This window comes from Gossypium raimondii, chromosome 8, assembly GCF_025698545.1.
Source record: "Gossypium raimondii isolate GPD5lz chromosome 8, ASM2569854v1, whole genome shotgun sequence".
Lineage (NCBI taxonomy): Eukaryota > Viridiplantae > Streptophyta > Magnoliopsida > Malvales > Malvaceae > Gossypium > Gossypium raimondii.
The window spans coordinates 53,966,218-54,030,606 of record NC_068572.1 but is presented as its reverse complement, the minus strand read 5'-3'; the positions used below and the strand labels follow the sequence as shown (position 1 = coordinate 54,030,606).

General features: G+C 32.3%; 6 protein-coding genes across 6 annotated transcripts; 1 reads left to right on the top strand and 5 right to left on the bottom strand.

The window, feature by feature from the left end:
* Positions 1 to 3,917: 3,917 nt before the first annotated feature.
* LOC105792159 (uncharacterized) lies at positions 3,918 to 11,140 on the bottom strand. The gene is made up of 12 exons (XM_012620581.2): positions 10,741 to 11,140; positions 10,168 to 10,286; positions 9,976 to 10,082; positions 9,798 to 9,885; positions 7,515 to 8,631; positions 7,180 to 7,234; positions 6,984 to 7,065; positions 6,735 to 6,815; positions 5,909 to 6,013; positions 5,776 to 5,825; positions 5,368 to 5,485; positions 3,918 to 4,726 (listed from the first exon to the last, which is right to left on the bottom strand). The coding sequence occupies exons 1-12, from the start codon at positions 10,985 to 10,987 to the stop codon at positions 4,643 to 4,645; spliced, it is 2,253 nt and encodes a 750-aa protein (XP_012476035.1). The 5' UTR covers positions 10,988 to 11,140; the 3' UTR covers positions 3,918 to 4,642.
* Positions 11,141 to 21,631: 10,491 nt separating this feature from the next.
* LOC105792158 (protein STAY-GREEN homolog, chloroplastic) lies at positions 21,632 to 23,236 on the top strand. The gene is made up of 4 exons (XM_052634240.1): positions 21,632 to 22,024; positions 22,118 to 22,291; positions 22,388 to 22,559; positions 22,656 to 23,236. Exons 1-4 carry the CDS (start codon positions 21,902 to 21,904, stop codon positions 22,931 to 22,933), a joined length of 747 nt encoding a protein of 248 aa, XP_052490200.1. The 5' UTR covers positions 21,632 to 21,901; the 3' UTR covers positions 22,934 to 23,236.
* Positions 23,237 to 30,536: 7,300 nt separating this feature from the next.
* Positions 30,537 to 33,672, bottom strand: LOC105792157 (protein FIZZY-RELATED 2). The gene is made up of 9 exons (XM_012620579.2): positions 33,005 to 33,672; positions 32,665 to 32,892; positions 32,335 to 32,514; positions 31,949 to 32,011; positions 31,648 to 31,842; positions 31,380 to 31,481; positions 31,227 to 31,289; positions 31,033 to 31,101; positions 30,537 to 30,884 (listed from the first exon to the last, which is right to left on the bottom strand). Exons 1-9 carry the CDS (start codon positions 33,362 to 33,364, stop codon positions 30,831 to 30,833), a joined length of 1,314 nt encoding a protein of 437 aa, XP_012476033.1. The 5' UTR covers positions 33,365 to 33,672; the 3' UTR covers positions 30,537 to 30,830.
* Positions 33,673 to 41,053: 7,381 nt separating this feature from the next.
* On the bottom strand, positions 41,054 to 44,411 carry LOC105792155 (uncharacterized). Its single transcript, XM_012620577.2, has 2 exons — positions 43,477 to 44,411; positions 41,054 to 42,428 (listed from the first exon to the last, which is right to left on the bottom strand). Exon 1 carries the CDS (start codon positions 44,409 to 44,411, stop codon positions 43,515 to 43,517), a length of 897 nt encoding a protein of 298 aa, XP_012476031.1. The 3' UTR covers positions 41,054 to 42,428; positions 43,477 to 43,514.
* Positions 44,412 to 45,153: 742 nt separating this feature from the next.
* On the bottom strand, positions 45,154 to 46,613 carry LOC105792156 (expansin-A7). The gene is made up of 3 exons (XM_012620578.2): positions 46,165 to 46,613; positions 45,774 to 46,089; positions 45,154 to 45,678 (listed from the first exon to the last, which is right to left on the bottom strand). The coding sequence occupies exons 1-3, from the start codon at positions 46,337 to 46,339 to the stop codon at positions 45,366 to 45,368; spliced, it is 804 nt and encodes a 267-aa protein (XP_012476032.1). The 5' UTR covers positions 46,340 to 46,613; the 3' UTR covers positions 45,154 to 45,365.
* A 2,199-nt stretch (positions 46,614 to 48,812) lies between these two features.
* Positions 48,813 to 51,490, bottom strand: LOC105792154 (PGR5-like protein 1B, chloroplastic). Its single transcript, XM_012620576.2, has 10 exons — positions 51,173 to 51,490; positions 50,811 to 50,926; positions 50,457 to 50,553; positions 50,255 to 50,355; positions 50,019 to 50,075; positions 49,767 to 49,843; positions 49,588 to 49,639; positions 49,376 to 49,486; positions 49,197 to 49,294; positions 48,813 to 49,109 (listed from the first exon to the last, which is right to left on the bottom strand). Exons 1-10 carry the CDS (start codon positions 51,402 to 51,404, stop codon positions 49,040 to 49,042), a joined length of 1,011 nt encoding a protein of 336 aa, XP_012476030.1. The 5' UTR covers positions 51,405 to 51,490; the 3' UTR covers positions 48,813 to 49,039.
* Positions 51,491 to 64,389: the final 12,899 nt, after the last annotated feature.

Below are 64,389 nucleotides of genomic sequence, written 5' to 3'. Positions count from 1 at the left end.
TTATTTCGAAAAATATCACTAAAGTTTGGAGTTGGAATAAACATTGGGTTTATTCATTAAGAAATTTGGGCTAAAGCTTGAGACATGATATATTGTGATACATGGAATATACTACTCAAATTCTAAGAGAAAATATCGCCATGATTCATGCATTATGTTTCCACTTTAAGTATTCATGAGCAATACGAACCAAGTGGGAAAATGTAGGACATGCATTTGTTTCGTATGAATGCTCCCCACTTTTGCTGCCTAACTTCCACATCTTGTATGTGTGATAGTGGGAAATGTTTTGGTGGTTTTTGATAGGGACTACCACCATAAATACCCTAAGCATAAGGTCCCTAAGCACCAAAAATAATAATAATTCCATCTAGTGAGGTTTTCGAGTGCTTAGAAGACTTTAGCGATTTTTTTGTTTTCATATAGCTAAATTCGATGTCCTCGGCAGTTGTTTGACGCACTCGACAGTGGTGTTACAACGTCTGGATTTTGACATTTGGTTCAAGCAATAGCCGGAGGTATTTATGTTCGATCTTTTCTGCTGTACTTTAACGTTTAAACCATAATTTATGCTTACAATGATAAGCGATAATTTTATCTATTTTTTATACATGAATTTTTAATAATTTTTAAAAGAATATACATAATATATTTAATATATAAAAATGTTATAAAATGGAAGAATAAAATAAATTACCCAAAATTATTAAAGGATAAAATGTCATAAAAGAAGATTACCCTAAAATCTTACATTATTTAAGAAAGAGTTGATATTAAGATTGTCTTTATGATCTTAGCGCTATTGGAAATAATATCATCTGCTCAAGTTAATCTTTATGAATCAAACATAAAAATATAATGTTAAAAAGCAAGATTATCGCTGAAAATATAAGACAATTTCAACAAAAACACATTTTAGTGGCTTTTTCATACAAATAACCTAAAAATTAATTAATTAACAAGGACTAAAACCTATTTAAAAAATTGACTTGATTTTTATAATGGCAATCATTGTTGCTTGACTAATCGACGATACCACTCACTTTTTCCCTCAATCATTACCTAATCATCATATTTTTAAAAAAAAATTTGATGTCGCCACTGTGTCAGACAGTGTTAGTATATATTTTTTAAAATACTCGTAAAAATACGAATATTCACGGTAGAAAGAATATATTTTTAATGAGTGTTATAGGTGTGGAGAAAAAATACGGGTATTTTTCAAAATACCAGTAAAAGATATAAAAATATTTTTTTTCTTTCTCTATCATGAATACTCATATTTTCACAGGTATTTTAAAAAATACATACGGGTGTCGCCTAACACAGTAATGACACCAAAAAAATCTTTTTTTTTTTTAAATATGATGATTGAATTATGATTGAGGAGAAAAGTGAGCAATATTATCGGTTGATCAAACGGCACCGATTGTCACTATAAAAAACAAGTTATTCTTTTAAATAATTTTTTGTCCAAATCATTTTGTTAATTAATTAATTTGTTTAGGTTAATTGTATTAGAAAAAAAAAAGCACATTTTAATTTATGAAGTTTTTGGTTTGGAAGAGCAAATGACGTAAATTCCAAAGAAAGAAGTGAGAAAAGGTGAAGCATCGGCGTTGGGAGGGGTGGTGGAAGTAGAAGCAGGGTCACCGTCACAGCTGTAGCTTTGTCCTATTCCCGAACCTAAGATTGCGACAACCTCAGCCTCAAGGGACCACCCTATTTTTATTTTTTCTCCTCGTTTTTTTTTTTTTTAAAGTTATTTATACCTAACTAAACAAACAGTGGTCCCCTCCGCTCTATAAAGAAAATATCCCAACTTGTATACATTAAATAAATTAGTATGAATTTGTTGTAAAAAGAATTAGCATGTATTAATCTATTTAATTCCATATACATGAAAAAGAAGAAGAGAAAATTACAGGTATTTTTCTAATATTTTAGATTAATGTGTGGGTGTTGTCAAAATCATCTGCCCCACAATATATCCTTTCATATGCTTTTCTTTTTCCTTTAAAGTCAATAATCAATTAATCATGATTTCCGGATAGGACAAAAAAGCGTATGGTTTTATATAATTATTATTGTTATCCAACTACCCTATTAAATTATAATATAATAATGTGCTCTATTATTTATATTTGCATTTTAAAATTAACTTAGTTTATGTAGATGTATTTTTTGAAAAAATACTATGTAATTGTTATATATGTGTGGAAATTATACAAATTTATTTGTAAAGTTTTATATTAGTAAACTAAATTAAAATTGAGAGAAAAATATACATTTTAAAGTATAAAATTCAATAGCATATGAAAGAATTATCTAACTATGCATGTGAATAAAAATTTATTAACTAATAATGTTTTAGTTGAAGTGGTAGTAGCCTCACCTCATAAGGGTGAAAACACAAGTTTGAATATGGAGAAGCACACTTGCTGGAAGGATCTTATCTTTAATGCTCTTGACTCTAAAGGGGTTTGTCTCAAATCTAATGTATCTCTCTAAGAAATAGAAATCATTTTTGTTGAGGGGAGATCAACTCCTCTAGGAGAAGTCTTCGAAGTATTGTCCACAAGGATGTTGACCCGTTCCCTCAACAATAGAAGGTATTGTCCCCTAAAGGAGGGTTTTGTCTCCCCGCGAACGATTCACGAAGGGGGCATATCACCCTTGGTGAGATTCGAACCCCTAACATTTGAAATATCGGTCACTTGTTGGGGTATATGGTACCACTTGAACTACATAACCCAAGTGGTACGATACATCCTAATAGGGTCAGGAGTTCAAATCACATCAAGGGCTAGATGTTTATGTCGCCTCTTGGTGGATGGTCATACACCTACGTACAATCAAGCTGTCCTCAAGAATAAAAACACGCCCGGTTCTTTTGAGAGAAATCTTCAAATGGTTGGCCTCGGAAAAAACATTTGATAATTAATAAAATACTAAAACAAACATTTGGTTGAAAACTTTAAAAATGATTTTTGCTAAATGAAAATGAAAATATAGGAAAAATAAAAAATACTATTTTCACTAAAAATGTTTTGTAAAAATAAAAAACTTTTAAAACAAGTGTTTGAACTTCAAACTTAATTAAAGAATTTACTTTGATTCATATCATGATTTATCATAAACGAACTAGATCAATCGATTGAACTAAAAATAATAGTCCAAATAGTATCCCAAAATCAGGCAAGACTAAACATATAAAAACTTGTTCCATTAAAATTGTTTAAACTGAATTTAAATATTTAATTTTATTGTTATAATTTATAAAATAAATTTATGTTTGCTTTTTCTATTTTCAAATTTATAGATTTATTTTATAATTATGGAACCGACATTTCAACAAAATTTGATCCAACTACCAATTGTTTTTCAAATTTGTTTCTCAAGTTAGGAGCACAAGTACGAAAGGCATTTTCATCATAAATGGTAAATTCTTATTTGTATTCACCAAATTTGTTTCAATTTTAAAATAATAAAACCTATCTTAAAAATAAATAAATAAAAGTTAAAAAAAAACCAAAAGCAATTTACCCGTATTTAGTTTAGAATATGGTGCACTTTGGTTTAATCCAATCATTGTGCAATATCAAATTTTAAATATATTAAAATATCTAATTATTTGTTTGATCTAAAAATCTCAAGCATTAAATACATAAAATAATGTTTCTCTAAATTATACATATACAATGAGAGCTACATTATGTAGTGATAAATAGAACTAGAAACTCCGCAAACAACAATGATAGTAATAAATATAAAATATTATTTCTTTAAATCCAAATTATTTTCAATGCAAAACAACATGAATTCAAACGTTTTTATCCTCTAATTCAAATATTAAAATGAAGTTGCACCATTTTTGCTTTTATTTTACTTGTAAATTTTAAGAAACGCCACGATAATTTCTCAAAATATAAATAGTAATATATAAAATTAGAAAAATATAAATTGAACATTCTCTTATGATATGTATATATTGTTGTCGCTCATGGCGTCCAGTGATAAGTCAATTTTAAGAAGATAAGGCCCAAAACCAATGGTCGGCCCTGACACTACAACAAGCCAATTGATGTTTGACCAGTTGGAAGATGAAAATCGAGTTTTGACCAGAGGCACAGAGAGAGAAAGAGATCAAACCACCCTACACCTGCATTTATATATCATCATCCCATCCATCCCACTCTTTTCTTTCAAAACTTAAATCCCTAATGCTGTCTGTCAATTTGTTTTACGCTACCTCACCATCACTCCCCCACCCTGTCCCAAATCCCTCATCTCAATTTATTGTTCCCCAGGGCTTCTCCTGTTTCCACACACACCTATTCCAATCACATAAATACCAATAACCATGCTCAACCTGCCTTCCTTGTAATTGGGACCACCCAACTTCCATTTGATTTATCAATCATCTATATATGTTGCAGCCGTGGACTGATGATATAATTTTGCCCCCTGTACTTCCCCACTTTTTACAGTAAATTACTTCCCTCATCTAAAATCACAGTATGTATGCGGTTAATCAAGGGTTTTATTAGTAGTGTTGAAATACCAATTGAACCACAAGACACATATCATTATTTACAGTTCCAAGACTCTTCCTGAATGATGCTTTAAAAACCAACCAACCTCACATCACAATACACTTTTCTTTTGATTTTGCATCTTGCCTTGGCATTGAAGATGACGGGTTCCTTCCGCTGTTTCTTGGCACCTGCAAGACGCCACTTCTTTTATTCAGAATTTAATGTTCCATAAACAAAGTTGATCTATGAATTGAAGTCGCTCTATCTAATGTAGAAGTGCATAATAATAGTAAAGGATTAATTAATAATAGTTGTTAAACACATCCTATAAGTCATAACAAGCCTATTAAAGTCATACCATCTACTCTCCATCTTTCAGGCAACTGTTTAGATTATATACAAGTCAGACTAGCATTTAGGGTACTAACGGAAAGCCCAATTTAGTCCCAATTATATTCAACTCTTTCAGATATACTTACTATAGGCATATCTCTTCCATCAAAACAGTTTACTTTCTGAACAAATAATATTATTATACAACAATAATTTTCATGTCAGTTACGCTTTGCCTTGCATAAAAGTTGGAAAAAAGTGAAGATGGAAATTTCTTGTACCCCAAAAAAACTATTAAAATTCATAAACACTTTCCTATCCTTAACGCTAAGCAAAGCCTTAGAGGCCCAGGTCAGTCCAGCTGAGTTTGAGAAAAGAAAGCTCATCACACCACAAATCAATGCAAACATTCCAGATGCAAAGGCCAGGAATTGGAGATCAGACACTAATATGATACTTATTTCATGATATCTAGAAGGAAGAGGGAATAAGATACCTGGGGACCTGTTACTAATCTTGAACCACCAACAACCGGAGGTTGCTGCACATTCTGACGCTGTGGCTGTTGTTCAAACTCCTGTTGTTGTAAAGCTATTGCGAGCTGTAAATCTGAGCTGTGGTGATATCATCGTAGAATCAATAACCACTAAACATGTTTATAGAAAATTTTAATTCATGCAAGAAATATTAAAAAAGATATTTTAACACAACTGGCTTTCCAGATGATAAACACGGGATACAACATTTCAGAAATATTATCAAACGTCTAATATCCACAAAAGAATGACTTCCAATATGTAAAAAAGATTAATCACTGAGGCTAATTAGAAAGTACTGGCATCAAGAGAAATAATTGAAGAAGAAAATAATGTAAATACACATAACTAAAAGTTAGTATAATTACGTTATATCCAATCCACCTTGTGCTGCATTATCAATGCGGGCAATATAGTCCTGCAGAAGGTAATTCTTATGTAAGTTCCATTAAAGTCATTAAATCGACATTCATAATACTCTTGCCAAAGGGAAATACATACAGCCGTACTAGCCATAGCATTTTGTTGATCCCAAGCACCATTGGTATGACTATCCACCTTGAATTCTTTGAAGTTGCCAGTCATAAATAGTGTGTCTCCATTGACCTGAAAGCACGGGTAAAGTTTTGGATACCAAACTCAAAAGAACCAAGAACAGAAATGAAATAGATTAACAACAGTAAGAAGGTACGAATTTAAAATTTTAATATATTTAGCAAAAAAAATTCAAAAGTTTTTTTTATCATATTAGGAAGTTGAAAAGGGCAAAAAATATAAAAGAACAGAGAAAATGCATCATCAAATGAAGACCATTTAAAGGTATTAGTACTGTGGAGTATGTATAAAGAAGGAAAAATCTATATCTGAAAAGCGGTTTTCTATTTCTTGTCACTTAGGCATAGTAGTTTATATATGAACTTTGTTTACCGCACAGCATGGAGAAAGATCTAGTTTTTTCTCAAAGCACAATATGTAAATTCAGGGGTAATATTCTTCCCTCTGTTCATATTATAGTCGTTACAGTCAACAAATAGGAAAATCCACAGACCATAGCTATAGCTAGAACTTCCTTTCCAAAGACTAAAACCACTGGCGGGCAAAGATTTTTGTTCTCGCTTATTTATTATGTTTTCCATTACTTTATAATGCTAAAGCAAAAAAGACCAGTTAAACATCATGACAAACTTCAAGAAAAACAATATACTTTGAGCCTTCAAATAAGCAACCATATAAACATTCCAACTTTACCAAGTTTGAGTACAACATAAATGACACCCAAAACTCAAAGAAATGATTCTTGGTTAAGGTCTCAAGGTAATAATTTTACCTCATTTAGTTTCTCCCACACCAAATCAGGCTGATTTAGATAGCCTTGGTCAGTAGCTAAAAGATAAAGTTCACCGTCATACTGCATGAGTTTCATCAAACCAAGAAATAATTAAAATAGAGCAATAAAGAAACTGATAGAAAAATTGGCCTATTAATTTAGTAAATTTGTTCAAGAGTTACAAGCATAATTAGCAATTCATAGACAGCTATAAGCAATAAGTCACAGAAAAAGTCTCCAGCTCCTAACCTTAAACATGGTGCTGAAATGATTATTACGAAAGAAAACACAAAGCTCTCGTTCTTTAAGACCATCTTGTAAGCAAAAAAGCCTGCAAAATATATTAATAGTCACTGAATGGCAAGCTTCCTCATGCCATAAAACAATAATGATGTACTCAAAAGTAAATAAGATCTTTAAACCGATAAAAAGCTACTCAACATACCCATAAAAGGTCAACTGACTGGCATTGTTCTTCAAGAAGTTTCCAATCAACTCCCCTGTATAGCATTAAGAAAATAAATACTAGGTCATGTCACATAAAACACATGAAAATATCTAAACAGAAAAGTCCATTTGGATAAAAAAGGACTTTTAACAATTTAAAAAAACTGAAATGAACAAGCGAATACATTAGTTTTCCCTTATAACAATTTTTGAGGAAGCAACAAGCAACCAGCAAAAGGTAAATAGCAAACACAACAAAGAAAGAAGCTAAATTGATAAAAGAAAGATAACCACATTTTAGATTTACATTTTTTATAAGGTGCACCTACTAACCTTGCTGCAGAGTGATTTCATCTTTAGACCTCATATCGGAGTCCTCCACAGCTGTTTTGCCAGCTTGTTTTGCAAGAACTACCTCACCTTCATATATAGGCTCCCGGTCTTGATATGTTGTTGTTATTGAATCTAATATGCAGTCCTCACCTTCATATATCGGTTCACTTCCATCAAGACTAGAAGTGAACACTTCAGGCACATCTAAATGATGTATTCTGCCACTAGATGAATCTGAACCAGCATTCTGTAAAGACACGGATGATTCTTCAGTCGTGTCACAACCATTCACATTATCTGGAATGTCAAGAGCATCAGTTGCAGATGTGGATTGTATCTCAATATTTCCACCCCCTTGTGAAATTTCAGTATTTTTTCCATCTGCAGAAGCAGTATTTTTTGCAAGAGAAGTGGTAACTGCATTTTCAATCTGGAGCAATTCATCAGCACTACTCCCCTTAACAACCATTGTTTCAACATTTTTCTCCTCGACCACATCATTAGAAAGGGTAATATCCCCAGATTTAACATAAAATGACTGATCCTGATTAATTCCATCAGTCTTTAGCAACTCTTCTTTTGAGACGGTCTGAAAACACGTCTTACCAACACTATTATTGCTCAAGGAAATGCAATTATCTGAAAAGGATGGTTCATGCTGGTGCAAGTTCTGATGTTCAGCACTTCCGGATGGTTCATGCTGGTGCAAGTTCTGATGTTCAGCACTTCCGTCCCCCTCTTGTTTATCTACAGAATCTACAGAAACAGGGTTGTTTGAACACGATCTTATATCTAAACTGCCAGGATCACCATTTGAGGTTGGCAATTCAGCCTCTGATAATTTCAAGGCTATCATTAGCTCTGCTTCCTCCTCAAGATCCCCTTTTCTTAAGCTTTGCTGGTCAGAAACAGAACGAGGAGAATCATCAAAAGATCTTGTTTTTGACAGGCAGGGAGAGGGAACTCCTAAAGTGGCAGTTGTTGCAGCAGCAAAATCCACACAATCTTCAGAGTTGTTTTTGCGTGAAATCTCCATATTTCGAGTTTCCAATGCGACAAGCTCCCCCATAATAGCATTATAGGATTTTGACCCAATGGCACTAGCAGTTTCATAGTCCTGGCACATGTGTACCATGACAATAAACCATCAAACACTAGACCAAATAATTTGTACTACATAATGTGCGATTAATCAAAAATCAAGATGTGCAGGTCCAAACCTTGTAAGCTAGGTCTAAGCAGGATGGACGTCTCAGAAAATAACAGAACAGTGATATAAATGGCTATAAGAAATGAGATGTATAATACGAAAAGAAAAAAAATATATAATAATCTAGAAAAGCAAGCAATACAATCTGATTATAAATGAACATACAAGCATGCATAATCAGAAAACCCATAAAGCAATGCATGTAACATATCCATAACGGGACTTAATCTATCTCAAACATTAGAGATTTGATACACAAAAAAATTTAATGTCTAATGTAACTTGAACCATAACACAAATGTCTAGCCAAACAAGCTACAGACCCAACTTGAAATGGTTTGTGGTCATAAAACCTACATGAACCCTTGTTAACAATGAAGTACAAATCAGTCCATCAATCCCACAAGAGCCCAACTTCCTAGCTCATTCATCTGGAGGTAAGCTGCTGGGACAATTGAAAACATGATTTTGTGTACAAGGGTTACTCATATTTGTCTTGATCGTTAAAAATATGGATGTTATGCACCGTTGACCATACAACAGAGCCATAGTCAAGATCATACAAGAAACTATACATTCTTTGGCACATTTTTTCAACTATTGGTGCCCCAGCTTGGAAAATTAGATAGAATAACAGAATTCAATATGCTTTATGGTGCACTAGCAAATGCTCCTTTGTCCAGCTGCAGTTTTCTACACAATCATATTTACAGCTGCTATATCTAAAGCCATTAAAGCGCCGTTATTACAAATAGTAAAATAATAGTTCATACTATAATGAAGTGAAATACCCAAAAGGCATATAATCGGTCAGAAAGGGAAGATTTTAGTCTGTTGGCAGTATTCATGGGGACCAAGAATACTGAGAATCTTATTTAACCTATGTACTAGGCACATAACAAGCTTCCTTGAGTAACATGAGGAGCATGGCAGGATTATTGATATGAAATGATGTGGATGCAGACGACAGTTATATAATCAACAAAGGCAGTAACAACATATAAATGCAATTCTTTCTTTTGGAATACACGATTCTTATTAGCTTGAGAATACTTGCTATGCACTAAGCATACCTGGGGATCAACTATCCAACCATGATAAAGGGGAATATCAAGCAGATCAAATATGGCACACTCTGGAGTGAACTCAAAGTCATCTATTCTGCAAGTTGTACACATAATTCAATAAGAACTGAAGAAAGAGGCCATTTATAGAAAAAAATGAGAGAGAGAGAGAGATGAAAAGACTAACCTCCTGAATTTAATATTCACATCAATCCCTGTAGCAAGGCGCGGAAGTAAATCAATAGCATCTGCAATATTCTGCTGTTGGTTTTCTACATACCCTGCATCTTTATTCTAAATGCCAAAAGGATTTATAAGTATCATCCTACTGTAGCAGCAACAAGCAAACGAGCTGAGCATAATAAAGGAAAGAAATTACATTGACATTACTGTTAGAATCAATCAGGCGGTCAGCTACCAGTGAAAGCAATTTCTCCTGTGAAACTTCAGCTATATCAGCACTCAGGCTCAAATTGTTCCTTAAAAGGAGAATATTACCTGTCACAGCCCCCAACAAGTGTTCATTTTCAAAACTTAATTACCTCCAACTGTAATTTGCATAAAATTAACAATATAGTGCAATTAGACTTTTGATCATGTTTCAAATCCAATTTCCAGACAGAAAATGTCATTTCCAAAATCTTCCTTTTTCTACTTCAATTCACGGTCTAAGGTCTTCCACAAACAGCAGGAGGAACAGTAAATTATTAAAAGATAATCAGAACATTCCAAATGATCAAAAAGATCGATTATAAATCGCTCCGGCAACAATCAATACGCAAATCGAAATTCTCCAACTTCCTTTTCACTAAAACTACAAACCTAAGAAGTCAACCAAAGATTAAACTAAAAAAAAAAAATCTAAAGAAATTCCAATCCGAATCACCTAAGCAATACAATTAGAAAACAATCAAAATCTAAAACCCTAGAAATGGAAAGAAAAAGGACTTACAGATGGCAAGGAGGGGGCAAGGTCCATTGTCGTTTTGGAGAATAATAGGCGTAGTACGACCTAAGAACTGGATTGGCTTAGTCTTGTGCAAGCACTCTTTAATTCCGTCTTGCTTTTGTTGTTCCTGATACTGTCCTTCGTTCACTGCTACTTCCTTCGATTCACATGCCGAAGAAGCCAAAGTCAAAGGTGAAGAAGAAGAGGAAGCATCAGCAGCAACAGGAGGAGGTGTAGCAGCTGCGGCCATTTTTCCTTTTTCTTTTTTACTTTTGGTTTGAAACAATTTGATCACGGAGAAATATTACTACTGGATGAAACAAGAACGAAAAATATAAAGTGTTTATTTACACCAGTTTCTCTTTCTAAGAGTATTTTATAGGCTTAATGCCCTATGTAGTGACAATCACAAAAAGCAAGGCGATTCAACGGAAAGAAAGTGAACCATTATAAGGTTCTTTTAATTTTGACGGCAAAACCAATGTTTTCATTTTCATTTTTTCTTTTTAATTTGGATATTAATTTTACTACTTAATTAAAATCTCATCAATAATGTACATTGCACACCCAAAAACTACATATATATAAGTTTAAACTTTAAAATAATATTATTAGTTAAGGTAACAATAAACTCCGAACATGCATATTATAAAAAAATCTCATATACTTTTTTATCTATTAAATATCAAATTATTGTTCACTTTCTTACAAGTAATCTAACAAAATTGTATAAGATGATTTAGGAGGTTACGAAATATATTCATGATATACTAAAAGTAAACAAAAATATTTAATAGCATTTTAAACTCATAAATATTTTTATCAGTGTCTAGAATGAAAATACAAAGAAAATGAGAATTCCATTTATTTTTATACAAAAGTAACCAAGGGAGATATTTGTTCAAACTCAAATTTTTACCTATACTTAAAAAAAATTTAGGTTGAAAAATGATTTTGGAGAAAAATTCCATGAGTAAGTTTCGAATTTCATGTCAATCATGTAACATGTTATCGGTGTTGACTTTGAGAATTTGATTTATTTATTTATATATGGAATAATGCGTTTCAAGTTCATGTAATGTATATACCTTAGCAACCAAGAAAAGGAAAAATGGTCAAAGTAGTAACGGTTAACATTAGCCACATAATTAGGTTTAGTTTTTTTTTTTCTTTTTACGATTTTGAGGCCACATCCTATCTCAGGGTGCTTACGAGATAAAAAAGTATTTTTGAGTAAAATTTAAAATTTTCTGTTTTTATTTTTAGTTAAAAAAGTGATTTTGTAAAGTTTTTTTTTATTTTAAAAGTATTTTAAAAAGCTCAAAAGTATTTTGTTTAGTAATATTTTTATTCCAAAATATTTTTAAAAGTCTTAATTTGGTTGTTATAGATAAAGTCTTAATTTAGTTGGTATTGATATTATTATCAATGCAGAAAATATAAGTTCAAACACATTCAAGCTTAATTTATTCTTTTATTTAAATGTTGAGGTAAGATTATAGTTAGTACTAAGCTTTGTATAAAAAAATAACTAGATTTTTTAAAAAAAAAAAAAACTAAATTATGTAATTATGTGATAAATAATAATTTAGTTGAAAGGGGAATTTACCATTTCCAGCTTTCTTATTTCGGTAGCTGATGTTGGTTGGTTTTTGACTTTGAAGACCCATTATCCGGAATAAAGCTTGGGTTTTCGTCTTTGATTCGGCCTTTCCACCCTGCTAACCAAACCAATAAATCACATAATAACCAAATGGGATATGAGTTTTGGTGATGGACCTCTCAAAGGCAGAGCCAGCAACCAGTCATTGTTTTCAGGACTTGGCTTCTCACCAAATGTTGACATATCTTTATAGGCACCTATATTTATACCCTTTATTACTTACACTACGCCGGCCACCTTTTACATCTTCAAGGCGTAATTCATTGCCACAATTATAACTTTACTTTTATGTATTAAATTGATATTTTTTCTACTAAAATATTTTTCCAGAAAACTTAGTTCTAAACTAAATTATTAAAACAATTTGCACACACCAATAAAACAAACACCCTTAATCTCATACAATTCATATTATATGTCTTACTTAAAACTTTTTTGAAAATTTATTTTTAAAAAAATTACCAAATCATTTTAGTAAAATAAACAATCTAAATAGAATGATTTTTCTTTTAAGCTTTGCGTTAGACGGTTTGCGGCACTACTCCATCAAGCCTCAGACCTCAGCCAAACTAAGGCCCTTTTCACGGCTATTTGAAGCCCAGCTTCTGGTCTGACTACCTAACAAATAACAGTCGAGATTTGGGCCATGCACACAATAAATATATGGATATTCTCTTTTCTTTTCTGTTTTTTTTTAATGTTTTTATTTCGTGATAGAGGTTTTTTATTCTTTTTATAAAAACGAATATGAACAACGTGGAGAAAATGGTACACACTTTTTATTTGATCTCTTCGATATAAAACAAGGCAGTACCGCATAAGTGGATGTTTGGTTTTTTATTGAAATTGGTGGATACTGGTATCGGTTTATTCTTTTTAATATATGTATATGAAAAAATTATTAAATATTAAATAAATATGAAATATAAAATATTCACAAACCAACTATGCATAATGTTGAGATCAAAATTGTACGAAACAAGTCAATATGATTGATATAAACCTGAATTTTAATCTGTGTAAGAAAAGAAATTGATTGTACAAATTTATTATTAGAACGATGCGCATTAACCGAATTCACTGCGAAATTGCCTACACTAGTACAAAGAAGAAGGATAGTGTTTTTGATAAAATTTTCATAACAGTCCCTATATTATATTTTAGACTGCATATTTATCTTTTTATTAAAAAATGGGTAACTTACCTATACATCAAGGGTTTGTTTGGTTGGGTGTAATGGCTAATCCATTACACCCCGAATCGGTATTAATGAATACTGCGTTTGGTTCATTGTTTTCTCTAATCTCGTTCTAATCCGTTGCGGACGGATTCGCATTTTGTCGCTTCACCACCGATTTGTAATCCTTGCAACAAAGAAAGATTAGCTAATCGGTGTCTTATTTACCTCCCTTGCGAAATCGCCTCCAGTGACCCTCTCCTCCCAACATAAAGCAGAACGTGCAATAACCAAACCTCTACCCGCTCCCGATTTCAGCTTTGCATCCTTCTCCGACTCGACGGTGTCAGATCTCCGGACGGCTTGAATCAGTAATCTCCGCCAAACTTATAACCTATTTCTTTCCTCTCTACATGCGATTGTTTCAGTCCTTGGTAAATCGGCGTTTCGTTTCTTGCCGGTTATGGTTTTTTTTTTCATTGTTTGTTTGTTTGTCCTGAATTACAGGTTCTTTGCTCCAACATTTTTCATATTCTGTCTGCTTTATGTTTCTTTATTTTGCTTACTGTCTTGGATGATTTTTCTTGACAGTCTTGTTAATATCATTTTATTTTGCTGCTGACTGTCTGCTTTATGTTTCTTTCCATAGGTTTAGTTGTTTGATGAAAGTACTGGGGTTAACTGATGCATAATCAAATTTAGTCGTTACTTAAATCACAAATTTTATTTATTTGTTTGGTTTTCTTTCTTGAAATTCAATTCTTTTACTTGGTAACAAATAGTGCAGCTTAGAAAGGAATATGATTTGTTGATGTTCTGTTTCTGTAGTGGTTTTTTGTTTCTCTATTTTCTGTTTCTGTACCATGTTTTGTTCCTCTTGCCATTTTTGCTTTTGTAGCTTAATTTATTATCAATGATCAGCATGTTCTCTTGTGTAGCCATTTTATTTAGCATGTTTTGTTTCAACGCATATCAGTAGTGGGACATTTGTAGAAAAATTAACAGATCTGTTCCAACTGATCTTCCTAGAGGTCTCATATTCTTGTTTGTGTTCCAACTTGTCAAGGAAAGGCTAGATTTTGTCTTTCCATTTAAATAATCTTCTTGACCTTAATTTGTTTGTCATTTGGCATTATGCATTGTTAAAGGCTTGTTGTCAGTATTTCATAATTTTCCTTATAATTTTCCCATCCATTAATTTTTGGTTTTCTATAATTCTTTAATATTGTCTCAAGTTCCCATCTGCAGTTTAATATATTGATTATGTAATCCACATATCATTATCTATCAAACTAAAGCAATAGAGACAAGATTGTGAAATATTAAAACCAGTGCAACCAAACTCATGATATTGTTATGATGAAAGTACTTGTTGTGCATTTTTCTTAGTCATTTAAATGAATAAACTCATTTAACAATCTTGTGCTTTTCCATGACGAAATAAGAATATTATTTATCTTTTGTAATTAAATTATCTTTGAAAGGTCAGTATGAGAATATGTATGTAAGCAAACTCTAATTGCACTGGTATTCCATTTTCATTTTTGTGAAAACATGTTTATTTTTCTTGTCAAATGCCTAGATGATGGTTCTTGTCTTTAGATTTCAAGGTTGTTAAATCAGAAAACAACATGCATCTGTTATTTATTCAGACCGAACATAAATCGGTTATGGTTTTTTTTTTCATTGTTTGTTTGTTTGTCCTGAATTACAGGTTCTTTGTTGCTGCAGTTCATCATCGGTCTCCTCTCCGATTTCCTCATTACAAGTTAGTTTCCCCCCATTGCTTGTGGCTATACAATTGTTTGCAGTGGCTATATAATTGAAGTGCAGTGGCTCCATCTACTTGATTAGTCAGAAATGAAAACAAAGGACTATGAATGCTCATGTCCTATGTGGATTTGTATGCTTTTTGAGATTTTTGTTGAATAGAAACACTCTGATATTCTTTCATGGCTCTTGCAATGTTGAAGTGCATATAATGAGCTCTAGAATGTCATGCATAGTCCCTCGGTGTCATTAATTTGGTACTTTGTTAATTTTGAATGCTTTGAAATGTTTGAAACGGCTTTGTTCATTTGGTACTGTTAATGCTTTGATACAAATGAAATGGTGCAACTGTCGAGTTATATGTCTACCTTAAAAGATGTTTTATAAATTGTTTTATTCATTAAAAAACCAGGTTATAATTTAAAAGGTGGTCATATGTTATATTCCTTTGTCCCCAAAACCATTAATGAGTACTATATAATTTAAAAGGGCATCAAACTTTAGTACCAATTCTTGTATTAAAAGGAAATTCATGGATGAATGTTGTTATAAAAGGAGCAATATATAATTTGGTACTTGTGTTTTTCTTTTTTCATCTATTATTTGTATTTGATAAATATTTTGATACTTAAAGATAATGGTGTACCAATTCTTCGTTATAATTTAAAAGGACATCAAACTTTAGTACCAATTCTTGTATTAAAAAGGAAATTCATGGACAGAATGTTGTTATAAAAGGAGCAATATATAATTTGGTACTTGTGTTTTTCTTTTTTAATCTATTATTTGTATTTGATAAATATTTTGATACTTAAAGATAATGGTGTACCAATTCTTCGTTATAATTTAAAAGGACATCAAACTTTAGTACCAATTATTGTATTAATATCAATTATGATAAAATATAACGATTTTGATACTTTCAAAGATCTCGTTCAAATTTAATCATTATTAAAATAAATTGTGCTAACTTTAAGTGAAATAAAATTTTATTTATGTTATTTAAGGTATATTAAAATATAATTAAAATCATTTTGATTATATAATATTTTTAATTGAAATATAATTAAAATCATTTTGATTATATAATATTAATATAAAACTATACATTTAAATTGAAAATATAAATAAAACATGGCATAACAATTAAAATTTAATATTAATAGAAAACTATACATTATTGATATTAATAATTCAAAATTTTTTCCATAATATTTTTACACGTGTGTTATAAATTATTTATTACTTATGGAGTGTTTACCTCTTTATTATTATTTGATTACAAAATATTATCATTTTCTATATGTCAAACACAATATATTATTAATTTCATTTTATTTATCTTTAAAATATTAAATTTGTTAATAGCTATCAATCATTTATGCAAATTTTACTAATAATTTTACTAATTAAAATAAACACGTGCCATCTTGATTCTTTTAGATTCAAGTTATCCCCATATAATCCTATCAACTCCCCAAAATTAATAACCTAGTTGCTCGCATTTTTAATTTGTTTGTCTCTCAATTATTTTTATAAAATTTAATTTGCATCTTCAATTTTTGATAGTGTGTTCTAAATTAATATTGTTTAAATTTTTTATAAAGTGTAATTGCAACTTCAACTCTTTGATAGTGTGTTCTAATTTTAATATGTTGCAAGAATGGCTCAAATCGCCTTTAATTGCACAAAGTGTGAGGCTAAAAAGAATTGGTATTGCATTGACATTATGGTTGGAACTCTGTAGAATTGCGATTTGGTTCTTATTTAGAATGGGTGCCAGCCTTAGCCTACATACTTATAGACCAAGGATTAGGTCATATACCTTAGATTTTTATGCAAAACGGGATTATGTGAAAAGGCTTGTATATGCTAGTGACGAGACCTGTGTTTCACAAGTTAGGATGAATAGAACCGCCTTTTTTAAATTATGTGAGATGTTAGAATCGATAGGGGGATTGAAGTCGTCAAGAAACATGCTGGTTGATGAGCAAGTAGCAATGTTTTTACATATCATCTCCATCACCGAAAAATTGAGTTATCAAGCATCACTTTAGAAGGTCCGGAAGCTGTTAGCGAGCATTTCATAGTGTTTTAAATCTTGTCACACGCTTACAAGATGTCTTATTTAAAAAGCCGGAGCCAATTACAGCTGATTCTTCTGACACAAGGTGGAAATGGTTTAAGGTATTAGATTGAGTTTTATATATAGCTTGTACAACATTTAGTTGACTTAGATTTAAGTTAGTATTCTAACTCAAGGTTTTATATCATGTGATATAGAATTGCTTAGGTGCTCTTGATGGAACCCACATCAAGATTAGGGTGCCAACAATTGATAAAGCTAGATATCGAACCCGAAAAGGGGACATAGCAACAAACATGCTAGGTGTTTGTACACCTGAGATGCAATTTGTTTATGTTCTTCCTGGTTGGGAAGGTTCAGTTGCCGATGGACGGGTGCTTCGAGATGCCATTAGTAGAAGACATGGACTAAAAGTTCCTCATGGTACAGTGTATAGTTAGAGGAATTTGAATTATTCATTTAGCCTACATACTTTGTTTGCTGAATTAATCATGTCGGGTAAAATTTATTTTATAGGTTGTTATTATCTAGTTGATGCTGGATACACAAATTCGAGGATTTCTTGCACCATTTAGAGGACAATGATATCATCCGAACGATGGCGTCGGGGTTATCGACCAAGTTCCCGCAAGAGTTTTTAATATGAAACATGCCTCAGCACGTAATGTCATTGAAAGATGCTTTGGCTTATTAAAACTTAGATGGGGAATACTTAGGAGTCCATCGTTTTATCTTGTACGGGTGCACAATAGAATTATTATAGCATGTTGTTTGCTACATAATTTTATTCGAACTCATATGAGTATTGATCCCATTGAAGCGGAGGTGGGAGAAGGATTACCTACTAATGTGGTGGATTACGATGAACCGAATATCACAAATATTCATCCATCGGATGCTTGGGCTACTTGGAGGATGGAACTAGCCACCCAGATGTTCGATGAATGGCAAGCATCTAGAAATTAGTTAGGTTTAGGGACAAATTGAGTTTGAATTGATTTGTTGATGTTATTTTATGTATCTAGTTTATGAAACTTTGGTGGTCTTTGATACAAATTTTGTATTGTACTAAACTTGGTTGAATTATAATTTAATTATATTTTCATTCAAAGATGTGTTATAAATTTAAATTTAGTATTGAACTACCGATATAATATTATAAACTGTTAACCTTTTGATTCATGATATTCAAAATAGTAAAATAATGTTAATTTGCTTTTTTTTCTTAAGAACAATATGTCGTGTTCCACCAACGGTGCTTCTTCTCAAGCTTCTCGAGGAGCAAAAGAAAATGGGATCCGAAGAGGATGCACCTTGGTTTCTTGCATGGTGGATTTGCACAATGTAGGAACATTTAATCGATACGGGTTCAAAGCGGTTATTTGAACGAGCTAGAGCGCATGCTAGAAAAGGCTTTACCAACAAAGAATGTTGAAGGCGAAACCAAATATTGAATCTCGGATTAGGTGCCTAAAAAGGGAATGGTCAGTCGTCTACGACATGCTTAATGGCCAAAACAACAGTGGTTTTGGTTGGGACGAGCATAGGCAGCTCGTTGTTGCTGAAGATGCAGTTTGGGAATCCTATGTAAAGGTAAAATGTATTTCAAGTATTCATTTGTTTTTTTACAAAACTTATAACTAATATGATTTCCTCTTTTTTTTTAGAGTCACAAAGAAGCCTCTCAGTTCAGACATCGTACTTTCCCTTACTACAACCAGCTTACTGCGATATACGCAAGAGATCGGGCGACTGGGAAAGACGCTCAAACAGCTGCTGATGTTCTTGAAGAAATACATGCTGAGGATGAACGTACTACAGATATGAATGACGAGAGAAACACATTCTATAACTGCGAAGCTGAGGTCTCTTTAGACGACATGGATGTTTCTGGTACAGATCCGCGAGGAGATAGAGACCAAGGGGGTTCCTCATCTTCAAACAAGAGAAAGAAGAAATCTGATACTCGTGATAATGTGTATTCTTCATTTGAGGAGGCTGCCACCTTGTTGGGGGAAAAAATCCAGGCCGTTGGCGATAAAATCAGTATGAGTATTGCCTCCGAGGTGGTAGTTCAGCAGAAGTCAGAAGAAAAGATGGAAGAGAAAGCTTCAAATTTATATTCAGCCTTATGGTCAATTGAAGGTTTAATCGACGATCAGCGGTATGATGCTTTGAGTAAAATTCCCGATCATCCAACTCAAATGATCGTTTTCTTGATTTACTTTTCATTTGTTCGATTGGAATGGGTCAAGATTTCTTTCTCACCATTAAATATCAATGTTCAAACTTTTTGATGTTGTAAAACTATATAACATATGGATTATGATGTACAATTTCATTTTCATCTAACTTTTTCGTAGTATAAGTTAATTATGTTTATGCGAATATAATTCTCAAATTATCTTGATCTTAGTAAATTCATAAGAACATTTTATGAAATTATATTTAATAATAATTATTTTAAATTGTATTTAATCATATATTTTAATTAAAATATATTTAATATTAATTATAGTATCATATATTATGATTTGAATAAATTATATAAGAATATGAATTATTAAGAATTTTATTAAATTATATATTTTAATTAAAATATATTTAATAATATTTATGTTAATTTATATTTTACAAGATCATATATTATGATTTGAGTAAATTAATATAAGAATATTAATTATTAAGAAATTTATTAAATTATATATTTTAATTAAAATATATTTAATAAAATTATGTTTAAATATGATTAAATTATTTATTACCGATAATAATAATCTTATTAAAATTTAAATAACAATAACAATAATCATTTACCAAAACAAATTTATGCTAATTATAAGAATTTTATTAAATTATATATTTTAATTAAAATATATTTAATAATAATTATGTTTAAATATGATTAAAATATTTATTATCGATAATAATAATCTTATTAAAATTTAAATAACAATAACAATAATCATTTACCAAAACAATTTTATGCTAAGGGTATTCTAGTCATTTTAGTTTTTTCCATTATGCTATTACACCTCTATTCCATTCAACCAAACACAAGATTACTATTACGCCTCTATTCCATTACATTCAACCAAACAGTGGATTAGCTATTACACCTCTAATCCAATACACCTCTAATCCAATACAGCGAACCAAACGCACCCCAAGAGTATTGAATGACACAATTTTAATGAGGAATTATCTATCTCCATTTAGGCTTTGCTTGGGAGAGTGAAAAGATAAAAAATTGGAAGAGTAGAAAACTAAAAAGATGAAAAACATATATTTTTTTCCGTCAGTGTGTTTGGTAGGAAAGATGAAAAAGTAAAAAGAACATGTAATTTTCTTTTTATTCATTACTTGGTAGAGTTGAAAAAGAAAAAAACATTTAAAATGTATAATTTTAACTAATGAGATGCATCTCTATCATTTCTCTCCTCTTATCTTTTTAATTTGGAAGAATTAATTTTAATACATTAGATAGAAAATGATTATCCTCGTATTTTCTTTCTTTTCTAATCAAATACCTTTAAAATTTATTTTCTTCCACTTAGCCACTCCTTTCTCTTTATCTCTTCACTTACCCACCTAATCAAGTTGTGCTTATTATTTTGGTGTGAAAACTAAAATGCAATTTAATTTAGAATATAAGAATTGCTCCGTTCTCTTAAATATATGCCATCGTTATATTTTTAGGCTAAAATTAAAATATTCCATATACACACGTTAATTATTTAATTACTTATTTTTTATTATATATTATAATGACATTTGAAAAACTTATAGTTTATATATATTAAAGTAAATAATTTATATTAATTTTATACGACAAATAAAAACTACAACAATAATAATAATAATAATAATAATAATAATAATAATAATAATAATGAGACCCCCAAAATCACATTTTCCAGCTAACCTTACACGACAATTGAAATATGGTAGCTCTCAAATGCCAAATATTAAACTAATGAAATAAGTGTCACTAATAACATCTTTTAACGAGGGTGTGACACCCGCACTCAACACGTTACACAAACCAATTCATGTGTCATTGTCAAACAACTCTTTGGTCGTTTTTTTTAATTTGTCGCCAACTGACTACAATTTGATTATATTATTCATGTGTTTGTTTTTTTTTTAATTGAAAAATAAGCATCATATTTAATCTCAAAACCCTTCCCCAAACGCAATTCCAATCAATGGGATCTTCAAGTTGGCTTACCATACAAGCAAAATCAAAAGCTGAAAGCAAACAAAAGTTGCCAAAGTTTCCAAGTCTCACTCTCCTTTTTTCTTTGTTCCTCTCTTTCTTTTTGGCTAATAATACTCTATCTAGTACCTATTTATCTTGGTTTACTGTTTTGGGGTTTAGCCGTTTAGTAGTATTTCATTGTTGAATAGTTTTTCTTGGTTGGGGGGTGCTGCTTCTCTCCATCAAAGTTGGAGATTCAAGATTAACATGGGAACTTTGAGTTTTGCTCCGATTCTGCCTACAAAGCCAAGACCTTCAGTCTTTGAACAAAACAAGTCTCCTTTTGTTTCAAGAAGAAGATCCAAGAAGAAGAATCTACCTATTGTTCCTGTAATCTTTCCTTCTTTTTTTTTGGGGGGGGGGGGGAGGGGGGGACTTGGGAGATTATATATTGGTTTGACGTGTTGGAATGGATTGAAACAGGTAGCAAGGTTGTTTGGGCCAGCTATATTCGAGGCATCAAAGCTAAAAGTTCTGTTTTTAGGAGTGGATGAGAAGAAGCACCCAGGGAAGCTTCCCAGAACTTATACACTTACACATAGTGATATAACATCGAAACTTACCTTAGCGATCTCACAAACCATTAACAACTCTCAGGTAAATCTTTTTATAGCATCATAACCCATTTCTTTAAGTTCTTTTTTTTATTATTTAGAATAAAAAAAAAACAGGGGATTTGGGGTTTGATTACAGTTGCAGGGTTGGGCGAACAAATTATACAGGGACGAAGTAGTGGCTGAATGGAAGAAAGTGAAGGGAAAAATGTCACTACACGTCCATTGTCACATAAGCGGAGGCCATTTCCTCTTGGACTTGTGTGCTGGACTTAGATACTTCATCTTCTGCAAAGAACTACCCGTGGTACCTTTTTTGATCATTCATTTTTTGTTGATATTCTTTATTATCATTTCTCTGTATTTAATCTTCTGGAAATTAAAAAAAAAAAAAAAAACAAAGGTACTGAAGGCGTTTGTCCATGGAGACGGGAATCTGCTAAAGAACTACCCAGAATTACAGGAAGCATTGGTATGGGTTTATTTTCACTCAAACATTCCGGAATTCAACAAAGTAGAGTGTTGGGGTCCACTAGTGGAAGGTGGGTCCCAACAAGGAGGGAAAAAGCAAGAAATATTGGCAAGTAACTGGGAATTGCCTCATCCATGTCCAGACAACTGTGACTGTTGTTTTCCACCGATGAGTTTGATCCCATGGTCACAAGAGCTTCCCCACCAAAATTAAAAACATCATGGGTCCCAGTCAACTGCAGCGGTTACGTCTACTAATCTGGAAAGTTGATATTTAATTTCAAAATTATAAGATCATTGCTTACCATTCATTTATAGTAAACATGTGTGTTGTCAAGATGTAAATATACAAAAGTCAATTTTCTTAAAATACTTCACTTCAAGTAATAGATCTTTTTCAAGGGGATGTGTTTAAATACCATCCATATGCTTGCTTTTAGCGGACCAGCTACACTTCACGTCAAAATGTGCCCATAATTTTTTTAATGAATATTTGGCTTTTATATTTTATTTTTTTTATGAACGATTTTGTGTAATGTACCCCTAAGTTTTTCATTCATAAAATTATTATTAATTAAATTTTATTATATCGTAAAATTTTAGTAACGATGTTATTAAATGAATTTTAATTTTAAATCAGATGAATAGAGAGATTAATGTTTAGTTTAGCAATGCTAAGTATGTTAAATAAAATGCTTTAAGAGCGTGAAAAAAGTACTTTTCAAAAGTAAAATTTTTAGCTTTTTCCATTTGGAAAAGAAGGATTACATGCAATATGGATGTCACATTATCTTATCATTTTTTAATAATTTAATATCATATTAATATTTTCAACTTAAATTTTAATATTTTCATATTAGAAAAGTCAAATCTAATTAAAATTCTAAAATTTAAAATTAAATTGTTAATGTGGCTTTAAACTATTGAAAAGAAATAATATATTTGTTTCATACAATTTTTTTTCACACTTACTTTTTATCCCAAAATATTTCTTAAAAGTAGTGTTAAAATAAGCGTAAGTTCTAGGAAATAAAAGTTGAGGGACTGAAGCTTAGGGACTTCAGTCATATTTAAACCTATTTAAAATATTAATAAAGTTAAAATGATACGTTAAAATACATCAATATCAGTATACATATAGGGAAAAATACCAAAAAAAGCCCTATTTTTTAAAAATTTACCGAAATGGGTCCGGTATTTTATTATTTATCGGAATGGGTCATTTCCCCGAAATTGCGTCCACATCAGCGCAATGTCAGGGGACGTGTCAGAACATCACGTCCACGTCAGCGCGCTTTGCTTATGTAGACACAAATCGCGCCTACGAGGACGCGATTTGCTGACGTGGACGAACAGTTTATGTTTTTTAGCTTGGAAAACTTTGAAAGGCCATAACTTTTGGCTCGGTTGTCCGATTGAGACGATTTTTTTTATTGCGAATAACTTTTCGAGATCTACACGCTGACAAACAGCCGAAGGCGGTTTGCCGCAGTTTTCATCGAAAAAGATCCTTTTTTGCCCCTAAACTTTGATTTTTTTGGTTTAAAATTGAATTTTGAAACATTCAAATCATTATTTTCCTTATTTATTTGAAGTAAACACCAGATTTTTTTTACAGAATTGTTGTATTATTTTTTCTTATTTGACACGTGTATGGAATAGGTCCGATAAATCGTTAGAACGTAAGTAATATAATTAAGATAATAACAGTATTTCTATAATATGTCAATTAATTAGTTTAGTTTAGTTGGTTAAGATGCTTGCTCTTTTCCCTTAGTACCTTAGTTCAAATCTTGTTGGTAACAATTTTGAATATTTTTTGTACTTGTTGCTATTGATGTAATATTGAAGAGTTAATTGATTAAAAAAATAAATACAAGTACAAAAATATTCAAAAATTTTTTTCAAAATACCAAAAAAGCCCTATATTTTTAAAATTTATCGAAATGGGCCCGATATTTTATTTTTTTGACCGTTGGGTACTGTTCACGCGCGGGCCGAAATCGCGTCCACGTCAACGCGAGATGCTAACGTGGAAGGAAATTGCGTCTTTGAGAGCACGATTTCCTTCCACGTCAGCATCTCGCGCTGACGTGGATGCGATTTCCTGACGCGTACCCTGACATCGCGCTGACGTGGATGCGATTTCTCGGAAAATGACCATTCCGGTAAATAATTAAAAAATGGGCCCATTTTGGTAATTTTTGAAAAAAAAGGGCTTTTATTGGTAAATTGCCCTATATATATATCTATAAACTGTATATAAAAGTAATGTAAAAAAAACTCTCCTTTTGATGCGTGTTATTATCTCTCATTGGTTTTCCTTTTAGGACATGGCTTTTCTTTATTTTTAAGGGATGTTTTTCCTTTACTTATATTATTAATAAAATGGTGAAATTTTAATTTTGGTCCTTTTATTTTTAGATGATTTGTTTATTGTGTTTATGTCATATATTAATTTATTTAATGTTGTGCATAATTTGTTACCATAATTCAATTTAGAGAAAATTGTGTTTTTGTGTTTATGATCCATAATAATTTGATTTTGAATTATTTATATATTTTATCATAGTAATTGTATCTGAGATAATTATAATGGAAATTGAGGTTGAAGTTGGAAAACTAAAATGTTAATCAAAATTGATTAATATAACACCAACCTTGTCATGTTTAATATAAAGGGGAACAAATGAAACCTTATACAAATTCAAATAAAGTTTACTAGAAAAAAAAAGGGTACAATCACTTAACAATTTACATTAATCAAAATTGATGGTTAGATGGAGCTGCTTGTAGGGTGAAACATTATGGTGCCCTTGTTGAGTTCTGGGTTGTTGGTGACGATCTATTTGGAGCTTAATGTTTTCCTCCATCGAACCTGCATTCTCATCATCTATTGACGAACCTTGGGGTGTATCAAAGTAACCCGAAAAATCATATGTCCTAAAGGTTTGACATGTAGGTGTGAAGTACTAGAGTGCAGAGCTAAACATATCATCTATCACTGATGACCCCAATTGTTGATAATGAGAACTGGAACCAAACATTTACGTATGATATGAGTAGCCTTGGAACTCTAACACAAAACTGTTACTACGCAACTCCAGATGATAAGAACTAGTCTGGATATTCATGTACATGAAAATTCATACACATGTTGCGATTATGTTCGTGTATGAACCGAGTACTCATTATCCTTTACATTATCTTCGACAGCTATAGGTTTGGGCCCAAGAGTAAGAGGCGAGTGTCTTCAATGAGGATGGGAGCGACTCAGTACACTTTGTTGATGTCCTCATCGGTGCATGTGTCCAGGGACTATCATCAACCACCAATCAAATACGACAACCCGTTTTCTATATACCATCAATGGTAGTGGATCGAGGGCGTGAAATCCCCCACACAAGAGTCCATTTGAGGCCTCCTATCCAACCAAGCATTCCACATTATGATCCATTATTGATGCTCCAATTTTACATTTTTTGCATCTTTTCCTCTCTTATTAATGTCGTGGACATTGTCAAAGTTGACTAAAACGTCTAAAATATCTTGCTTACACCCGAATTGTCGCAGAACCCGGTCCCCGTTGTACCATTCAACAGTTGAAAATTTTAGGGTAGGTGTTTTAATGCACCACACATATGAATGGTGGCAAGCCGACTAAGGAATTACACCCGCAACATATGACATTCATAAGAACTGCACAATTAATATCATGATTATAATGACATGAATAAAATAACATAACTAAAATAATAAATGACATGACTATAATTTTATTTTGAAATAAGTTTACCTCATCTCCAGTGTATGCCTCAATCATTTGTCTATACAATAGGGTTTCTGACTTTCCAATCCCCCGAACAAGTACACCATCTAAAAGAAAACAAAATTGCTAGATAATATTTTCATAAAAAAAATTTTAATCAATGTTTTAAAATTTTTTTTACCTATTTACAAGTGGGAAATCATATTGTTAGTGACTCAATGATGCCAAAAATGTCATTTTACCTATATCTTGTGTATCGTGCTTTGTCGCCCGACAAAGCTCACAATACAACATTGCTAATACTGTTGAACTCCAACTATACGAATGGGCAACTTGAAAAGTCTGCCAACATAGACAAGTACCAAGTGGACTTTATTATTACATGAGTCTGATGTGAGTACCCTTATCAGCTCCGTTATATACACCCAAACAGTGCACATCTTCCCCCACTTAGAGACAATACTTAGTAAAGTTTTGAAATTTTTCTTAAGTTAAGAAAATTTTAAATTGGTAAATTTAGCAACACTATCACTCGATAATCGTCCAAGCAACTGATAGCAAAGTGACACAGGTTTGATCACTTTACTTGAACCTGTGGCTGTAGCTTCGTCAACTGGGAGCCCAAGTTGCAATGCAACATATTCTAAGGTGATGGTGCACTCCCCATATAGCAAATAAAATGTGTGGGTCTTTGAGCACCACCTCTCAACCAAGGTCGATATCAAGTCAGCCCTAAGCTTAAACATCTTAATCAATGCCACTGTTTCAAATCTCGCGGCATCCAAATGTGGGAAAATACGTTCGTCTAGTAGGTAGCTCAGACCATGGACACACACTCTCAAGATGTTGTACTCACCTTATCCATAACAGATTACCATATTAGTTAAATATGTCAATTAAAAAAAACAATGACGTGCAAATTTATAAAATACTCGTGAATAGCAAATAACAATTTTTTTACCGACACATTAATCATCATGGTAGTGTAATTGGTTGCTTTAATCAATAAAATCATTTCGATATATGCAAAAAAAATTGAATAAAAATGTAACAGCCCACCCGACATAGACTGTATCAATATGTTGTTTGGCACATAGTTGAATAAGCCAGGGTAGAAAAAGGATGAGGTTGGTAAATTCTCTGTTAAGTGTCTAGGTGACATATTGCGTGGATTCAACATTTGGCGGAATTCGTCATTTTGGTGGACTCTTTTAGGAGACAATTCACCAACCCTAGATACTTTAGGGTGAACTTATTAGTTCGCAAATCGATAGTTTTATTTTCTGTGTTTTAGTGTGAAAACGTGACTTGGTGAGTATCGTTAGAGTTAGTTGAGGTCTAATTAGGATTTAACTAGAGTACTGTAGATGACAGTTTGATGTGTTTTGGTAGCTGGATAATTTGTGTAGTTGACTTGTTTTAGTGTGCAAACAACGTTTTACTACTCACTAAGCTGATTAGTGGTAGTAGTTATGTTTGGTAGATAATTAGGTTTCAAAATTTTAGACAAGTCTTTTCTCGGGTTTCAAAGGTTATAGTGGGATTTTCTGACTCTCCCACTAAGCTTTGTCCCTGCTATTTGTGCTATATATGGATGCCGATAATCGACATGTTTCACCTTTGTTTTTTCTCTGCATCCTTTTCTGAGTCTCTATAAATTTTTAAGGTATCTTCATCAGAGAAGACAAAAGAGGTTCTAGTAGCTAGTCAAAACGCCATTGTTAAGTACCAGCTTACTAGTAATTTCTGGAAAGCCCTTAGGTTGTTGTCGAAGGGATTTACGTTTTTGCATTAGTGCATGTATGATTAAATTAGATAAATGGTCTGATAGTCATAATTGTTTCTTATTTAGCTCAAGAAGCTAGTGAAGGTTTGTGCAATCGAAGCAAAAGACAAGTAGAGTAGATTCTATTCTAAAGCTTGTTGGTGAGTTCCTTTTTACTTCATTTGGGTTATGGTATTTCCATGATATGTAGGTTGTGTACGGTAAGTTGTCTCTATTGTAAATGAGTCGTTGTGTTGTGTCTGGATGCGTGTGTAATAAACCAACGTTGTATGTGTGAGCATGGTCATTTTCGAGGTAAGAACACCCTCCTTATTGCACGAACCCAGTACCAGAAAAATTGTTATATGTGAAAATATAGAAAGGAAACCTGTTTGTAATGCCTCGAGTAAGGCAATTATATTACAAACCAGATTGATAAATCACGGCTCAGCCTTGCGAGAGAATACGTGTTAAACTTAACAAGGATGATATGAATATGAATACGACTGAATTGTGATTCTAAAATCTAAATTATGGATCTGAGGCTGACACAAGGAAGAGTCATTTGTAAGTTGCATAATTGTGAGAGTTACGCATGAGTTGGCAAACAGTAAACGCCCATATACTGTGTGATATTTAAATTGACAATGTGATTCCGCCAGTGAACTGTAGATAACATTATTGAGGTATTGCATCTATACGATAGAATCTCACGCATAAGTTTGTTTTTCTTATGGGTATTGATACTTGTTGAATAGTGGTATTTCTATAAATTGTTCATCCATTTTTGGAACTCACTAAGTTTAATTAAACGTACTCCGTTACTTATCCTTTTTCAAGAGTATTTCTAGTAGAAGAGGAATCAGTTGAAGGGGACTACGCCGGATCTGCGATTACGAGTGAACCACTTGTTTATTTTTGTATCATGCATGACTATTTGGCGAATGACGTATACATACGTTTTGCATCTAACTTTTGAAATTATCTTTGTCGTTTGTATTATTCTATCTTAAAAAGAGAATTGCCCCTCACTATGGAAGGGTACACCAAACTCCCTTGATTTGTATTTTATGAACTTATCTTTTATATGCATATGCCTCAGCTAAGCAGTGGTTGGATAATGAGACTTCTCTTGTATAATTCTTAATATTTTCTTTGAAGACGCAATATTGAACGAAAGAAGAATAATAGTTTTAAACTAAAAGGGAAACCTTCATAACTGTTTTATCAAAGATTTAACTTAACTCGAAAGATTTGAAACCGTTTGTAACGCCCTAGTCCGTTGGGGGATCTATCTAGTTGTTTGATACATGTCATATCTTCTTGACAAGCTAAGGGGTGTTGCAAAATATATCATTTTAAAACAATAATGTTTCCACATAATGATATTTAGCACCCATTTTTCGTAAATAAATTTATTTTTGTTTTATTTAAATAAAATATCCACATAATAATATTTATCACCAACTAAACAAAAAGTTACTAAATAAATTACCTTAACTCGATTGTTTGCAATTGAAATATTCTATTCTATGCAAAATAACATTAAAACATAAGTATCTTTATTAATATATATATATATATATATATATATATATATATATATATATATATATATATATATATATATAAACATAACTAATCTAGTAAAATATAAATTACAAACATACAAAATAATAATGAACCAATAATGTCAATCATACACATAACTAGAAATGGTTTCACAAGTTGACACAAAATACTAACAAATAAAATACAAACATAAATATACAATAATATAATCTTAAATATTAAAAATAAAATATAAACATATAATATACAAACTATTATTACAAACAAAAAGAATCATGCCTTATCATAATCTTTTCCTAAAACTTCAACACAAATAACACAAACAATTCTTTTCTTACTCTTTTTTCTTTTCAAATTTTTTAAATTCCCATCCAGTGCTATCAATGTGTTAACACCACTTTAAAAACAATTTTTTCTTACACGTATAGTATTTTAATATTTAAAGAAAATACTCATCTTTTATGTTGTCTAACTAGTTGAAAGCATTACCTTAAAAAATTTCGCTAGAATGATTGTCAAATGATAAGATGCTTTTTAAGATGGTGTTTCTAGCTTGTCAAATGATAAAATGCTTTTTAAGATGGTGTTGTTTGACACGTTAGTGAAAGAATATATTATTTTTGTAATTAATCTATCACCTATCACATTTTGTAATTAAAATTTTATATTATTTAGATAAAAAAAAACAATATGGAAATTGTGCACCTCTTATTAAGATGGATCACAAAAAGAATCGTGCTAAGAACAAGTAATATCACCTCCCTCTATACAATAAATCTCTATTTTAATCATTGAACCAAAAAATTATCTATTTCTAATCAAAAAATAAAGAATATTGGGATTCATAATCTAGCCACAAATTACTTCTTGAACCTGCTCCACATTTCTACACTTGACTACATTTTGTGGGTTGGTTCAGGCTGACAAGTTCGGTAATTCAGAGAGCATGAGGAATGCTCCCACCATCTCTTCATGAAATCTGATAATTCAGAGCACGACTTAGAGTCAACGAATTGAGGTTCGTCCAAAAGATGATGCTCCTATTTTGCTATCAGTGTTCTGTTTAAAAACATCATGTCGACAAATAAATTAGTTGCTTTATAAACTTTTGGCTAGCAGACAGTTTGCATACAAAACAGAACAAAAGTAAGCATTCAACAGTATTGAATAGAAATCAGCTTTGTTGAGCAAAAATGTATGCCATTACCTGAGATTTAGAGGCAGGGAACAACCTCCAAAAGCAAAGTGTCTCATCCCCAGATCCCGTAACTATTTTCTGCAAGGAAAAAAAAAAGAAAAAGAAAAAGTCATTTCACCATAGGAAAACCATGTACGCACAAATAAAGCTCAACTATAGAGTAGAAGGTGAGGGTAACCATGAAGCGTGGGAAAGCAACCTACCTGTCCATCCGGAGAGATTGCGAGATAAAGAACTCGAGTTGTGTGGCCCGTGAGAGTAGCCAACTGCATCATTACAATAAAATTTTAGAAAGGAACAAAAGTAGATGATGAGCAACTATTATCAAATATACACTATTTTTAAACTTCGCATACCTTTGACATGGTAGGGTATCTCCAAACAATTATATGGTCCTGGGAAGATCCATGAGTACTGACAAGTTCATTGACATTCTTAGGCCACACAAGATTGCTTATCTGTCATGCATAAAATGGACATTATAACTGTAAACTCCAGTATTAAGCACTTAGGCACAAAAATAAACTAGTGGCATATCTGTTCGGTGTTTTTTCTTATTCCATGCACGTGTAAGGACAAATTAAAGGGGCACGATATGATAGAGACCAAAAAAGAAATGATCACCTGACTGCCAGTGTCCAAGCAGCTCAAGTGTGTGTTAGTGGTTGTATCCCAGAATCGAATACAACGATCAGTTGCACCACCTCCAGATGCAAGAAGGCCATGCCGATGGGGAGACCATGCAATTGCTTTTACAGCAGCGGTATGCTCACAGTGTTTCAGGACAGGTTGAGTTGAATGTTGATTCCAAACAAGAAGCTGCATATGGTTGAGAGATTCCCCATTCAATCAGTTCAAAAATTGAACAATATAATAAGTATATATAGGAATAAATTACACAGGGAAAAGAACATGTATTACATACTCTGTTCTCATTACCGCCTGATGCTAGTTCACGGTCATCGTAAGACCACTTCAGTCCACAAACCTACAAATAGCCACCGGAGATTCAGACTCGAGAGTTCGGGAATAAGCACATAAAAATGAATGAACACAAAAAAAGTAGCACTACCATTCCCAAAATAACTAATGACAAACATTGGACGATGAATTCATGACAAACAAGAGAAAGAAGTGGCAATTATGAAATAAAAGGAGATGCATGTCAGAAAAATCTGAGCGTTGGAAAAAATAACAAATATCCAGTTGTAATAGTATTTGTATAAATGCATATATACACAACTGTCAGGGCAAAAAATATATATATTGCTGAGCATGCTAAATCAAACTGAAGATGAGTAAGAGTCTCACCTCATTCTTGTGTCCAACAAGCTTACTGGCAAAATCATCCCGAGCACGTATATCTCTTTGAAGAATGCTCTTGTCATGACTACCAGAAGATAATAGAGAAGAGCTCCAAGCTAACACCCCAACACGTGATCGATGCCCTTCCATTGTTCTTACCCTGCGGCAGTTAGATGCATCCCATATCTACAAACAAAGTGATAAATATTAACTCACTGCATTATCCTATGTGCAAAAGACTGGAAGTGAAATATAGACAGAGGTTAGAAGACTCCAAGCAAAGGCGATAGTGGAGCAAGAATAATCTTTCAAGAAAAAAATATCCTATAACCAAACCTGAACTTGGCCATTGTTAGTTCCAACAGCAAGGTGAGTTCCACATTGAGCCCAACCAACTGAACAAATACTATCACGAATCCCCAAATCACACAACTTGGTAACCTTGTTACCACAAGCATTCCATAAATAAACACAACTTTCCAACCCCACAGCCAAGACATTGTTGGGTGACCAGTCCACCAAATTCAAATAGAAATCATCTTCCAATCCAGGTGCATCCAAAACCTAAAAAAAAAAAGCATAGGAATAAATGTTAACCCGAAATTTTTTTATTAAAAAGACCCTACTAATTTTCTAATTTCAACCCAGTTTACCATAAAACGCATAAAGACCTCACCTTGTAAGGTGAGGTGGGAACCTTCCTGGGAGCTTTAACAGGACTATGGCTAATGCCAAGGCCCGACTCGTCATACCCTAAAGGTTGAAGCGAATGTAAAGACCGTTTAGTTTCAGTTTTGTACCGGAAAATATTGCGGGAAACCGGAGTACCCGGCGTATCGGGCCCAAACAGCGTGGCGCGTAAAAGGCTTTGATAAGCAATAGAACGGTCTTCTTTTCCTTGGTCTGACGTGGGAGAATTGGAGATGTCGAAAAGTGCGAAATTTGAGCCGGATCTGCTGGGGATAAACCTATCAGAGTAAATTGTGCGCGACGGAGAGTTGTTGTAGTTGGAGTCGATCATGCGATTGATCGGCATAGTCGGAGTCGGAAGGTTTCCTGGATGGAGGATGTTAAGAATGTCACCACCGACTTCTCTTTTCTAGTCGAAGGTTGTGTCCATCGTGAGAGGGTGCAGCCAAAGAGAAGGGCGGGCTAGACCTGCAATTAAACAGGTCCTTCGGCTTTTGTACGAGAGTTCAAATCCGATGCGAAGCTGTTGAAGATGGAAGATTACGAAGGTAGGGAGGGATAAGCGGAGGGAAAATCCCTAGAAGTGATGATCTCTTTTTCACAGATATCTTGCTTCATCTTCAAGCACATCAAGCTCATATTAATTGCACTAGAATTAGGATTCTATCAAGAAAGAAACTGCAATAGAAACTTTTTACTGGAATTATCAATATATCCGTTATTATGCCGACTTTGTAAACCGAGGTATATAGTCCGTATCAGATCCCGCCATTATGTTCTTTTTTAATTTTTTAAGCGGTTAAATTTTAGTTTTTCTCTTTTTATTATCTATATTTTAATTTTAATATAATTTGGTGCCTAATTTATCAATATATGCTTAAAAATATAAAAATTGAGAACCTATACTATTTTTTAAAATTTATCTATCTATGGAAAACATATCCTTTTAATAAAATTAACAAATCAGTTTTTTTTGTCAAATGGTTAAATGTTAGCGTTTTATCATTTAGTTTTAGATTCAATTTCTCTCCTACTCATATTTATATTTATATTTTTTATGTTTTAAACTTTTTTATTTTATTTAATATTTTTGACATATTAGCTCTTTTGGTTAGATGGTTAGATAACTATAATTTCATTCTTGAGTCTTAAGTTTGATTCATCTTATAAGCATTTTAATATGTATTTTTATTTCATATTGTTTCAAGTTTTTTTAAATTAATGTTTATAATTAATAAATATATTGTTTTCAAGTTTTTTTATTTTTAATTCATCTCTCTTCTATTTATAAAATCAAATCATGGTTTAAATAAAGATATTTATTAATTATAAACATTAATTAAAATAAATAAAAAAGCTTGAAACAACATGAAATAAAAAATGCATATTAAAATGCTTATAAGATGAATCGAACTTAGACTCAAAAATAAAATCACAATTATCTAACCATCTAATAAAAAAACTAATGTGTCAAAAATATTAATTAAAAATAAAAAAAATCTTAAAACAACATGAAATAAAAAATACAAATTTGAGTAAGAAAATAATCGAACCCAAGACTTAAGGACAAAAAAACTAACATTTAACCATATAATCAAAAGAACTAATTTGTCAATTTTCAGTAAAAACACATCCTAGCTGACGTGGCTGAAAGTGCGCCCTACAGGATGCGTTTTTCTTTCTCTCTCCAAAAACAATATAGATTAGTAAATTAAAAAAAAAACATAGTTTCTCAATTTTTATTTTTATTTAGCTTTTACTGATAAATTAGCCTAATTTGGTTTATATTTATCTTTATAATATTGATGACGAGTCTAAATAATTAATATCGTTAACTTTTTTATTAAATTATTAAATATTTTTTATAGATTCTGAATATATCTGCTCTTTTTGGACATAATTCCTAGAACTACTCATATCCCCTCTTCAACCCATAAATAGGAGGACAATGCGTTTCAGCGCACCCGAACCCACGTTCTCCTACATTAACAATAATATTCATACCAATCAAGTTAAGACTCAATCGATTATAATTATAAATTACTCTAAAAGTCTTATAGACTAATAAGTAGTTTTGTATTTTTTAGGTTTTGTTGTTTTTTTTTTGTTAACATTCAAATTTCAATTTTGGCCCCTAAACCATGCTAAAACTTAAGGTTTAAGCTATCTACTTTAATTTTAATGTAATTTGGTCCCTTTGTTTTATAATGTCATTAATTAGTCTAAATAATTAATATTGTTAACTATTTCAATCAAATTATTGTCATCAATTTTTCTTAAGAAAACTATTTCAACAGAAAAAAATTATTTTATCATGATGGGTTTGATTTAGTGTTTTTGTTTTAAAATCCTAATAAGTATTTTCAATGTTATTATCAATTTTTCTTAAGAAAACTATTTCAACAAAGAAAACAATTCCATTACCTTCAATCTTGATGGTTCACGATTACACCTTTCGACTCAGCCATCACCATTAAATATTAATATTTGAATTTTAGACAACACACATTTAACTATGCATCAATTTTGGACGTTACAAGGGTGTTAAAACTTTCCTTATGCGTAACTGATTCTTGAATTCAAATTCCTTTTCTATATTCCAACACAAATCTAAAATTGTCTTTCTTCAAAAAAAATTCTTTTTTTTTCAAAAGGATAATTTTATATGTAATTGATCATACCTAGTAACAAAAATTAGTGGCGACTCTTCGTTCTTTAAATGAAACATCATATTTTTCAAAACCAAAGTTTTTATTCTTTTAAAATTTTGACAAGCTAATTTTTTATTTTAATTGAAAATTGGTCGCTACATTTACTCCTCCAATTGTTTTGACAAGTGGTATTAGAGCTTCAGTTCAAGAGAAAGGCTACTTAAGTTGACATGCCATAGGATAGATCGAGTACGAGTTATTTCGGCTACGACTCGATGAGTGATGGGCAAATTTTTTCTTCGGTTATACCAATGAGCGTAGGACACAAATTATTTACTTCGACTACTAATCTTCCAGAATTATAATCTGGTGTACATAATCATCTATTACAGTAAGTGAGCTATAGGGTCACGGTGTGACGAGAGACTTGTTGTCTTGACGAGGCCATTACAGTAAGTGATGTTACGACGCTGAGTGGCTTGACGTCGTGACATGATAAACTGTTTGGCGTCGTCATGTCGTGGAAAGGAAGACATCACGATGTTGATCCTGCATTTTGAATTCTTTACAATTAGGTTTCATTTCTAGCTTGGATTAGTTCTAAAGCTTACGTAAGCTTGTGTAAGACCCGAAATTGACTTTATTTCATGTTGAATGTATGTTTTAACTGAATTTTAATTATTGAATGCTATGAATTGTCCGTGCTTTAATCAGAGTTGCTATGGCAAAGGATGTGACATCTCGTAACTCAGACCCAACGACCAGGTCAGGTATTGGGGTGTTACACATCAATAGTCCCGTATATGCACTTACATTAGGTAGAGAGGAGTCTTAAGCAGTGCTTAAGGAAGAGCTTAGGGGAGACCTCCAATGGGCCCTCAACTAGGCTACGGGCAACTTAGCCTAATAGAACAAAGGCTTTAGTAGTGACTCCGGTAATATAGGTTCAACAACTATCTCCCAATAGTTCCTCAACGTACGGATGGATAGAAATATCAATAAACTAAGCATTCAAAAATGCTTAGTGATGCTCAAATAAACTCCTCCTCCTTTTTACAAACAAATGTCTCTTCATTGATAATATACTTCTTTCTCTTAACAACATGTTTTTTTTTTCAGTAGCAAAATTTTGCTCCAAGTAATTACTTTCTCAAATTTGCTCTACCTCATGTGATAGAGTCTACTCTCTAAAGGAATACCATCAAGTCAAATAAATTAACTCTCATTCCTTTTGCTCTAATGCCATATGGTAAAGTTTAGTCTTTTAAGAGATACCATTAAGTCTTTCAAGAAATGCCATCAAGTCAAATAACTTGATTCTAATTTCTCTTGCTCCCAAGCCATGTGGTAGAGTTCAATCCCTCAGGGGATATTATCAAGTCAAATAACTTAACTCTTATTTCTCTTACTCCCACCACTTAACTCTTATTTCTCTTACTCCCACCCTTAGGGAATACCATCAAGTTAAATAACTTGAATCTCATTTCTCTTGCTCCCACGCCACATGGTATAACTTGATTCTCATTTTTCTTGCTCCCATGCTATGTGATAGAGCCTAATCCTTTAAGATTCCTCAGCAGTAAGCTTTATCTCTTCAACAGTTGAGCATTAGAAATAAACTTTTCTTTCCTCACAAGCTTCTCCTTAGCAACAAGCTATAACTTCTTAGTAGTTACTCTCCAACAACAAGCTCTAACTCTAGTTATGAAACAGAATAAAAAAGAGAGTTGGAAAAGAAAACAAAACCAGAAAAATTTTAAAACTACATAGTGTATCTTTCATTAAGATTTTGGTGCATAATATACAAAAGGCTACTACTACTGCAGTGGTTAATCATATCCTAAAACTTCAGCAAGTATTACATAAAAAATGTATCCTAATCAAATACAAACTGACACATTACGTGTATCATGCTTGACTGCTTATAATTGCTCTGTCAAGCTAAAACATAAAAAAGGTTGACATACACTTTTAGAATATCTAAGAAAAATCTCATCTAATACTCCTCTTTGAGATTTTTCTGGGAGACTCCAAGCTTTGTTCTTAGAAACTCAAATTTAGGCCTTGAGGTAGCCTTAGTCAGAACATCTACAACTTGATCTTCAGATTTGCAATATCTCACACTAATTTCACCAAGTCTTTCAGCTTCTCTGATAGCATGAAATGTCACATTAATATGCTTAGTTCTTCCATGTTGGACTGGATTTTTGATGATAGCTATAGCAGATTTATTATCCACCCAAATTGCAGTAGCTTTATTAGTATTTTGTTCCAAGTCAGCCAAGATCTTTTTAAGCCAAATGGTTTGATTAGCTACTACTGCAGTAGAGACATACTCACTTCAGTTGAGGATTAAGCCACCATATCTTGCTTCTTTGAATTCCATGCAAATGTACCACTTCCAAAAGAAAAAAACAAAACCCGAGGCGTTTTTGCAGTCATCTACATTTCCAACCCAATCATTGTTAGCGTAACCTTCAAGCTTGCAACTATCATTCTTCAAATACCATATGCCATAGTTAAATATACCTTTAATGTATCACATAACCCTTTTATTTGTACCATAATGAGTTTGACTAGGAGCTTGCATGAATCTAAATAATAAGCTTGCATCATACATTATATCTGGCCTAGTAGTAGAAAAATATAACAAGTTCCCTATCAAACTTCCATAAACAAAAGCATCAGACTTTTCAGAATTATCTGACTTAGACAACTTTTCATTCAAAACCAGCGGAGTAGCTACTGGTTTGTAATTTTCTATTTTGAACTTCTTCAAAACTTCCAAAGCATACTTTCTTTGAGAAATAAAAATACCAGCATCAGATTGGTGAATTTTCATCCCAATTAAATACTTCATATCACCCAAATTAGACATTTCAAACATACTTTTCATTCTTTGTTTGAACTGTTCTATAAACACTTCATTATCTCCCGTAACAAACAAATCATCAATATACAATGAAACAAAAAGTTGCTTCTCATCATCAAGCTTTTTAACATATAATGCAGCTTCACTTTCGCTCCTTATAAACCCTTATTGTAGCAAATAGGAGTCAATTCTGCTATACCAGGATCTAGGAGCCTATTTCGGCCCATAAAAAACTTTGTGAAACTTATACACCCTGCCTTCATTTTCTAAACCTTGAAAACCTTCTGGTTGTTCCATAAATATCTCATTCTAAAGCAAATCATTTAAGAATGCTAAATTTACATCAATGTGATAAACTTTTCAGCTTTTCATTACTGTTAAGGCTAGTAAAAGTTTTATAGTGTCATTCCCCGCCATAGGAGCAAAAGTGTTTGAAAAATCAATTCTTTGTTGCTGAGAATATCCTTTCACCACCAATCTAGCCTTATGTTTGTTCATAGAACCATCTGGATTTAATTTGGTTTTATAGACCCACTTAACACCAACCACCTTGCAATTTTTTGGCCGGTCAACAAGCTGCCAAGTTGAGTTTTTCTCAATTATTTTGATCTCATCAATCATTGTTGCTCTCCATTCATCATGCTTAGCAGCTTCTTCATAGCTTGTAGGTTCTAATGTAGCCACATTGCACCTAGTATAAACCTCATCTAATGATCCAGTGCCCCTAACTACAAATTCTGTATCAGTTTTAGATTTTGAAATTTGTTCTTGAGACACAACAATTGGTGTTTGTGCTGTAATTTCATTTTTCTCCCAATTCCACTTTGCATGCTCGTCAAACTTGACATTTGTGCTAACAAACACTTTTTTGGTAGACACATTGTACAACTTGTAGCCTTTGGAGTTGGTACTATAACCCAAAAATACTGCAACTTCAGCCCTTTTATCAAGCTTGCCTTTCTTTACTTCTGGCACAAAAGAAAAACAAACACATCCCGAAAATCTAATATGTTCAATTGAAGGCTTTACACCATGCCATGCTTCATAAGGGGTTTTTCCAACTAAGGTTCTTGTAGGTAGCAAACTCAGCAAGTATACTGAGGTGTTCACAACCTCAACCCAAAATACTTTTGGAAGATCTTTTTCAAACTGAAAACATTAAGCCATCTCCATGATTGTTCTGTTTTTCCTTTCACTCACTCCATTTTGTTGAGAAGTGTAAGGGATAGTCAATTATTGTTGAATTCTAACTTGTTGACAGAACCGAGCAAATTCCATTAAGTTGTACTCAGTCCCATTATTAGATCTCAATTTCTTCATTAGACGGCTCGATTTAACTTCGACCATGCTCTTGAACCTTAGGAATGCGTCTAATACTTCTATTTTTTTTAGAAAATATGCCCAGCATATTCTAGTGTAGTCATCCACAAATAAGAAAAAGTACCTGCTTCCATTAAGAGATGGAATACTCATAGGTCCACACACATCTGTGTGAACTAGTTATAGCTTCTCTGTAGCTCTTGAGCAGTTTTTATGTGGGAAGAGAAGCTTTGCTTGCTTTCCAAATTGACATACAACATATACATCAACTTTATCATAAATAACAGGTTGATTTTTAACCAAGTTTATTTGTATGCATATATCTCAAGGCTGAATTATTATAATGCCCAAGTCTTTTATGCTATAAGATAGAATTATCCACTACACTAGCATAAGCATTCAAATATGATTGTTTCCATTCTATTGGAAAACTTTTGTTCTTCATTTTGACTGTCATCAAATTAGAACTAGTAGGATAAAAAATGAAACATGACATATTTTGAAAGTGCAAAATATAGTTCTTTTCTAACATTTGTCCCACACTCAATAAGCTTTAGCTTATATCAGGTATAAGAAAAACATCAGAAATAAACTTTGTACCTAAAGAAGTTTCAACTTCAATCATTCATTTTCCTTTGACATTCACAAGCTCTCCATTTCTAATCTTCACCTTAAAGACATAGGACTTGTCTAACTCTTTAAAAAGGCTTGCATCATGAGTCATATGATTGGTGCATCCACTATCCACCAGCCATGTTTCTATTCCACTATTTACAGCATAACAAGTAGCAATGAAGAGAATTTATTCTTCTTTCTTGAGCTTTTCAACAGCCTGAGCTTGGCCTTTTTGATTTGCTTTGTTTTTACAAACCTTATCCATATATCTAAGTTGATTACAAGCTCTACATTTTACCCCTGGTCTAAACCAGCAAAACTTTTCAATATGATTTCTTTTCTTGCAATAAGAACAAGGTGGATACCTTCTTTTTTTTGCTTTCCCATTTGTGGTCATCTCTTTTTTTCTCTTTGTTTTTTCTTTCACCAGATTATTCTTTTCCAAAATTGTTATGACCATGTTTGTCTTTGAACTTTGCTTGAAAAGCTCCTTTGGTTGACTCCTCAAGCCTAATAGCCCTTCTATGCTCCAAAGCTTGAAGAGCATTTACAACTTCTATCAAGGTAAGTTTTGAGATGTCTTTTGAGTCTTCTAGAGATGAAATTTTTTACTCAAACCTCTCTGGAACACTGACCAGCACCTTTTCAACTATCCTCTTGTCCAACAACTCTTCCCCGTATAAACCTAATTTGGTTTACGACATTCATAAGCCTATCAGAATTCTCCTTAACAGTCTCTGACTCTTTCATCTTTAGAACCTCGAACTCTTTCCACAAATTCAGCACTTGAATCTGCCTTGTTCCGTCACTTCCTTGGAACTCTTCCTTGAGCTTGTCCTATGCTTCATTTGCAGTTTCACAGGTCATTATCCTTGTGAAAATCACATCTGTTATAGCAGAGTGAATGCAAGAGAGAGCCTTGTATTTCTTAGTTACCTCCTTATTATGTTGCTTGATTTGAGAAATAGTTGGATTTGCTCTCAAGGGAGGCACATCTCTACTTGTTTCTACAGCATCCCCCAGGTCAAAAGCCCTCAGGTATGCCTTTATCTTCACTGTCCAAATAGGGTAGTTTTCTCTTGTGAATATATGAGGATTTGGGGGTGCAAAGTTGCTGGAAGTCATATCAGGTTCTAAGAAGTTTTTTTGTGTAGAAGAAGAAGATTTTTTTTCTAATTTTTCAGCTCACACACAATCCCTCAAGGTTAATTTTTTTAAGCTCTAATACCAAGTTAAGTTATGGAACAGAATAAAAGAGAGTTGGAAAAAAAAACAAAACCGGAAAAGATTTTGGTGCATAATATACAAAAGACTACTGCTGTTGCAGTGGTTAATCATACCCTAAAACTTCAGCAAGTATTACATCAAAAAGATTGTATCACCTAACCAAATACAAACTGACACATTAGGTGTATCATGCTTAACTACTTATAATTGCTCTGTCAAGCTAAAATATCAAAAAGATTGACATACACTTTTAGAATATCTAAGAAAAATCTCAGTCATCTAATAAACTCCTCAACAACTGATTTTCAACAGCAAACTTCTCTTCCTCGACAATTTCCGCTTCTTAGCAGTAAACGCCTACTTGTTAGTAGCAAACCTTTCACCTTATTCACTCTTATTTCTTTAGCTCCCACACACTTGATAGAGCCTAGTCCCTCGGAGAATACCATCAAGCCAAACAAGTTAGCTTTTACTTTTACATATCTAGCAAAGAAAATGATGTCCAAGCTTTTTTTAGGTCATCATTAGGTCACGGGGGTCTTTCATCTCCACCTTCACATGTCTTATCTTCATATCTTATTCATTATTTTCAACTTTATTCCTTGATTTCTCTATTTCAAAGCTTTGAGACCGACTTAAGCATTATTCCCAAGCACAAGCTTCAGCACCCTTTAGCTTATGCTCGTCTTGCAAGAGCTCGAGAACACCCAAATTCATCACTAAACCTGATCCATAGCCGAAAAAGTATAAACATACTGCATACGAAATTCTAACTCAATTAATTTATTTTATTCAACGGATTTAGGTTTATATACAATTTGTTTTATCCAGAATTTGCATTCTTTGTAACAATAGAAGCTATAGGCCATAATATAAGAAAAAGAAATGGAGGTTAATTATAACATCCATGAATTAAAGGTCCCACTTTTGGCTGGCATAGCCAAGACCTATTTTCTATCTTAACTGAGGGAAATAATTGTTTTTCCTTTTCAATTGCACGAGAATACTTTTTTTTTTAATTCATATATTAGTCTGTTATATCTCACATTTGAATTCATTAAAAGCATTAGAAGCTGAAAATCTCTTGTTATATAATATGGAAGCCAACGAATTGTGGTCCATACACCCTAAGGCTTAAATTTCAAGGGTTTTTGGCTGATAATTATGTTTTGACTTTTGATACACAAAGGAGAAAAAGGATTTGCAAAGCATGTAGTCTTTGCGTTCAAACTTTGCCACACCTATCAATCAAAGAGTCTCTTCTCTCAGCCAATAACTTATCTTCTTAAAAAAAAAAAGCAGTATCCAATGTTTTACATGCAAACTTTTTTCATGTTTTGTTGATCTGATCTCAAGCATGTTGATGGGGGTGGGGATGGATGAGGGGTTAATGGGGAACTTTGGGTTTCTTTTGTCCTTTAATTGTCAGTGAAAGTTACAATCATTTTCAGAAAATACTTAAAGCTCATGGTCATGGCTTTTTGACTAACGTATCGTATTGTATACCAAAAAGAAAAGAAAAACCCTTCCCCTTTATGCTATTTGAAATCCGAAATTTCAAATAAACAAGATATAGAATGCTGAATCCTTTAGTAAGAAATGTAAGAAAAAGAACATATCCTGGACAGGGTTGTCATTTTCCTAGACACTGACTGAATAATGAAGTGAACCAACATATCCTTTGAAAAACAGAGTTGCTCTGTTTCTGGATATTGAACATAAGAATATTTGGTTGGATTTTGTTTTTCTATTTCAGGTACAAATAGAGCTAACCTTTCCAAAAGAATGATCGTAGATACTCAAAGATCATGTTAGATTGTAGGTGTTGTTCGAGCCCTTACATGTCCAACCATGGAAACTTGAAGAGCTTCCTCTTCATACGCTCTTCTCACCAATTCCTCCATTCTTGCTTTCTTCTTCACTTTAACAAACATTGCCACTAAAAGCAACCCTAAGAGGAAAGCACCCAAAGCAGCTCCCACCGAGCTTCCCACCACCAGTTTCCATCTGCTGATCTTCTTCCTCACTGGCAACGATGGTGGTGGTGATTCCATTACCAAACCGAAATGGCCATGCTTGGTTGCAACACAAACATTGGGTGATACTTGCTTCTTCAATGTTACTCTGCCATTTCCTTCAAAACTAGCGCATAATGGCCAGTTTCCTGTCTTGTTGGATGCCTTTGTAATGTTGCTGAAATCTATTTTAATTGGTTTTTCCCTGGCAAGAATCCCAAGCTCAAAAGGGCTACCATAACTCAGATCACTGTCAGCATTATAAGCGAGGAGGCCTAGTATAGGTGACACCAGCTGGTAACCTGATAGATCATAGTTAGCATAATAGATGGATGACCAATTATAACCCAAGTTTTGTCTTACTACCATCACTCTCTCTGCACAAGGCTGCACAATCACACCACTTCCCAGATGAAATTCCTTAACCTGAGCACCATATCTGTGAAGACTTCCACATCTGAACCTTACTGTATCCACTTTGATGCCAGAGAAATTTGCAGGTAAAGTTACAGTGTGTACAATACCTGTTCTCAAGTCCCTGTCAAGAGACTTCACAGTGTAGTCCCTAATGAGAAGATCAAGAAGGCGAGCTGATTTAATCCCTTCAGCTTCAGCTTCAGCTTCAGCTTTCATTGAGAGCAATGATGCCCATGAAAATATTATGAATATGAAAGAGAAAAGATCAAAGCCCATGAGAGGGATCTTAGGATCTCTTCTAGATGTGACAAGTTCTGATGTTGCAAAGAGGAAATGTTTGTAGTGTTTTGGGAAGTTTATAGATGATAAAGGCTTTGAATTGAAGGGAAAAGAAAGTTGTTGTTTGTTTGCCTTTTTGCAATATAGGGGTGTCCAAGGTAGAATCTAAGTGACATAGCTGTAACATTGCAGCATTGACTCTTGTAGATGATGTGGGGGCATGGGATTTTCCCTTGTTCTTTGCTATCAACCCATATACGATCCACATAGAAAATTACTGAATATTATATGATTTTAGTAGGGCTTTTGAGTTTATAACAAGCAACAGCCACCGCTACGTAATTTGCTTTTAGACTGGCGACATAGTGATTTTGGAATATACATTAATAAATTTGCTTTTATGGGTTTGTGGCATGGGAAGAAAACTTTTGACGAGATTGGGAGAAATGATTTGGGGGGTGGGTTGATGATGATGACCCCTCATATCAAAAAAGCAATTTATAAAAGGAAGGTGGCGTGCTGTGTGATTGAAATGAGGGTACATTTCCTTCTTTAGGGGGCTCACTACTCATGTTGTGTTTTTAACATGTTTCCCACTCTTAATAAATTTGTGGGTCTCATGCTAGCTATCCATATGACATCCCATTCCATTTCTTTTTACCTCTCTCATTAGGTCCCCAAGCACACATGGCTTCATGCTTGGTTAATCTAGGTTTATAGCTCAGGCCTAAGACATGAATTATAATAGCAAATCTTTTGATTTCTTTATTTCAATCTTAGCAGATATTGATCAAAATACAATTTATCTGCAGAAATAGTTTTTACATGTAAAAGAAAAAATTGAACCATGGAGCTACTCAGTTGCCTATGCTGTAGAAAGTACAAATGAAAATAGAGGCTAGAAAAAAAGGGCAAGCTAAAAAACAAAAAGAGGTATTGTGAATTTGTGGATTAATGGAAGTTCACATCTGTGGTGTAAGTGGATCCTACATTCCAATTAGCAGGTGCAACATCCCAGGCAATGATAGTCTCCTTGGATGTGTATGAAGTGATCTTAAAGGAAAGAGATTGGCCTCCAAGAGTTGCAAATGCCTGATATGTAGCTCCCCAGTTATGGCTCATGCTAATCCACCCTGTTTTGCTTCCTTTAACCCACATTTGGGCAATGTCACCCCCGCCTCCTACATTCATCACGTATATCAACAACCAGTACCCATTTCCTTGGAAATAAAATCGAAGGCCCCCCGGCCTTACACATGGAACCCTGCAACCATTGGAATCCAAGTTGATCATGGTTCATAACGTCCTTCTTCATATGTAAATTCATGTTGAATAATCAAACTGAAAATTTAAATATACCTTCTATACATGACAGGGACAATGCCAGCTTTCCATTGTGCAATTTTCATAAAAGCGGGCTTGGACATGTCGAAGTGGACTCGTGGAGGGTTGCACCAGCCACCGTAGTTGGAGTCTTGGGCCCAATTTGGAGGGCAAAGATTGGTAGCAGTCACTGTGGTGAATGGAACCCCAGGGTAGCACCAAGTTGACTCAACACACTGTATCTGGTAACATGTCCCACAAGCAAAACCATTGTTGAACAACGTTGTACTTAGAGCAGCTGTGTCCGTACCATAACCATTGCTAAACAAATTCCCATAACCACAAGCTCCTCCTGTCACCATAACAAGTGAAAATATGCACTCATCAATAACTAGCCATTATGAAGATGATTATATGATGAACATACCCAGCGTCTCGGAGGCGGTTTCGTCGCCATAAAAGGTGGCATGGGCAAGAGACCAAGGGCTTGGCCGGAACTCGATTGGTAATGCAACAGTGACTGAAGATTTGCTGACGATGATGGCCAACGTTGCAAGCGTCATCGAAAAGAAGTTGAAACTCCATGGATCAAAAGAAGTCATGGTTTATTTTTCCCTTGGAGACGAGTTCTAAAACAAATTAGAAGAGTGCTTGATGACTATTGTATATGTATGTGTTTCCTTTATATACCAACGTTTAGCACAAGGATCAAAGGCAAAAACCAACTTTCATGCCTTCGTGACACTCACGAAGATAAATTGTCTTAAGTCAAACCCAACTTCTCTTTTTGGAAATGGATCGGATGTAATGCTTCTTCTATCCTTTGATATTGTTTTTTAATGATCTTCAACGTGGGGGCAGCTTCTATTTCGTGCTCTAGTAGGTTAATTAGATGATCAATGATAGAAGGAAAGTTGACCACTGTGATATTGTTTTTTTTTTTTTTTGTTTAGATTTTATTATGCTCTCAATCCCTGCACATCTAAAATTTATTCCCTACTTTTAATTTCAAAAATTTAGTCCCTCTAATTTTTTATTTTGCAATTAAATTTTAGTTTATAACTCCGATCAGTAAATTTCGCAAATTAAATGATTTGAACTTTTTAAAACGAAAAAAAAAAGCTGGTTTGGTCGCGCGAAAGCCACGTAAGAAAAAATATATTAACTTTTACTTTGCTTCTTTAAAACAATGCTAAAGAACCTTATAAGAAACTTTACAAATTCATATTTAACCTTTTTTTTTTGCTTATTTAGTCTTCAACAAGTTTAATATTGACCGAATTCATTTTATGATGCTATCCTTTGGACTTCACTAAATCAAAAGATTATAGAAACTAAATTATCAATATTAAAAATTAAAGGATTAAATTTCAAATATACTAAAAGTATGGAGAGTGGGAGCATAATTAAACCAAAAATCTTTGTTGAGTTGTTTCGTGAGGTTTCTTTTATAATACATTGTGACTTGTGACATTTATTTATTATTTTTATTATTTAAGTTTAAATATACCAGAGTTCTCTTTACTCTTTTTATATCTAAAATTTAATTTTATAATTTAACTATGAGAAATGGACTCCTATATTTTTTATTTATTAATTTGTTCATTACTTTTAAAGGTACATAAAAATATAAAAAGTTGTTTGAAAATTCATAAAAATATAAAAAGAAGTTTATTTTATTTTAAAAGAAAGGTGTTATTTACTTCTTGAATAGAAATAATATCTTTCCAAACTTTGAGCTATTTGTTTATTATTTTAATTTAATTCAAAAGTTATATTAAAATTTGATTTAATAGTGCTAAATGAATAGCTCAAACTTTGGATCTTGGAGAGATCTTATTACCATTTAAGTAAATGACATTTTTTCTTAAATTTGGAAATTTTTATATGTTAAAATTTTAGAAAATTATATATAATTTTTTAGGATTTTGTACTAAAATATATATAAAAAACCTTTTATTTCTTTAAATTCTTTTTATAATCTTTGTGCTTTTAAAAATAAGAATTAAATTGACAAAAAAACTATAAACATTGAGGCTAAAAAATCTTTTACCTTTTTAAAATTGCAAAATTGGATGAATGATCAAAATTTTAAAATAAAATATGTAGACTAAATATCTCAATATTAAAATACAAAAATCAAATTTTAAAAGAGTGTAACCTATTTTTTAGGTAAACTATACCAACAATCACTTAAATTTGATAAAATAACAAAATAGACACTAAACTTTTAATTCAATCACTAAATTTCAGAAAAAAACAACAAAGCAGTCACTAATGTTATCAAAAAGTGACAAATCAATCACTCGAACCAATTTTTCGTTACGGTCTAACAGGAAAACTGACGATCAAATATAATCTCTGAGTTGAGTTTCGTCCTCTGTATGAGCTGGGTTTCTACAGTGGAATCAAAGTGTGTATCTCTATTTCGTATCTTCTTCGTCGTCTTTTCTTCTTTTTCTCTTCTGCTTCTTTTTCCAGCAGCTAAGGTTCTTAAATTGGGTTTCCATTGTAGCTAGTTAACATCTAATGTGACTAGTTAACGAGCCACTTCAGCTCTTCGTTATGTCTGTAAAGAAAAATATTGTTAGTGACTGTTTGGTTATTTTAATAAAAAATTAGTGAGTGAATTGTAACTTTTCAAAGTTTAGTAAAAAAATGTTATTTTAATCAAATTTTCAATATATTTAAAAGGTACTTAGATTATTAAACCTTTTAGAAGCTTAAGAAATTGTTTGTGAAAAAATGCAACTAATTTGTTGAAACTGGTTAAAATAGATTAATGTAGATTCTTTCCATCTCATTTTTCTATAATTCTATTGTTTTGGGATTTATCAAAATGAATTGTTTTGCATGTTGAAAAGAGTAGTGTGACAAACGGCATTGTATTAATTTTATGAATTAGAAATGATACCACTATGAACAGCATGGTAAGAACGAAATCAAAAGAAAACTTCAGCTGTATGATTTTTATGAAACTAAACTCTTTCAGAGCATTGCATAGAGTATGGTTTTCATTAAATTTAAAGATTTTCACAACTTTTTTGCTCTCTTCTCTTCTTGTCAACATGCCTGTTTAGGTATAAATATGTATATATATTACATGTTTAATTACAAATAGAGTGTTCCACATAAAAAAACACAACAGATACATGTTTTACAATGCAGCACTTAATCAAAATTTCCTACTTAGCTGCACATCATAACCCACTAGGTTTACAACATACATCACACTCTTCACTCCAACTTTATGAGTCAGTAGCATTCTTGATGTTGATCTCTGGAAGTACTTTCTCCTGCAATCAAGCTTGGCTTCCTTCTGGCAATGTAATCAACCTCGTTTTCGCATTATACTCCAACGTGGTTTCACAACTGAAGTGAAAAGAAGAGTTGGGAACTTAAAAATTTTGCAGCAATGTGAAGGGTGAAAAGACAGATTATGGTTAATGGTGGACTTACTTTGAACATTTAAGAGTGTTGGTGGTTCCACCACTGGAAATTGATAGTATGGTGCCAAAGAAGGAGACGTTCTCAGTACCACAGTTTGGGCAAGGGCCCTGTAAGGCAAAGTTAAAAATTAGTTTCATATGGGGCAGTTCATAAGTACCAAGGGAAAGGGATGGAACAAGGGTTTTTACCTTTAGGATCAAAGAGTCTTTCACAACCACTTTTGTAAGGGATTGTGCTAAATAAACTATCAAGGGCACGGCAGCAAACCAAGTGAAAATGAAACTGAATGGTTCTGGGAGCTGCAATTCAACAATTTTGATTAAAAAGTTCTAAGTACAAAAATATATCATCCTTTGCATGTATTAGTTTAAGCAGCAAAACAGTGGCAATAACAGTTTACCTCCAAAAGGTATGTGATTTCGAATCCGGTGAGATCATCTAGGAAGAAAAACCTGGCAAGACCAGAACATAGATCGAGTGATTTGTGGGGCTAAATCATATCATAACTAAAGATGAAAAAGCATATCAAACTAGCTAACTTTCAGGATAACAGCAAGAAATAAGGGAGGAAGAACTTACAATCCTAGTGCAACTACAGTCGCTGGGACGTTTAAGAGGAACATCTTGAGATAGTCAACAGATAGGTCACTGTAAACCTATGGGAACAAAGATATGATAAGATGAATATGAACAAGGAAGTTCCTTGTGCTTGTGAAGTTGAAAAATGGCAGGAATATATGCAGTGCTTGCCTATGAAGCATGCTTAGTGCAAAATTATTCATGGTTATCCATAAATACACTAACAAGAGATGAAAATGAAAGACTGTATACCTTTCTACTTCGGAGACTGCATCGTGGACCCTCAACCACAATCTCACTTCCTTCCATCTAGACAATAGTTATGAAAAAGAATGAACAATATTAAAAGGAGATGCCGCATTGAACTAGCAAAGCATAGTTTTCCTAGCTTAAGCATTGAAACCTTTAGCAAGGTCAGGTCTTAATACCCCACCAATGTTTTCTATATTTGATATATCATTTTATGTCATCTGAGAAAAGAGACAAACCTTTAGCCTCATCTTCAACTCATCAAATTCTTCGTCACTCAAAATTGGTTTCCCAGATACATAAGCCATTGAGGCTTCTAGAAACTTCTGTTCATCAGAGCCTGCAAAAATAGTGGAAACCAAGGCATCTTCAATTAGACTAATGTACATGATTCATAACCTTATTGCTTGAACAAAGGCTTGATAGGAAATTGGACTGTACTTAGCATGACAACACTACTTCCTTCCCACATTAGTTCTTCCTTGAGATTATCGAACTCCTCGTTTGACATTATAGCTTTTCCCTCGTAATAGAATGCCTGCATAAAACAAGAGGAAGCAAAAATGGTGTCATCATCCATGCTCAACAGCCAGGTTGAAGTTATGTGGTCAAGCAGTATTCATTGCCTATGTTCAAGTGAGCGTCACTCAGATATGTGTCCAACATGGTTTTACTAATTTTTTTCGAAGTTTTTCTCCAAGGATCATACTCATATACTCCGAGTGATATAGTTGCTTGGTAGCACTGATATGTGTTAAATGTTTGCAATGGGAAAACGTATTTGTGCTAGCTTACTTGTAGGGCCTGAAGAAACTCTTGTTCCATTTCACCCAAAGACTTCTTCTCTTTCTTGTCTATGCTACAGTAAGGCAGAATTTTACTATCAACAACTTCATCTCCTTCGACCTGACCTGCAAATAATGTTAGAATCACATAGGAGTCTCTCCAAAGTCCAAACAGAAACGAGTCCTACTTACATAGATAAACGTACGGGTGCTCAAATTGCCCCCTAAGGACCCACTAGTTATGAAAAAAAAAAAAGCAGCATAAATAAGGAGACTAAATCACTTTAAGGAACATATATATTTCCGATTTTCTTGTAAAACTAACAGTAATTAAACAAAAAAAGGTATGGGTGAAGAAAAGATGAATGAAACCTTGTTGATCGGCAGTAGCCTTGAGGGGTAGTAAGAGCAATCGGCGTCGAAAACATAGATGCTTCCCACTGGGTTGAACCCTGGTAGAAGAAGAAGAAGAAGAAGAAGAAGAAGAAGAAGAGGAAGAGAAACAAACCACGGGTTTTTGAATAGTCGCAGTGAAGAAACGAGGAGGCATCAAAGTGAAAGCCAATTTGCTAGCCATTGATGATGATGATGATGAATAAGGCATGGGGAAGCAGGTGGGTTATTTGGGTTTTGGTGCGAGATATTTGTGATTATTATTGTTGTTGTTATGTTTTGTTTGGGAAGGGATTGTTGGAGGGAAAAAAAGACAGCTCAAAGATAAGGCAACTAAGGAACGTGTGGAGGGAAATGCAACGGTCTTGGGTATATTGTCTTGGCTTCAAAGGATAACCGATTTTGATCTTACAAAATCTGCCACCTCATCATCATATGCCTTGGTCGTTTTCCAGGATGCCAGTCTTCCTCCACGTCATTTCTTTGGGCTTCGTTTCCTCGATATGGGCTTTGGGTTTCTTCTACTCTTTTCGAGCCCCATTTTTCTAGCCAATAACTTTTTTGATGGGATTATTAATTTAAGAAGGACCGCTTTTTCGATATCTATCTATATTGATTAATGACTACTGCTTTAATTAGGCATGAATGAATTTATTGTGTTTAATAATTAAAATATATTACTTACTCGATTAACATCCATATTATTATCAATGTAGAAAAATTTATTTAAGGGTTGAGTAAGGGTTATGAAAAATTTAGGTATTCTATAAAAAACAATTAAAGTATATTAAATTAAGGTTAAACTACACTCATGGTCACTAAATTATTAGTAAATTTATGTTTTTATCATTCTATTTCAAAAATTATAAAATGGTGACTAAACTATTTAAAAGTTTTCATATAAGTCATTGAACTATTCGAGAGTTTTCATTTAAGCCACTATGCTATTAAGTTTTTTTTTTTAAATTGGCTAATTAACTCCAAGCGACAATCCGATGCTCAATATAGTGAACCAGTACCCATTGATAAGTAGAAGAACATACATTAGATCCAAGTCGATCTTACGGTTAATGTCAAAGATCGAAGAAGAAAGTTGTTGGGACTTTAGTGCGTAGATTTGTGACATTCAAAATTATTTTATGAATAAAAAAACTGAATTGTAGAAGAGAAATGGAATGAGAGCTTTCAATTGGTGCAAGCAGTGCGAATAGAGAAGACATACAATAATGATTTTAATAGCCCAGTGACTTAAATAAAAACTTTTGAATAGTTCAGTGACCATTTTGTAACTTTTTGAAGTTGAGAGATCAAAACATAAACTTACTAATAGTTTAATGACCTTAAATGTAATTTACCCTTAAATTAATTCATATTAATTTTTAAAATTTAATGAATTTACAAATATTATATCTATGAGATTAAAATAAAGATATTTGACAAGTAATATATTAAAATATCTAATATTAAAAAATAATTTATAAATTTTATTAATACCAATGTTGAAAAAATTATATTATAAATTATGATACATATATTTATACAGTATTTTATAAAAAATTTATACCCATGTAAATTAAATGCATAAAATAAGTGGTTTTCTTTTACAATAATATTACATATATTAATTTTAATTTTTATAATAATAGACATGTGGGAAACTAATTTTTCAAAATGTTTTTTAGGACTACCTTGATACACAAGGATCTGAAGTTCAATATACATGCCAATATTTTTGCGCTACCTTAGAATCAGGTTCATGATATGATTAAACTACCTCAACACCTATTGTTGTCAAGTTTAAAAGAAAATATTTGGAAAATAAATGACCAATGTAAATTAATTTTGAAAACGGCTGGGGGAAATAGGCAACCTCAAACTCGACAACCTTGGTTTTCAATTTTTTAACAAAAATTGTAATAAAAAAAAAAACAGATGACATAAATTAATTTAAATTCAACGAAAATTTTAATTGAACTCAACACTAATGATAGTTTTTCACAAAAAATCAAAGCTAAATAGTGATCTACATTCTTCCCTAAACATTACATAGCTAAGAACCTCTAAATTACAATATCTAATCATATCGTAATGGTTGTCAGGTTATAGGGATTAGAATAAGGGCATATTTCCCTAAAAGTAGCAACATTATATTATTCTTTTGTGGCTCGACTTCGTGAAAATATGAGTATAAGTTGGCCTAACGAGAGAATCACACTTCTTTTAAGGGATGTAGGTTTTTATCACACAAGCCAAATTGGGAGAGTTACTTTCGATTTGTCATTCATATATGCTTCGATTGAGGTTCGAGACTCTGACATTTCATTTCCCATGCAACAAAGCAATTATAAAGCGTAGCGTTACTAACGAGGCTTCTAGTGGACAAACGTTCTATAATGGAAAGCTCTAATTTTATCATGTCATTGTCTGAGCATTAGGAATATGTATCAACCTTCCCACGGATTTCAACTATCACTGGGTGAAGTTTGATTGGTTGAAAAGGCACTTTGAGAATCTCCCACAAAATCCAACACTTGATGATCTTGAGTTCCATGCTCGAGTATACATTCTTCACATGATCAAATGTGTGTTGATGCTCGAAAATTCTAGTAACATAGTTCAATTCATGTACCTATTATTGTTGTATAATTTCTAAACAGGTAGTACATATATTTGGAGCTCTATTGTTTTGGCTTGCATATACAAAGCATTGTAGAAGGGATGTAGAGTAGGGACTGGGGAAATAGGAAGTGTATAAAGCCACCTTGTGATTTTCCAGTCATAGGGATGATACCAATTTCTCATCATTGCATTTATACCCATTAAACCATTAATTTTCCCACTAGTAAGAAGGTAAGTATTAGAACCCCAAATCTTTAAATCAATATGTGTACATAAAAAATTTCGAACCAATTACAAAATGTCACATGTCAAGACAATATTACCATGGGTCAAGTCGAAATTACTATAGGGTAAAATGATAACATCATATCTGAATCATAATTATTTTCTCTAATTAATTGATAAATGGTAAAAAATTATATTGCCACTAATTAAATTAAAATAATAAAGTGATAATGTTAAATAATTATTTTATCTCTAATTAATTAAATTAATAATAGATAAATAATAAATAAAAGAGTTTAAATTCTTCTAGAACCCTTAAATAAATAAATAAATTCTACAAGAACGCTCTTTTGTTTAGGTGATTGGCACTAAAAAAAGGGAGTCACGCAAAGCCATTCTATATATATTCACAAGTGAAGAAACTGAAGAAAAGTTGAATAACTTAAAGAAATTTTGGCGAACATCGTATCAATTCTGAAGAAAAGCTACCTCTCGATCTAATTTAATTAAAGAGAGGAGGTCAAAATTTATTTTTGAAGAAAGTCGCCTTTCAATTCAAATGAATTGACATAAAAGAGGCTAAACTCATTTTTTTTTCAAGATTAAGCCTAAAAGGCCCTTGAAGCGAACAACATTGGTTCAAGATCAAGTCTTAACAACCCTTGAATTAAAATCAAATCAAATTCACAAGCAAGCATCTTTTAAAAACCAGCTTCAAGAGCAAGTTACCGACACTTAAAGTAAATTACATCCTTCCAATATCAAATTTAGACAACCCTTGGATTGAAACTCAAGTTGAAGAGAAGAATTAAACGAGAATTTCTTTGTATCCAAGAAATCTTTAGAGATTGTAACTTTCTTTTTAAGTGGTAATTAAAATTTGACTCTAAATTTTTCGAGTCAATATTCAACTCAAAATTTGTATACAAATTTCTAACATACCCAGTAGGACAATCTCTATCTTTCATCTCTTCTCTCTAAAAGTCAAAGTTCAAAGGTGCGATGGCCTTAAAAAAGATAATCATCAACAAACTATAGAAAAATATCATCATCAATAAACCAGCTCATAAGCTTTCTCAAGCTAGCCCTACTACTTGTTCAACTTTATCGTTAAGCACCAACGTCTCTGGTCATCCATATGGCACTAAGGAGAAGACGAAAGCACTTTTAGAGTTGTTCGATCAAATTCTTCAATGCTCAATGACAACCCACTTTATGATTCACGACTTAAAAGAAGTTTCTACGGATCAAGTGTAATGAATGACAGAGATGTTCGATCAAATTCTTCAATGCTCAATGTCAGATTCTAAAGTAATGAATGTCGTGAAAAATGGCACTACAACCTTGGAAGAACAAGTGGCGTCTTTAGCAAAGGCAATCGAGAGTCTTACTACAAGCCTCAAAGGAATGGATGATCGGATCGCTTTCATGATGGCTCAAATTGAACATCTAAGTGGAAGCAACCAAACTTCTTGCAATGAACTCAACATCAAACTCTTCAAGAAGTTGGTGAAATCACAGTTGCTCAAGAATGACTTCATAGTCTTTCTTCATATCAACTCAAGGAGCTCATCAGAAAAGCCATCAAATATCAAGTTGGAAGTGTTGTTCTACCTTCATATACATATTCAAAATTGTATACTCAAAGGATTGATCATTTGAAGATACCTGAAAATTATCAACCCCTGAAAATCTAATAGTTCAATGGCAAAGGAAATCTATGTTAACGTGTCATTCATTTCGTGGAAACCTGTAATAGAAAAGACATTGATGGAGATCTCATGAAACAGTTCATTTGATCATTGAAAGGAAATTCTTTTGATTTGTACACTCGTGACATTGTCAACATGATTGAGCTCATAAGATCAAAATAGTGGAAAGATGATTTAGTATCAATTACATCCATTGCCAAAGGAATCCAAGTCTAAAATGTAAAGAGAAATTTTCAAACTCCTTTGCCATTAACATGTGTATACAATGCATGAATTGGAGCTTGCACTACATTCTCTAAGGAATAAAATCAAAGTCCTTTAAAGAATTAACTTCTCGAGCTCATGACATGGAGTTAAGTATGGTATTTGTTGCAAATCAAGAACCTCTTGAGCAAGTAGTTCACAATGGCTGTAACAACCCAAAAGTCTGTGGTGGCAAAAAAATGGTTTCGGGACCCCATTTCCATAAACTAGATCCGTATAATTTTTTTACTAAATATTTAAAGAGTTATATTAGAAGTAAATTGAATTTCAGTTAGGTAATTTTATCGAATTAGGGATTAATTGAGATACAGTGACTAAATTGTAAAAGTGTCAAAAGTTTAATTTCTTAAGAATATCTCAATTGAAAAATGATTTAGGGCCTAAATTAGCAATTTTACCACTTTAAGGTTAATGTGGGACGCTGGTTTAATGTATATTAACATTATAGTGTAAACTTAGTTATTTTTTATTTTATATAATATAAATAAGAAATGTTAATTAAAGAAAACATAAAATTTGAGTGGAATGAAAGAGAAAACAATGTCTCTTTCATTCTCAAATTCAGAACCAAATAAAGAAAGGAGAAGGACAAACAACTTGGGTTTTCTAATTTCAATCCCAAAATTGGTTAGTACAATTTAGTCCTTTTCATGTAATTTTTATATTTTTGGAATCCCGAAAGCTTAAACTAGTTGACCCATGTAGTATTTTTTGGAACTTTTAAAGATTTAGGAAGTTGCAATTGTTGGATTTTTGAAGTTTTAGTTTCTAATTTGACAGGTTTTAAACTTGAAATTGAAAAAGACTAAATTGTAAAGTCAATTGATAGTTTTGTTCAGTAAGGACTAAAATGCACAAATTTTGAAATTTGTGGTAGAAATGAGAAATATGAGGTCCAATAAGCACTATAGTGAAATCAACATGAAAAATTGAGGTTAGACTTGAAAGTTAAGTTAGTCCTAGTTTTAAGGACTAAATCGAATAAAATGTAAAAGTTGTTTGAATTAGCAATTGAATGTGAAATTATTTGTGTATTGATAATTTTGTATGTTTGTGTTAATCCATAGCTAATATCAACCAGAATTCCTTGAAAAGAAAAGGAAAAGACAAAATCGTATATGAAAAACTCAAGTTTACAATTTGTATTTCTATAATCCTAACTACTTTATAATTGTTGCATAATAAATTGTTTGTGCATGGTAAGAATATGAGGTGAGATAATTTGTTATAATGAGTTTTATTGGATTGATTTGGATTAAATAATGTTCATAATGACTAAATTAAATATATGTAAAAATGTGTATGTTTATATAAATGTGAAATTGAATACATATTGAGATGATTTATGTCGCCATATGTATGGATAAGTGATTTCATGATGAAAATACATGTGAATTAAGATATTGGTTGATAATGAAATGAGTAATGAATACCCTATTAACTGTTTAAGCAAAGTAGATATAGTTGGCATGCTATAGGATAGAAAGAGCTCAGAGTTACTTTAGCTACGAGTTGGTAAGGCATTGGGTGCCAAATTACTTTGGTTATACCAATGAGACACTGGTTGTCAAACTTATTGATGAGCATTGGGCGCAAACTATTTACTTCAGATATATCCAATGAGACAATGGGTGCCAAACTAGTGTATTGGTTGGATCTGTGTTTCTGTCTGAGTCCGAGTCAAATTAACAGGAAGATAAATAGTAAAAGTGGAATAAGAATAATTGAAATGATGATGATTAAGTCCTCGAAATTATGATATTGAACAACATAAAGGAAATGTGGTATTTGATAATTGATATTGCAAATAGATATGAAATGGTAATATTAGGATCTTATACTTATGAATTGAATTAGATTCTTGATGATGAGATGAGAGATAGTTATTTGAAATGATAGTTGCATACCACTACTTATTATTTATTTGTGCATTTGAATGATTTATGTCATGTTATAATATTCGGATCGTAGAAACACCACTGAGATATACTTAGCGTACGATTTTATTTTCCATGTGTAGGTTAGGTTCTATTTTGTTCGACTGTCAACATCAGCATCCAGCAACAATCTCAGACTTAAAGTGTTGGTGATGTTTTAATCTGTTCATGGCATGTACCTAATGGAGTCATATGTTTTGCGCAGAGTCCATTAGGACAGACGATGTTAGTAGACCGAGTGTGTAGATGATGTCTATTGGAAATTCAAGACATATCTTTTCTTGTTGATATGTTGGTTATGCTATTTTGATATTTTGATATTATTTTGGGTATGGATTGGCTAACCAAGCATGGAGTGATATTAGATTGTCGTAAAAAGAAGTTTCTTGTTAAGAGTGCTGATGGTAACATGATAGAAGTGAATGGTATCAAAATGAGCGGTTCAACTTGTTTGAGCTAATAAACTCCTAAATTAAGGTTGTGAAGCTTTTCTAGCCTATGTTATTAACTTGAATGCTGATGATAATCAGGTCAGTAAGATTCAAATTGTTTGTGAATTTCCTTATGTGTTTCCCAAGGAATTATCGGGATTACCACCAGATTGGGAAGTTGAGTTTGTAACCAAAGTGTTCCTTGGTACAACTCCGGTGTCAATTTCTCCTTATCGTATGGCACCGACAGAGCTGAAGGAAATGAAAGTTCAGTTGCAAGATTTACTAGACCGTGGCTTTATACGTCCTAGTATATCACCCTAGGGAGCCCCAGTATTGTTCATTAAAGAGAAAAATGGTTCAATGCAACTTTGTACAGACTATTGACAACTGAATAAGCTAGCAATTAAGAATTGATACCCATTACCTCATATCTATGAGTTATTCGATATGTTGAAAGAAGCTTTAGTATTTTCTAATATCGAGTTACTATCAGTTGAAAGTAAAAGATAGTGACATACCGAAAACAATGTTTCGTATGCGTTATGGCCATTACGAAATTTTGGTGATGCCTTTTGGATTGACAAATACTCATGCAACATTCATGGATTTCATGAACTGCATCTTTCAGCCCTATCTGGATCAGTTTGTAGTTCATCGACGACATCCTAATTTATTCGAAATCAAATGTTAAACACGAGCAACATCTCAGAATTGTTTTGCAAGTTTTGAGAGAGAAGAAATTGTACGGAAAGCTTAGTAAATGTGAATTTTGGTTACCCGAGATTGTATTTCTGGTACACGTCATTTTTGCAGAAGGGATTCATGATAATCCGAAAAAGATCGAGGCTATCTTATAGTGGAAAGCACCGCGGAATGTGTTAAAGAATGTTCAGCTTGTTTGGAGCGATCAATGCCAAGAGAGTTTCGAAAAATTGAAATAGGTATTGATTGAACCATCAATCTTAACCGTGCATGAATCGGGAAAAGACTCTGTGGTCTATAGCGATGCATCGTTGAATAGTTTAGGTTGCGTCCTGATGTATGATGGTAAGGTGATCGCGTATGTGTCCCGTCAGTTGAAAACGCATGAATGTAACTATCGGACGCATGATTTAGAGCTAGCCACTGTGGTTTTTGCTCTAAAGATCTGGAGGCACTATTTGTATGGTGAGAAGTGTCATATTTATATCGATAAAAAAAAAGTCTTAAATACCACTTAACCTAAAATGAGTTAAATTTGAAACAATATTGTTAGGTTGAACTCTTGAAAGATTATGATTATGTCATTGGCTACCATTAAGAAAATGCTAATGTAGTACCCAATGCATTGAGCAAAAAAGCAATAGTCAAGTTACAGGTGATGTTCGCTCAACTCAGTATTAGTAGTGATAGTAGCTTATTAGCTGAATTGAAAATCAAACCAGTGTTGTTTGAACAAATCTGAAAGGTATAGCTTGTAGATACCAAGTTGTCTAGAAAAAATGAAATGGTTCAGCATGGCACGGTTGAAAATTTTAGTATTGATGATCGGGGTTGTTTGAGGTTTCGTAATCAAATATGTGTTCCAAATGTTGTCGATTTAAAAGTGTTAATACTTCGCAAAGCTCACGATAGTCCTTTTGCTATGCACCTTGGCGGAACAAAAATGTATTGTGGTTTGTAGGAAATGTATTGATGGCCCGATATGAAAAGAGAGGTTGTTGAATTTGTAGCTAAATGTTTGACTTGTTAGCGAATTAAGGCGGAACATCAGGTTCTCATTAGACTTCTTCAGTCCATTTCACTTCTTGAATGGAAATGAGAACGTATTACAATGGATTTCTTGATTGGGTTACCATTATCTCCAAGCAAAAGAAATGTCATTTGAGTTATAGCTGATTGATTTACGAAGTCAACTCATTTTCTTACAGTTAAAATCGACTGGTCACTTCTGAAGTTAGCTGAGGTATACATTTAAGAAATAGTTGATCGATTGCACGTTGTACCTATGTCGATTATTTGTTATCGGGATCCTCTATTCACCTCAAGATTCTGGAGACAGTTACATGAATCTTTAGGTATGAAATTAAATTTCAGCACTCTTTTCACCTGCAGACGGACGAACAACCAAAACGAGTTATTTAGATTTTAGAGGATATGATTCGAGCTTGTGTAATTGATTTTGAAGTAGCTATGCTGGGAATATTATTTACGGTTAAATGAATTTGTGTATAATAACAATTTCCTATCAAACATCCAGATGGCTCCCTATAAAGCATTATACAGTTGATCCGATTTATGTGAAAGAAAAAAAAAAGCTGAAGAACTTATTGTTTATTGATTATTTTTTGTCAACTTGCCTCACAAAATGCACTTTTCAAGAATATAAAACTTATATCTTAGCATAGAAAAATTGTCATCCTAAACGTTATTGTCACTACACATAGCTTAATATTTAATGAATTAATTTATTGAATTAATTTTTTAATATAAATGTCATTTCAACTAGTACAACTAAGCTCTCGTTATCAAATTATTTTTTATAAGGTTTCTAGCACCTAGTATTAGGGTATCCAAAAATAGTTGCATAAAAAGATCAAAGTACTAATTAACTAATAAAATCACATGAAATTCAAGAAAAGTTGAACAATTTATTGTTTATTATATCCTAGGTTTTTGTACTAACTAAAATATAAACATGGTACATATATAAAATTGTATGAACTAAATTATTGAGAAAACTATGATCATGCATATATTTTATAGTTTTAATCACAATTTTTAAACTGACTAAAATTTATATAATAAGTTTTAAACTTTTTTTAAGTAATTAAGTCTTTGCTTCTTTCTTTTCACTCATTTGAGTATTTAAACTTTTCAAATGTATCAAAAAGGCTTTCAAACTTTTTCAATAAAAAAGCAATTAAGCCTCTTTCTTTTTTTTTTCTTTTGTACTCAATTGAATACTTGAACCGTAACTAATTTTTTAGTTAAAGTCACCACGTGTCACAACCACAACGTGATATGTGACAAAAATGATAAAAATAAAAATTAATAAAAGTTATAAAATTATTAAGTTTTAATAAAAATATAAAAATATTTAAAATTAGAAAAAATTATAAAAATCATAAAATTTATAAAAAATTGTAAAATTTTATAAAACTGTAATTTTTATAAAAAATATAGAAGTATAGAAAAATTCTAAAATTTTATAAAGTCAAAAAATTATAAAAATGTAAAAAATATAAAATTAAGTAAAAAAGTTATAAAATATTATACTAAAATAAGCATTTTAAAATTTTTCTATAACTTTTATTGATTTTTTATTTTTATCATTATTCTCCACATGTCATGCTGTGTTACAACACATGATGACTTTAACTGAAAAAATTGGGGATCATTAACTTTAACGACCAATGGTTAAAGTTAATGGTTAAAGGGTATTTTAATGTATTTTATAATTTTTTATGATTTTTATAAAATTTTATAATTTTTATAGTTCTTTTACGATTTTTATTAAAAATTTCTAATTTTAATAAATTTAAATATTCTTTTATTTTAATAAATTTAATAAATTTTATATTTTATTGATTTTTGTTTTTATAATTTTTGCCACATGTCACGCCATGGTTGTGAAATGGGTGGTTTTAACTAAAAAATTAGGGACAGTTAATTTTAATAATTAACTGTTAAGGCTAATAACTAAAAAGAATTTTTAATGCATTTGACAGTTTAAGTATCCAATTGAGTACAAAAAAATCAGGGATTAATTGTTTTTTTTAATTTGAAGGCTTTTTTATGTATTTTAAAAGTTTAAGTACTCAATTAAGTGTAAAAAATTAGGAACTTAATTTTTTAAAAAAATTGAGGACATTTTACACCTTAAACCTAATATAAATATTCAGGTATTAAAATATATTATATAAAATGTCCTGAATATAAATTAAATAACACAAATATAATAACCATCCAAGTAGACATTTTATTCCGTGGATGAGGATAGTTTTGCTAAAAGTAGTTTCGGTCGCATCCTGTTCCTACTGGTCTTGAACATGAATTGGAAATATTATGGGGCTGACTGAAAGATCCTTGTATGAAACACGAGCTACCAAGTATCAACTCCATCATCTCAATATTTAAATTTTGTGAGGGGATGTTTGATAAAATAAAATTTTAAATGTTAGAGTATTTTTATTGTTAAATTTTAGGGTTTTTTATTTAAATAATATAAAAAAATAAATACTGAAATAGGATAATAAGGCTATTATTTACAAATATAGGCAAAATGCACTGTAAACCCATGATGCCACCGGAGGAATTGGCAGCACCAATCTCCCCTAGTAGTAATGATTCAGCTGATCATTGCATAGTGTAAAAAATAATAATATTTTTTTGGTGCCGCCTGAGCAATTGACGACACCGGTGTTGTATTTCTCCCTATTTTTTGTATTGTATCAGGTAAAAAAAAATTTGATGGTGCCATTGACGTGTCAGGCGGCATTTGAATAATTTAACATATAAATTATTATTTTTAATTATACTCAAAAAAGCTACAAATCGGGTTTTGGGAGCCAAACTTGTGGCTGACGGGTTCGGCTCCGAAAACCTGATTTTTTAGCTTTGTTTTCTAAATTAAATGTATTATTATATATAATTTAAGTATAAAAGGGGGTTGAGTTTGGTCCCCTAACCCCACACAGATAGAAGTTGAAAGAAAGAAAAAATTCCCCCAGCCTCAGTGCAATTCTTTTTGCAGTTTTAGAAAAAAAAAGGAGAACCAATTTTTTGCAACTATTCATTTTGATTGTGTTATTTTAGAAACAAAACAACCGTTTGTTGTATTTTTGAAACTCACCAGAAAATAGGATTGAGGTTTGGCAGGAATATGTCTATCGATGATATGAAAGAAAAGATCAGTGCAAAAATTTCCCGGTGTTGTGGAAGGAGGATGTCGAAACTATTTTACAAATTTTCAGTTTTGTCAAATCCTATCAAATTTACCGAGATGAAACTTTTAGATGATGACAACATCGAGACAATGGCCGCACTGTATTGCCCGCTGTTGACACCATTTTTATTGACAAAACGGAGTCGACTTGGATTTTGAAAACGAAAACAAAAACGAGAGTCGCCACCAATCATTTTTGATGAGGTGTGATCGGGTCACCTATAAAATTGGTTGTTTTTAATAAAAGATTTAATTTTATTAAAACAGTGATTTTGGTGCACGAAATTCAGAAAACCGGGTTCGGGAGTCGGTTACATACGAGGAAGGATTAGCACCCTCGTAACGCCCAAAATTGGTACCTAGTTGATTAATTAATGTCTTAGTGTCGAAGATTGAAAACTTTAAAGAGTTTTAAAATACAATCCTTTATTGAAATGTTAAAAATTTTCGGGAAAATGACATATTTCACGTTAATCGAGAAAGGAAATTTTATCTAGTAAGTTAGGACACAATGTCTTGAATTCCTGATGCGCGAATGAATGCCAAAAATTTACTTATTTAAAAGATATTTAGCTATCTCGGATTTAAAAAAAAAAGGGGATCATGCCCAGTAAGTTAGGACACGATCTTTTCTTAATTCTCGAGATTATTTAAACTTGAGAAAAAAAGGATCATGCCCAGTAAGTTAGGACACGATCTCTTCTTAATTCCCGAGATCATTTAAAACTTGAGTTTGAAAAGATTCATGTATTTAGATTTATTGCGAAAATCGAAACCCAGTAAGTTAGGGTACGACCTTCTCGAATCTAAATCGAGATTTTGCTTATTTAAAAATCATGATTTATGTATTAAATAAAATTAATCTAACACGAAATGATAGGAATAAAACGTGATGTTAATACTCGTAACAAAGCAATAATGAATTCGATAATGTAAGTATGAATAATATGAACAATCATCAATAATGAAATAAATAAATAAATATAAGAGACAAATCAATCATAAAATAGCAAGTAAATAAACGAATAGAATTAAAACGTTCTTTCAAAATAATAATGAACATGTAAATAATCATAAA

Coding starts and splice junctions, on each gene's coding strand:
- LOC105792154 (XM_012620576.2), bottom strand. CDS start 51,404: ATGCCTTATTCATCATCATCATCATCAATGGCTAGCAAATTGGCTTTC. Junction 50,554..50,810: donor AGTTTCTTCAGGCCCTACAA/GTAAGCTAGCAC, acceptor TGTTTTATGCAG/GCATTCTATTACGAGGGAAA. Junction 49,295..49,375: donor AAGACTCTTTGATCCTAAAG/GTAAAAACCCTT, acceptor TTTGCCTTACAG/GGCCCTTGCCCAAACTGTGG.
- LOC105792159 (XM_012620581.2), bottom strand. CDS start 10,987: ATGGCCGCAGCTGCTACACCTCCTCCTGTTGCTGCTGATGCTTCCTCT. Junction 10,287..10,740: donor TTGCCCCCTCCTTGCCATCT/GTAAGTCCTTTT, acceptor GGGCTGTGACAG/GTAATATTCTCCTTTTAAGG. Junction 9,886..9,975: donor GTGAATATTAAATTCAGGAG/GTTAGTCTTTTC, acceptor TACAACTTGCAG/AATAGATGACTTTGAGTTCA.
- LOC105792156 (XM_012620578.2), bottom strand. CDS start 46,339: ATGACTTCTTTTGATCCATGGAGTTTCAACTTCTTTTCGATGACGCTT. Junction 46,090..46,164: donor AACCGCCTCCGAGACGCTGG/GTATGTTCATCA, acceptor TTATGGTGACAG/GAGGAGCTTGTGGTTATGGG. Junction 45,679..45,773: donor GTCCCTGTCATGTATAGAAG/GTATATTTAAAT, acceptor CAATGGTTGCAG/GGTTCCATGTGTAAGGCCGG.
- LOC105792158 (XM_052634240.1), top strand. CDS start 21,902: ATGGGAACTTTGAGTTTTGCTCCGATTCTGCCTACAAAGCCAAGACCT. Junction 22,025..22,117: donor AGAATCTACCTATTGTTCCT/GTAATCTTTCCT, acceptor GGATTGAAACAG/GTAGCAAGGTTGTTTGGGCC. Junction 22,292..22,387: donor AAACCATTAACAACTCTCAG/GTAAATCTTTTT, acceptor GTTTGATTACAG/TTGCAGGGTTGGGCGAACAA.
- LOC105792155 (XM_012620577.2), bottom strand. CDS start 44,411: ATGGGCTTTGATCTTTTCTCTTTCATATTCATAATATTTTCATGGGCA.
- LOC105792157 (XM_012620579.2), bottom strand. CDS start 33,364: ATGCCGATCAATCGCATGATCGACTCCAACTACAACAACTCTCCGTCG. Junction 32,515..32,664: donor CTAACAATGGCCAAGTTCAG/GTTTGGTTATAG, acceptor CTTTGTTTGTAG/ATATGGGATGCATCTAACTG. Junction 32,012..32,334: donor TTGTTGGACACAAGAATGAG/GTGAGACTCTTA, acceptor GGCTATTTGTAG/GTTTGTGGACTGAAGTGGTC.